The 72,089-nt window shown below is 44.8% G+C and overlaps 1 protein-coding gene across 1 annotated transcript; it reads left to right on the top strand.

Annotated features, from left to right (window-relative positions):
* Nucleotides 1-19,848: 19,848 nt before the first annotated feature.
* On the top strand, nucleotides 19,849-35,686 carry SCIMP (SLP adaptor and CSK interacting membrane protein; the record flags this gene model as incomplete). The annotated part of the gene is made up of 5 exons (XM_082679403.1): nucleotides 19,849-19,984; nucleotides 29,076-29,178; nucleotides 31,195-31,258; nucleotides 33,627-33,700; nucleotides 35,511-35,686. Exons 2-5 carry the CDS (start codon nucleotides 29,082-29,084, stop codon nucleotides 35,684-35,686), a joined length of 411 nt encoding a protein of 136 aa, XP_082535529.1. The 5' UTR covers nucleotides 19,849-19,984; nucleotides 29,076-29,081.
* Between the last annotated feature and the right edge of the window lie 36,403 nt (nucleotides 35,687-72,089).

Raw genomic sequence — 72,089 nt, 5'->3', positions numbered from 1 at the left:
TTCCAACTTTGTTCTTCTTCTGTGTTATTTTGGCCATTCTACATCCTTTGCATTGCCATATAAATTTTAGAATCAGCTTGTTCTACTAAAAAAGTCCACTGAGATTTTGATTGGAACCGTGTTGATTTTGTAGATCAATTTGTGGAGAATTGACACTTACCAATATTGAGTCTTTTGACCCATGAATATAATATAGCTCTCTATTTAGGATTTCTTTTAATTTTTCTGTAGTCTTCAATGTGCAGGTCTTACATGTCCTTGGTCCTTGTCAGATGTCTCCTCAAGTATTTAATATTTTTATGGTGTTTTGGAAATTTTCAATATCTGATTGATCATTGCTATAATATAAAAATACTATTTAGTTTTGTATTGTATCCTACAACGTTATTAAACCCACTTATTAATTCTAGCATTTGTTTTGTCATTCTATAGAATTCTAGATTGATAGGGGGTTTTTTGTGTTTTTTTTGTTTTGTTTTGTTTACTATTAGTACTTTTAAAATGTTTTTCCCTATCTTTTAGATCACCTTGATTCCAACGAGAAGATTGCTGAAGTATGTGTTTCTCTAGCCGTATTGTGCCCTTTTTTCCTCTGGCTGCTTTTAGATTTTCTCTTTATTGCTAGTTTAAATTGTGATGTACTTTGGTGTCGTTTTCTTCATTTTTCTTGTGCTTTTGGTTCATTGAGCTTCTTGGATCTGTGGGTTTATAGTTTTCATCAAATTTGAAAAAAAAAGGTGCCTATTATTTCTTTGAATATTTTTTCTGCACCTCCTCCTTTTAGGACTCGTGTATATTAGCCTTCTTGAAGTTATCTCACACTCGATGTTCCTTTACTTTTAGCCTTTTTTCCTCCTTGTTTCTTTGTGGATAGTTTCTCTTACTGTAACAAGTTCACTAATCTTGTCTTCCGCAGTGTCTAATCTGCTGTAAATGCCATTCAGTGTATTTTTCATCTCAAGAAGTTTGATTTGAATCATATATATCTTCTACATTTCTACTTAACATGCTCTTGTCCACTAATTCCATCATCTCTGTCATTTCTGGGTCTGTTTTGATTGACTGATGCTTCTTCCCATTATGAGTTGTAGTTTCCTGATTCATTGAATGCTTGGTCATTTTTCATCAAGGGATGTTATTTTATTTTCCATTATGGTTTATTACAGGATATTGAATATATTTCCCTGTGTTATACAGTAGGACCTTGTTGTTTATCTGTTCTATATGTAACAGTTTGAATCTGCTAATTCCAAAATTCCAGTCCATCCCTCCTCCATCCCCCCTCTCCCTTGGCAACTACAAGTCTGTTTTCTATGTCTGTGAGTCTGTTTCTGTTTCGTGGATAAGTTCATTTGTGTCATATTTTAGATTCCAAATGTAGGTGATATCATATGAAATTTGCCTTTCTCTTTCTGACTTACTTCCCTTAGCGGGATAATCTCTAGGCCCATCCATGTTGCTCCAAAAGGCATTATTTCATACTTTTTTTATGGCTGAGTAGTATTCCATTGTATATATATATACCACATCTTTATTTTTTCATTAATTAATTTCTTTATTTTTGGCTGCGTTGGGTCTTTGTTGCCGCACGTGGGCTTTCTCTAGTTGTGGCGAGTGGGGGCTACTCTTCATGGCGGTGCACCGGCTTCTCATTGCGGTGGCTTCTCTTGTTGCAGAGCATGGGCTCTAGAGCGCAGGCTCAGCAGTTGTGGTGCACGGGCTTAGTTGCTCTGCGGCACGTGGGATCTTCCCAGACCAGGGCTTGAACCTGTGTCCCCTGCATTGGCAGGCAGATTCTCAACCACTGCGCCACCAGGGAAGCCCCGAACCAATGAATTTTTAATGGGTGGAATTTCAAACTTTGTGGAAAGTGAAGTGAAACAATAGAAAAAATAAGAGCAGTGTGTGGTGAGGAGGATAGGAGAGAGAGTTCTCATCAGGATCTTCTTTTCCTGTCTGGGTTCTCAGCTCTCCAGGCAGTATCTGCTTTCCTCTGCTTCTCCCGTGAGCCCAAAGACTAGAAATTCCCATGGTTTCTGTGCTGCGCCAGGGGAGCAGGTTGGGTTGGGTTCCCGCCAAGCTCCTCTGTAAGTGTGAGAACCTCTTACCTGGTTTAACAATTAGCCAGTGTAGTGGTGAGTGGCGCCATCTGGTGGTAGAGATGAGAATGTTTCCAGACTTTCAGCAATTTATCATTTCCATTGAGAATCCCAGGAAGAGGCTGGATGGAGGAAGAGGAAGGGTTTAGCCAGACCAGCCAGGATTTAATTTCTTGAGAATCTCTTAAGTTCAGTGGGTGCTGACGTGGTTCCTTCCCCCCACTCAGCTTTGGGGGTGCCAGGGCAGCAATCACAAGCAGAGTTCCCTATGTTGTGTTCATAGGGACTCCGGACTGTTCCATGCCCACAGGCAGGAATTCCCTCACATTCTCAAAATTCCACCTTTAGGGGTAACTTTGCCCTTCCCACTTCTGGAATGCACACCCCTCCATTCAGGCCCGGGCCTCAGGGCCAGTCTGGCATGGAGAACACCCAAGGCTGCACCTGGTCTGAGAGGACCAGCCTTGGTCAGACTGCCTGTGTGGCCCTAGTGCCATTCCCCTGCAGCTTTGCCTTCATTTCAACACTGCGGGTCCCCTGCCCATGAAGGCTCTGGGGTCCAGCCTTGCTTTGTGGTTTCCCCTTCCTGGCTGTCGCTGAAGCAAACCCTCAGCTCTTTGACATCAGAGTTTCACTGCAAAATTCAGCGGTGTCCCAGGCAATGGGTAACAACTTAACAACTGAAGCTCTAGTATCTTCCAGAAGTATGTGGACTTTTTTCTCTACTCCTGAGGCCCTTCTTCTCTCAGAAGCTCCACTGATCTGCTCTTCTTTTTAACTCCTTCGCCTCTCAAGTAGAGAAAAAAATTGTTTCAGTGGGAAACTATGCACTGTCTAAACTCTAGAGGCTATCCTTGTGAGTTTTCTGATCCCGGTTCTCTGTAAAGTGTAGAGATAATTGATAGCAAGACAAAAATAATTCATATCTACGGATATGGAAATTCTGTCCTATCCTGTAGAGGTTGGAACGACTTTCCTCCCACCTGACCCTCTCTATGGAAAAACCAGTTTGGCTCCCATTTGCACATTTATTTCAACACTCTTAATCTATAAATCTGTCCTTTGGATTTTCTTTTAAACCTACTCTAACATCTGCCTGGCTGCCTCATTGATTAATTAGTAGAATAAAAACTTGAACAGGTGCTCATTTTTATATCTGCATGAGATTCATGATTTTATCTTTCATTGAAAATCATCTTTTAACACTAAAATGGGTAGGCCCTGTACCCAGAAAAGCCCAGATCTCTGGCATTGAGACCTGGAGGGGTACCCTATCAGGGGGAACAACCAGAGTGACCTGTTTCCCCTTCAATTGCCCTCTGGCCTCTGGTGGAGATCTCACTTCTGTGTCCTGCTCCCCATGTGCAGCAGCACAAGTGGTTGGTGATCTTGTCTTGAAGGCAAAGTTTCTGGAGTCGTGGGAGGAGGCTTGCCTTGAAGGTTTCTGTGTAGTTTTGCCCTAAAACAGTTCCAGAGCCTGGCTTGCCAGGTAAAATGGTTGGCTTTTGACGGTTTTAACATTCTTTAGCCTTTTTCAAGAAAAAGTTGCTACCAGGGGCTGAGGGGGAAGGGGAATGGGGAGTTTGAAACCAAGCTGGACCCTATGGGGCTCCTGGGCACAAAAGCCTTTCAAACAGTTGCTAATCAGGGAAGGGAGGGGGATGCAGAGACAAGGGAGGAGCAGCCAGGAAACAATGGTGCAGCCTTGGGGCAGGGTCCTGGGTCCTCCCCAAGGGATACTCTTAACAATATCTTTGAGCTCTTTTTTTTTTTTCCCTTTGAGCTCTTTACAGAACTAAAACCCCCAACAAATGGAAGATGTTAGCATTCTTCATTCCAGAGAAGACCACCTGAGGCCAGATTAAAAGAACCAGAGAAGCTCATCAAGAGACTACCTGAGAACAGATTAAAGGAATGCAGGCCCTGCACACACCCTGATCCTTATCAGCAAACCCCACCCTTGAACCATTGCTATAAAACTTAAAACTCCTCACCAAATCCTCCCGGGTTGGGACGTACAGTTTTTCAGGGCATGAGCCACTGTGTCCCCCTTTGCCTGGCACAGCAATAAAGCTATTCTTTTCTACTTCATGCAAAACTCTGTCTCCGAGATTTGGTTCGGCACCAGTGCACAGAGGCTGAGTTTTCGGCATCAAGTTCATGTTTAACAGGGACAGAGTTTCACTCTGAGATGATGAGAAAGTTCTGGAGCAGGATGGTGGTGATGGTTGCACAACAGTGTAAATGTACTTGATGTCACTGAACTGTACACTTAAAAATGGTTAAAAATTTTTATGTTATTTACATTTTATCTAAATCTAAAAAAAAAAAGAAAAGGAAAGAGTTGCTAATTTGAATACTTTTCTGGGTGGGTTCCTGTGGGTAAAGCTGAAATTGGACAAGATTTCACAGCTTCTCAGAGACTGAACTTCGGTGTATGTGCGTGTGTGATTTTTAAAAATAAACCTTCCTCCTCCCACCAAACCCCCTTAGTTCTCAACCAAACAACAAACAACAGCTGTAAGCCACCACCTAGAAGGTTCTGTGGAACAGAATGGAGGAGGTAAAAAGAAGGAGCTGACAGTGTGAGGGGGAGGCATCTGTCCGGGTGATGCTTGCCGATGTTCTGACAGGATTGTTTGGGTAGCAAATGACCTTGAAACCATCCTTGAACTGGCTTAGACATAAACAAGAAGGCTTGGTAGGATTCTGGGGATGCTGGAGGAATATTACTTTCCTGTTGCTGCTGTACCAAATTACCACAAATTTAGTGGCTTAAAACAACACAAATTTAATCTCTTATAGTTCTGGACGTAGGTGTCTAGAATGGGTTGGCAGGGTTGGTTCCTTCTGGATGCTCTCAGGGAGAATTTTTTTCCTTGCCTTTTTTTGCTCCTAGGGGTTGCTGGCCTTCCTTGGCTCGTGACCCTTCTTCTGTCACTCCACCCGCTTGCTTCCATGGCCCTTTCTCCTACCACTGACTCTGACCTTCCTGCCTCCCTCTTGGGAAGACCTCTGTGATTGTACTGGGCCCACCTGGATAACCCAGGATCATCTCTCAATCTCAAAATCCTTAACTTAGTCCTCTTACCGTGTAAAGAACATATTCACACGTTCTGGGGATTGGGACGTCTTCATTCAGCTTACTGTAGACGGCTTAGTGAGGCTCATGTGGACGTGCCTGGACATCCCCATCAGGGCAGGAATGCTCAGTGATCCTGAACTGCTAAACATACACCCCATATTCCTCCACACAGCCTGCCTGGGGAGGGGTGTCTCTGGCTCCTTCTGGGCTTCATGTGTGCTTTGTACCATCCTTTCATCCTTGCTCCTTGGGATGTTGTGACAAAGGTCTTTCTAGTCATTATTATGCCCTTTCTGTGCCCCTTTGATACATCTCTATGTCCATATCCTTGAAACTAAGTAAACCATTCATCTTCATGTGCTGATGTGTAACCCAAGGACTGGGGAATATGTGGAGGATCTCATACAATTAGATCTTTGAAGAGTTAAAGGACCAAGCCTTGGGAAGGGAAGGAAGGCCACTGGGCCTTAGGGACAACTGAGCCAGGGATGCAAATGCTACCAGGACATAAAAGAATGGATGAAGAAATGGAAAGACAGATGTGTGACAGGTGCAACTCTGTTTCTCTGTGTGTGGTTGCTTATTCGTCTCTCGTTGCAGATCCACCTACAACTCCTGAACCTCACATTCCAGTGGAGGAAGACTGCTTCTCTCTCTCTGGTCCAGTTTCCAAAGTCCCAGGGAAGTGCTGTGATTGGCTCGCCTTGTACGGCAGATGCTGTTGGTGCCCCGCCCCCAGCCCTCTGCTCAGCACTCACAGTTCCCCTGCAGACCCAACAAGCTTCCTGCCCACAGCTTGTGACTCTTGGCCTGGCCTTTCTCCGGCCACCAGAGTGAGCTCTGCCTCAGGCTAGAAATGCTGGGAAGTTAACCTTGGGTAGTTCAAGTCTAGGAGACCAGCTCTCAACCGATGGCTCACTGGACTTGGTAGACACCTGAGCTCCCTTGCCCCCTGGGTAGGAAATGTCTACAGTGCTCCCCACATGGTTCCCAGCAGGACTGAGTCCCAGTTACTCACAGTGGAAACCCACTCTTTGCTGCTCCCTGTGTTAACTTCTTTCCCCCCCGCCATCTCACTTTCCCATGCCCCTGTTGGTGCCTCCAGATAAACTACTTGCACTCACATCCTTACTCAGGGTCTGCTTCTGGGGCATCTTAATCTAAGACACCTTGTGCCAGGTGCTCACCCCTGGACCAAACAATCATGGCAGTTGGTCCAGGAACCAACAGTTGGAGCAGGAAACAAGAGCAGCTCTGACTGGAAAAACATGGTTGATGTAGGGGACAGGGGCAGAGGGGGACACTTTCCAAAAGAAAGGGTTGTTAGTCACAGAAGAAGGGGTGAAGGCCTGGGAAGACAAAATAACAGGCATCCACTATAGCTGTGATAGAGAGATGGACAGGTACAATGTTTGCACAAAGTGGAGAGTTATCTTTTCCCCCTGGAGGCATGGGGGCAGCGGGCGGAGGGGGTGGGGACCTGGCTTTCCCCAGAGTGAGTGTCCGGAAAACGATGGGGCAGAAGCTGCAAACCTATTCTGACCTGGCCTCCTAAGTTACGCAACTTCACTTTCACTACATGCTGTGTTTGACACATGAGTCACTAAGGTCACCCAGTTTCAAGTAGAGGGGACAGAGACCCCTTCTCAGTGGGAGGAGTGTCAAAGAATCTGTGGTTGGGCTTCCCTGGTGGCGCAGTGGTTGGGAGTCCACCTCCCGATGCAGGGGACACGGGTTCGTGCCCCGGTTCGGGAAGATCCCACATGCCACGGAGCGGCTGGGCCCGTGAGCCATGGCCGCTGAGCCTGCGCGTCCGGAGCCTGTGCTCCGCAACGGGAGAGGCCACAGCAGTGAGAGGCCCACGAACTGCCCCCCCACCCAAAAAAAGAATCTGTGGTCATGTTTTAAAACCACTGCAAAGTATATCTAGGGGAGGATGCCCAGTAGAGAGATAACCACGTTGAATTGACAGGACACATACAATTTCTAGGTATTATGAACAGAGCAGGACCAACCTGAGCCCCAGTCAGAGTTGAGTGGTAGCAGGGCTCATGAACTAGCATTTGGGAATCAAGAGAAGGAGTAAAGTTCAAGGGTGAGAACTGAAATCACTGCTGTCTCCACATAGCTGTCCCAGGGGAGCATCCATTCCCTTGCCTCTTTCAGCTCCTACAGGCCACCTGCCGTCCTGGGCTCGGGCCCTTCCTCCATCACTCCAACCTCTTCCTTGCATGGTCATATCTCCTACTGTTGACTCTGGCCCCCTGCCTCCCTCTTGGAAGGACCCTGGTGATTACCTGGGGCCCACCTAGATCATCCAGGGTACTCTCGCCACCTCCAAGTCCTTAACTTAACCACATCTGCAAAGTTCCTTTGCCCATATAAGGCAACATATTCAAGGGTTCTCTCATGGGGCTCTTCGCCTCTAGAAATGGAGAGAAGTGGGCAGGGACCCCTTTCATTTGCTCCCTGCCCACCACACCCCCCAAATATCTACACGCTGGCCTTCCATCTGGGCCGGGAAGATCTCCCCTCAGTGACCTCAGAGAAGGCATGGGGGCTGGGGAGAAGGTGCAAGGCCTGCATGGCTGTTGTTGTTGGGGGAGAACAGAGCAACACGGTGGGCTTCAAGACGACTCCCCGCTCCACCCACATGCTCTGGCCTCCCATACCCCGGGTAAGAGCCCTTTAAAGAGGCGTTCTTGTTTTTGTGACTTAGAAACGTATCCAAACATCCTCAGACAATGGAAAGAAGACAATCTCAATCTCTAAGAATCCCACCAACTCAGAGGGAGCCACTGTTATACTGGGGTACATCTCTCTTGACTTAGATTTAAGTGTACAAGTTTACAAAGTCAATGCACATGCTGCTTTATAATCTGCTTCATTCATGCAATATGTTGTGATTGCTTATCTATGGCCATAAATATAGAATTACATCTCCATTTCTATTGGTTTCATACTATTGTATAGAATAACATTTTTAACCAATACGCAACTGACTACTAGATTGCTTCTAATTTTTCAGTATTATAAACAATACTATCCTGAACCTCTTTGCTTTTCGTCTAGGTATCTCCTGAGAGTAGATTTCTAAATATGGGATTGCTGAGTCACAGGTATGTTCATTTTACATTTGGATACTATTATGGGTTAAACTGTGTTCCTCAAAAAGGTATGCCAGGGAATTCCCTGGCGGTGCAGTGGTTAGGACTCCACGCTTTCACTGCCGAGGGCGCAGGTTCAATCCCTGGTCAGGGACTAAGAATCCCACAAGCCGCGTGGCAAGGCCCCCTACAAAAACGTATGTCAATTTCCTAACCCCTAACATCTGTGAATGACCTAATTTGGAAATAGGGTCTTTGCAGATGATCAAGTTAAGATGAGGTCGTTAGGTTGGATCCTAAACCAATATGACTGGTGTCCTGATATAAAGGAGAAATTTGGACACAGACACTGACACACAGAAAGAGAAGACAAAGTGAAGATGGCCGTGGGATGACAAAGGCAGAGATTGGATGGATGCATCTGAAAGCCAAGGGTTGCCAGGCATCACCAGAAGCTGGAAGAGGCAAGGAAACGTTCTACCCAGAATCTCAGAGGGAGCGTGGTCCTGCTGACACCTTGATTTTGGACTTCTAGCCTCCAGAACTATGAGACAATACATTTCTTTTTTTTTTTGTTTTTTTTTTTTTGCGGTATGCGGGCCTCTCACTGTTGTGGCCTCTCCCGTTGCGGAGCACAGGCTCCGGACGCGCAGGCTCAGCAGCCATGGCTCACGGGCCCAGCCGCTCTGCGGCATGTGGGATCTTCCCGGACCGGGGCACGAACCCGTGTCCCCTGCATCGGCAGGCGGACTCTCAACCACTGCGCCACCAGGGAAGCCCCAATAAATTTCATTTTAAGCCACCCAGTTTGTGATACTTTGTTACAGCAGCCCTTGAAAACTAATACAGATGCATGTTGCCAAACTGCCCTTCAGAAAGGCTGTACTGGTTTAAATTCTCATCATAATAAACTATGGTTGTACACATTTCTTTTATTATTGGTGAGATGTAATCATTGTTCATATGTTTGCCAACTATTTGTATTTCTTCCATGAATTGCCTTTTGCCCATTTTTCTATTGACATGTTTATTTTACATCTTCTTAGCTTATAAAAGACGTTTTTCAATTGGAAACATCGATCCTTCCCTATTTATGTAACAAATATTTTTTCCTGTTCAGTCATCTGTCTGGTTTCTCTTATCCTTCAGAAACCTTTTAAGAATATAATCCAATTTATCACTTTTCTTTTATGGCTTCTGGCTTTGTAGCAAACTTAGAAAGTCTTTCCCCGCTCTTGATAATTTTAAAAAGAAAATGGTCCGTATTTCCTTCTGGCACTCCTATAAGTTCATGTTTTAAAGTTAAATCTTTGCTGGAACACCCTGGAATGTGTTCTCCTGGGAGAAGTGAGATTGGAATCTAGCTAGGTAGTTTCTCAAAGTGGCTAGCCAGTACCATGAAATGAATAACGCTTCTTTCCCGTGATAATTTGAAATGCCACCGTTATATCCTAAATTCCCAAGCGTCAGGACTCTCTATTGTGAGAGTGTGTGTCACTGGCACAGTTATCCGGACTGTAATAATCTACCCACTTGTCTTTATCCCCACTAGACTGTAAGTCACCAGAAGATGGGAACTAGGTCTGTTCACCCTTGTACTCAGTGCCCGGCACATAGGAGACGCTTGATAAATATTTGGTCAAATAAATGAGTACTAACACATGGTGTCATGCAGCATCATTGCTGCTTTTCTCCGGAGGTCCTATCCCCCACCCCCGGAGTGCAGATGCACAATCACCTCTCATCTCACATGGAGGATGGGCACACGGAGGTGCAACCTCAGAGGCAGTTAGACAACTCAAGGGAGGCCCCTGCTCCAGTGACCAACACTTGTTTGCATTTCAGGCTGGGGGAGTTCCCAAGAAAGCTACCCGAGAGGCAGGGTACATGCAGCAAGGCCTTGTGCAGATTGTTTAGTCATTGCATGGACTGGACAATGTTTATAAGTCTTCATGGGAAAACACTAGAGTCTAGTCCAAAATAAGAACTGTTGCTTTTTTTTTTCCCCATTCTCTCAGTCTAAGGTAGTTCGAGGGACTTCCCTGGTGGCGCAGTGGATAAGAATCCGCCTGCCAGTGCAGGGGACACGGGTTTGATCCCTAGTCTGAGAAGATCCCACATGCCTCGGAGCAACTAAGCCTGTGAGCCACAACTACTGAAGCCCACACGCCTAGGGCCCGTGCTGCAACAAGAGAAGCCACCGAAATGAGAAACCCGCACACCGCAACGAAGAGTAGCCTCCACTCACCGCAGCTAGAGAAAGCCACCGTGCAGCAATAAAGACCCAACACAGCCAAAAATAAATTAAAAACTAAATCTTTAAGGTAGTTTGATACTTTGAACCATAGGGTGATGAAGTTGTTGGGCTCAATAAGAATGTAGGGTGTTGTATGAAAGGAGAGAAGGTTAGCACTCCCCTTGACAAGGATGGAAGAGGCCTTCGGGCCTAACAACACGCATACGGTTAAGGCATTGCCACTTACTTCGTGGCATCTAACCACTGTTAAAAAAAAAAAAAAGAATGTAGGAAGGAGAAAGGGTTAAAACCATAAATAAAAGAGTTTTTCCATCCAAGTCATGCCACCCTGTTTCAGGACACCAGCATCCTGGTTCAGTGGAAAAAGCCACTCAAGTTGTATTGGGGAGGATCTCACTCAAATCTGAGTTTGCCAAATTGAGTGCTTTTTCCACTGTACCAGGTTGCCCAACTATGCCCTATGGTTCAAGGTATCAAACACTATTAAGCTTCGGGGCCTTCACCCTTCAGTGACCACTCCTTCCAAGGTGCCAGTTGACACCACGAGGGCTTGCTTCCACAATGAGAGCTTCCACCCATTGGTTCTGATTCTGTTTTGATGCCACACAATACAAGTGGAAACTTCTTCCCTGTGTCAGCACTTAAGCGATCAGAAGGCAGAAATCACAGCCTCTAGATACGTTATTTCTGTCCATATGACCCCATACATACTTGACCTCAGTTGTTGCTCATGGCAGGGGTTAACTGACACTTGTGAAGTGGTACGAGGGGTAAGACCTTCATTTTATACATGGCTTGGATGCCTTAGGGAGAGAAACAACACAGCAGAAGCTGTGTGCTACCTGGCAGGATGTTGACAAGGACACTGAATCGTGGGGCGAGGAATGGATTAGATTCCCTTCTGAGTCTCCTCTAGTCTGATGGTCTCCGGTTCTATGGCTTTAAGTGGTGAACATCTTATCTGTCCACCCTGACCTCCAAGGTATGGTCCAGCCTGACCAAAATAAGAACTATTGCTTACTACTGAGCCCACATGCCACAACTACTGAAGCCCACGCACCTAGAGCCCGTGCTGCAACAAGAGAAGCCACCGCAATGAGAAGCCGGCGCACTGCAGCAAAGAGTAGCCCCCGTTCGCCACAACTAGAGAAAGCCTGCGCACAGCAACAAAGACCCAATGCACCAAAAATAAATTAATTAATTAATAAATTAAAAAAAAAAAGAACTGGTGCTTTTTTTTCCCTTTCTTTCAGTTTAAGGTAGTTTGATACTTTGAACCACAGGGTGAAGCTGAATCCTGAGGAGAGGAAAGCTCCACAGATGACCACCAGAGGGTGCCTCGACCCCTGCAGGGATGTCTTTAGCTACCCAGGCCAGCAGGCAGCATTTCAGATGTGCGCAAGGAAGGCCAAACAGACCACCCCGACTTCCTGTCCTCCTCCTGTTGTGGGAAGACAGTGGTGGAGCCAGGGGAAGAGTGTGGACGGCAAGGAAGTGGGTAGGTCCAAATGACCTGGTGGGGGCCCTAAACTTTGCTTTCAGCCTCCCTCTGCCAACACGTTCACTCCCCACCAGACACACAATCCCCTGCTGCTGTCCAAACACTCTGGGTTGGTCTCTCCATATTATCTCCGCTTGGTGAGCTCCTACACATCCTTCAAGGCCCAGTTCGAATGCCCTCTCAGCCCTCCCATTTTGTGCTCCCATGGCACCAGTATTCATTGCTTTCAATAGTAATTAGTTACATGCCCTTCTGTCCTGAAGAACATGGGTTCCCCCAGGGACAACTTGCTCAGCTCTGAGCAGAGACATGTGAGCATAGGGCCTGGCACAAAGCGAAGGGCATTGAACCTCGCCAGCATTATATTATGTTTCCACCTTCTTCCTACACCTTGAGAGGCTTCCCTGAGGACAGGCACTAGGTCTGATTATTCTCTCTGGCCCTCATACCACCCAGCACAGGACATGGCAAAGTAGGCCCTCAAGTTTGCTAGAATGAAGTTGCCTCCTTTGGAGTATGTAACTCACTTCTTTTCCCTGTAGACTACTTGGCTTCTGTTTTCAGTCGACACGTATCTATCAGGCATTTTCTGTTGTGCCCAGGACCGTGCTGGGTACCCGGGTTGCGGAGGATAGTTGAGGAGGTGCCCTGTCCCAGCGGCGGAGAGCAGACAATAACGGAAGAGTGATTTATGGTAAAATCTCTGAAGCACCTTCATGTTTATCAAACTCTTTTATTTTACAAACAAGGAAACTGAGGCTCAGGGAGGGGAGGGCTTCACATAGGAAGTTGTTGGCAGACTGAGTCTGGCATTTGGATCTCCTAACAGCCCCACTCGGATGTGCTGTGACAAGTGCATTGTGAGAAGCAGTAGGTTTATCAAGTTCACTGCATCACAGCTGAACACGGCCGTCCCGAAGCCTTAGCAAAATGGCTTATTGGATGAGTCAGTGAAACACAAACCAAGGAGTGACCACCTTGGTAGCAGAAGATGACTTGTACCCACAGAAGCATTTATGCACTTCTCAAAAGATCATTGACGATTTGCTCTTAGAGAGGTTTTTGAGCCGCTAAGCTTTGGATCGACCCTAATAAGAAAGAACCTAGCCTTTGCAAATGGACAGATCTGGGTTGAAGGTCCTTCCTTCAACACGGGCTGTGCAGTGTTGATTCATGATGTAACCTCCCAGAGCCTCGATATTCTCACCTGTAAAATGGAGACAATAATCTTCCAGGTAAGTGAAGATGGGGTGAGATAAGGGCACCGGTTTCGGGCCCTAGTCCCCAGCAGCTGCTCCCTAATGGGATTTATCAGTTCTGTGGTGAGCAGCCAATTGTGTGCGTCCCCTCCCAATGCCAAGTCGAGCGACTCCTGTTGGTAGCTTGAAATTGGCCTCCGTGGGGATATTTACATCATGGAAATGAGCAAACACTACAAACCAGGAATCTTTCTGTCTCCCGAGAGCCTGTTGTTAAACGTTTACCAGACATCCCAGGGTATCATCATCATGGCTGAGAATAAGCATAAGTTGTTCACCCCGGGCAGACGCAATGCACGCCAGCTTGGCTCTTTTTACTGACGTGACCACTCATTTCAGTCAGCACAGTCAAGTCCACCAAGCGGTCGGTTGGCTTCCCCACCGCCGGCCCCCATTTCAGAGGTGGTGCTGTGGGAAGGCAACTGAGTCCAGGGGTCAACTGGACCCATTTCTTGATGCAGCCTGTCACACACCCTCAGAAACAGGAGGCTCCCCTCGCCTCCCTGAGCAGAAGCTGGGTCAGCAGTGCCAGGGCTCCCGGGGCTTGTGAGAGCAGTTTTCCTTGTGGGACGGCGTTGGTACACGTGAACTGGTCTCTCACCCAGGTCTGTCTCTGAGCCTGGGTGGGAGTCAGGCTCCTTTAGCTTTTCTGGAGCTCCAGGCTGCTCAGGGCAGATACATCTGTGGGGACCCCCCCACCCTAACCCCCTCCGCCCTGGGGCCTGATCCCTCCACCCCAGGACGGTCCACCAGTGGGACTTACAGGAGCACAGGGGCAGCAAGAAGATTCTGGAAGGCCTCAGGAGTCAGCTTTCTTGGAAGAGGGATTGGTTGCCTGGTGACGGTGCCTGGGCCTCTCCCCGGTGGGCTGAGCAGAAAGGGGAAGTGTGGTCAGGCTGGCAGTCATGGCTCGGGTGCGTGGAAAGCCTGTGGGCGAGGAACCACTTCTCCCCAGCTGCGCTGGCCATGACTCAGAGCACTGCTGGTCCCTCAGGTGCTCACAGCTGGACCTCCTGCAACTTAGTAAGCACCTGGGCCTGTGTCAGTGCGAGTGACCACCTGGGCTTGGGCTGAGGGATTGTAGCCTAGGGCCTTGGTACGACCGCTGGGTGGGGCTGGAGAAACACTGGCCTTGAAGAGCCCACCCTGCTGGTGTCTGGCTGGGTGACCTCGGGATCACTTCACCTCCTTGGGCCTCCATCTCCTTGTGTGTATGGTGGGGCCATGAAGAGGCCTACTTCTCAGGATGAAATGACATAATGACCGAGAGTGAGAGGTGTGTACTGCGAGAGGTCTGTTATCGTTCTCTGGATTCTGACGGCGAGTTGGGGTAACTGACCTGTGAGAGGACACTAATTGGTCTGTGCTGGAGGCGGGGTGGGAGTTGAGGCATTGACTATGTGAACTTTGGGCTACATCTCAAAACCCATGGATGAACACCACCAGCCTTGGTGTCTTTGTCACTGTGTCTCTGGCATTCAGGGATTTATCTTTAAGGCATCTTGCCTTTCAGAGGCCTCAAGGTCAAGGTGTGTTGGGCTGGGGTCAGATCTCAATTGAGCAGTCTGCTCTTGACCCCCGGAAAAAATGACTGCGGAGGAGACCTGGGCTCGGCTTCGTCCTTTTCACTTCCACCTTCTCATGCATCAGTTGTCCCTACAGCCACTCCCTTTCCTGGTCCCTTTGCATGGGTGGACCTCTGAGGAAGCATCGAAAGTGGGGATTGTTGAGCCTGGAGAATACAAAGCCTGGGAGCTTCTTTTTAATTTTTTTTTTTTAGCATCTTTTTTTCCCTTTCTGAAAATGAGAAAACTGCCGAGCAATAGGGGAAACGATGACCCCAAATCCCACCACCTCACAATAATCACAGTAAAGGGTTTGCTGTCTTGCCTGCCAGTCTTTTTTTCCTCAGGTGTAGCTGTTTTGGAAAGTTATCTATGTTTTATTTTGAGGTAAGTACATTCTAGACATAGACATACAGGCGTCATCGCTGTCATCAGGCACCAGCATCCCTGACCCCCTCCATCTACTTAACATGACACCAGCATTCCTGCCAAAGAGCCCCTAAGCGACTGGTTCAAGTTTCCCTCCGCATTCTTAGAGCCAAACAAATAAGAAAAAGTAAGCAACAGCAAGAGGCGATTTGGTTGGACCCAGGAAAGGACTCCTGGGTTGTAGAAATTCTGGGATAAACTTACTAAGAAGCCTGAATGATCTGCAGCTCTGGAAGGCTCACATCACCTAGAACATCTCAAAGATACTAGAATATCAACCTATTCGGGAGCAGGGAGCAGAAGCTCTTATAAACTGTGATACCTAAATTTTTGAAACTGTGTTTGCTTTATGCCTCACAGCAAGGCTGGGTAGCAGGGAAAGAAAGAAGGATCCTACTCTCACACACTAAACAATCAAAATTCGCTTTTCTGTGCTTTCTCCCAGCCGTCTCCAGCCACATCCTCCAGTAATGTTATAAGATGGAGGGAAGCCCATTTTCAAATGTATTACTATTTTCTTTCCAAAAAATTTTTAAAAATTCAATGTAGGGACTTCCCTGGTGGCGCAGTGGTTAAGAATCTGCCTGCCAATGCAGGGGACACGGGTTCGAGCCCTGGTCTGGGAAGATCCCACATGCCATGGAGCAACTGAGCCTGTGCACCACAACTACTGAGCCTGTGCTCTAGAGCCTGCGAGCCACAACTACTGAGCCCGTGTGCCACAACTACTGAAGCCCACGAGCCTAGCGCCCGTGCTCCACAGCAAGAGAAGCCACTGCAGTGAGAAGCCCACGCACTGCGACGAAGAGTAGCCCCTGCTCACCGCAACTAGAGAAAGCCCGCACACAGCAATGAAGACCCAAGGCAGACAAAAATTAAGTAAATAAATTTATAAAAATCAATGTATAGGGCTTCCCTGGTGGCGCAGTGGTTAAGAATCCGCCTACCAATGCAGGGGACATGGGTTTGATCCCTGGTCCTGGAAGATCCCACATACCACGGAGCACCTAAGCCCGTGTGCCACAACTACTGAGCCTGCGCTCTAGAGCCCGTGCTCCACAACAAGAGAAGCCACCGTAATGAGAAGCCCGTGCACTGCATCGAACAGTAGCCCCTGCTCTCCGCAATTAGAGAAAGCCTGCGCACAGCAACGAAGACCCAACGCAGCCAAAAATAAATTAATTAATTAAATAATTTTTTTTAAAAAAGAAATCAATGTATAGTACCACTGGCCCTGTGGGAGGGTCCGTTTCACTACAGCTTTGCCAGGATAGGATTTTGTGATTATCTTTCATTTTTTGCTAGCAAATAGATGTAGTTTCTAACTGTGGCCAGGGGAGCAATAGACTATGATGGGTGAATGTGTCAATAGTTCAGTGTGAAACAGAGTCAAGCCCTGTAATGAAATAAACCAGATGACAAGATTAATCTGAGAGCTGGTGTGATAAGCTGTCATACTGAAGGCCACCTGTGCAAAAAAGGATGTTTGGCTTGCCTTCTCCTTCTTAGTTCTCTAGGCCTTATATTTAGCCTTTCACAGAAATGGAAGGATAGAGAGAGGGAGAAGAGAGGCTGAACTCCTTTTACTACACTGCCCTGCCCTTCCGCAGCCACAGTTGGATTTTAAGTGGCCATCAACTGACCACATGGCCATTTCTGGTGCTGACAACAGCAAAGTGGCCAGGGGGGAACTTGACCTCACTGAGCCTGGGAACAAGAGGCGAATTCGGGCAAGCACTGCTCAAGCTGACTTGCAAGTGTAGCCTTAGTATTACCTACAATCTCCCAGACACTTGAGATCTAGGTGGAGAGCAGCTCAAACCCTCATTCTATGCCCTGCGAAGTCCAAAGCCCTCCTACAGATTTCTGTGGGCTCCCCAGGAGGCCTCCACTTTCACATGGCCAGCCCGGCTCCGAGCCTCTGTGGGTGAGCCTCTGTTCCATACTGCACTGACCCAGGGATGAAACTCAGTCATTCCCTCACTCCCCACATCACCAAAACAAAACTGTGTACCAACGCATGGGCAGACGCAGTAGACTTTACTAAAGATTGGAGGGGGGCCATAGGGGAAGTTTCTACTGCAGCAATGCAAACCACTGCAAACTGACATAATCCAGCCCTGTTCTTAAAATGCCATTGACCTGGGCTTCCCTGGTGGCGCAGTGGTTGAGAGTCTCCCTGCCGATGCAGGGGACACGGGTTCGTGCCCCGGTCTGGGAAGATCCCACATGCCGCGGAGCGGCTGGGCCCGTGAGCCATGGCCGCTGACCCTGCGCGTCCGGAGCCTGTGCTCCGCAACGGGAGAGGCTGCAACACTGAGAGGCCCGCGTACTGCAAAAAAAAAAAAAAAAAAAAAAATGCCATTGGCCCTTTGGCCACTCCATTCCTGATCATCTTCCACCAGATGCTTCTCCCACTTTCCAACCATCCAACTGGCTCCCCTTCCTCTCCTCCTCCCATTTTCCCCCAGAACTCCAGACCCCCACCTGCCCCAGTACCCAGAGGAATTCAACAGTCTCCAACCAGTTCCTACCAGCAAACTTCATTCCCTGCCCAGCCAGCTAAGTGCTTGAAAGGCAGCTCATTCTATTTTTTATTTTTATTTTTTGATGATGTATAATTATCAATAAAGTGCCTAGGTCTTAAATGTACCGTTCAGTACATCTGACAATTGCATAACAAGATGTAAACATTTCCATCCCCTTGTGCCCTTTCCAACCAGATCCTTTCTGCCCCCATTGAAACCACTATTCTGATTTCTATCACAGTAGTTTAGCCTGTTCTTGAACTTCATACACAGAGACTTATACAGGTTGTACTCTTTCAAATGTGGCTTCTTTCACGTACTGTAATGTTGTCAGGATTCATCTATGCTGCTGTGTGTATCAGGAATTCATTTTTTTTAATTTCTGGGTAGCATTTCATTGTATGACTATACCAGCTTATTTATCCATTCTGCTGTGGAATTCCATTCTGTTTTTACAGTGTTACAATGTTTGAGCTGACACCAGTAAGTATAGTAATGCCCAGATGGTAACCCTAAGAATTTGAGCGTGAGCAGGAGGGTCGAGTGGGGGATTTTCAACTGGGGGGAAAAATTAGAAAGGGGGGGAAGCTGAAATTAATTTTAATAATACATTTTGCTTAACCCACTATATCCAAAATATTATCATTTCAACATGTAATTGAGATAAGCATTTATTAATGAGATTTAAAAAATAATTTTATTTATTTTTTTATACAGCAGGTTCTTTATTAGTAAGATCTTTTATGTTCTTCTTTCTGTACCAAATATTTGAAATCCAGTGTGTATTTCTTTTATTTATTTATTTTATTTTTTTTTTTTTTTAATTTTTTTAAATTTTTAAAAAATATTTTTATTTTCTTTATTTTTTTTATTGTTTTTTACCAGTGTGTATTTCACACTTATAGCACATCCCGGCCTCGACTAGCCATCTAGCCAGTGCTCAGTGGAATAGCCGCACAGGGCCAGTGGCTGCTGTCTTGGACAGTGCAGGCCTCGGGCAGAGGGATTTGTGTCCAAGTCCACGAAGCCCTTAATGGCAGGGAGTGAGGAGCTGGATTCATATTCAGGTCTCCCCATCTTCCTGCTAAGCTGTTTACAAGTCTGCCTCTTCCCACAGAGACTTCTTCCAACTCCAACTTTCTGAAATTCTAATTCACCCCCAACACATGCATTCTACCCACACCTTTTGGGACTCATGGCTATTTCAGATCATTTCTTTTTCATGAGAAAAACTCGAGTTTTTTAATACACAGGGCATGACCATTTTGAAATAAATTGAGAGGTTTACACTCAGGACTTTTTCTCATGAAATGGGCTAGTATAGGTGAGAAAATGTTAGTTGGAGTGCATTGCGTGTCCTAAAGACATTTTGCGAAACATGTTTTTGTTTTTTGGGTTTTTTTTTCTTTTTGGCTGTGTTGGGTCTTCGTTGCTGTGCGCGGGCTTTCTCTAGTTGCGGCAAGTAGGGGCTACTCTTCGTGGCAGTGCTCAGGCTTCTCATTGCGGTGGCTTCTCTTGTTGCGGAGAACAGGCCCTAGGCACACGGGCTTCAGTAGTTATGGCATGCAGCCTCAGTAGTTGTGGCACTCAGGCTCAGTAGTTGTGGCACGTGGGCTCAGTAGTTGTGGTGCACGGGATTAGTTGCTCACAGCATGTGGGATCTTCCTGGTCAGGGATTGAACTCATGTGCCCTGCATTGGCAGGCGGATTCTTAACCACTGCGCCACCAGGGAAGCCCTTAAATGCGTTTTATTTATGTGAATATATGTGTAGCTGTCACACTGTAAATTCTACATCTTAGAGGAACCTTGTTAAAGGAAAAAAAAAAAAAAGCAGATTCCTGAATAAACCCAAAGTCTCCAGAATTCCCTGTGATGGACAGTGAATGTGATTTCTGTCACTGAGTCCCCGGAAATGCCTTTTGGGGAAGTGAGAGTCAGAGCTGGGGGGGTGGTTTGCTTTTAGCCTGCTCTCCTACCCTGACACTACCCAGAATCGAGTGCCTTAGGCTACTGGAGTACAAGCAGAGACAAGAAAGAAGCTGCCACTCCACCCTGCAACGTCTGCCTGGCCTCTGCTTCCCAGCCAGCTGCTTGACGCCCACGGCCAAAGGCAGGAGGAGAGCAGGGAGCCTGCCCAAGGTCGCGTGTCCAGGTGAGGTGCCTTAGAATCAGGATGCCCAGTACTTGAATTTCAGACCCTGGATCCAAACCGCCTACTGCTCTGCATCATTAGAGGGGAAGTCTGCCAACGGTGGAGGAAAGAGGGGAAGAGGCCGGGGCATCAGTCATTCAGTCGTATAGAAGAGAGGCTGAACTCCTTTTCTCAGAGACGTATGGTGCGCCTACCGTGCTCCAGGTGATGTTCTAGGCACTAGAAAGAGTGGAAAAGGAAGCAGCCAGGCCCTTGCTCTCCTGGAGCTCACAGGCCAGTGTGGGAGACAGACAATGAACATCAAATAAGCCAACAGACAGCTGTTACAGTAAGAGTAGGCAGGCTCAGATGGAGGAAAAATGCATTTAGCATACTGATCATAACATATTGCGGGGAGGCAGGGATGTCTGCCCCTCCCCCAACCCGGCACCCCGCCTGTTGACTCTTCCTAATTCAGAGAGAATGGGAGCTTTCGGTATGAGCTCTCAGCTTCCTGCCCCCAACCCAGTCTGGTTCCCCTGAGCAGCACAGCCCTCTCTCCACCCTTGTTCCCTTTTAAAAGTGGATTCTTCCATCTGGGCCCCTGAAGGTAGCTCCTGCTCTCTCTTCTATCCCTGTATCTCATTTTGTCCTCTTTCCTGACACCTTCACAGTATATAAACACGCTGACTCTGCATTTTAAACAAACAAGCTCACTTTCCTCCCTTCTTGAAATTCAGGCTTCCCTTTCCTTCTGGGCTTTCATCAGGCTGACCAGAGCTCCCTTTAAGCTGTTATCAGAGGAGGGAATGAGATGCAGAGTCTGTCCTGAGGACAGGATGATTGAAGAGAAAGCGGGGGAGAGAGTGCAGGACACTAGCTCTGGAGCGGGGAGCATCTGTGAAGCAGGGAGGGGCCCGACAAGCAGGGAGGACTATGGCCAGACTACAGGGTCTTCCTGGGTCTTGTTAGTCCGGCAGGAACTTCATTCCTATGTCATATTCGGTTATGACTATCCTCTAAGGACTCTGGATAGGATTCTAGGATGCCCCTGCTCCTGCCAGCGCCCTGGGGAAATCCTGAGGCTCCACTGAAGTCATTCATACCCTAGTAAAAATCAGTTCCTCTTCCTCAGTGTCTGGCACACCCAGGCAAATGGGAAGTGGGGAGAGGAGGTAGTGTGGAACTTTGCTCTGAAGAGAGTGATTTAATGATGGAATTCCATCATCACTGTGACAAGCAAACAGGAGAGGTCTTTGGGTTCAAGGAGTTTTTTTTTTTTTAAATTATTTATTTTATTTTTGGCTGCGTTGGGTCTTCATTTCTACCTGCGGGCTCTCCTCTGGTTGCGGCGAGCGGGGGCTACTCTTTGTTGTGGTGCATGGGCTTCTCATTGCGGTGGCTTCTCTTCTTGTGGAGCACGGGCTCTAGGCGCGTGGGCTTCAGTAGTTGTGGCATGCAGCCTCAGTAGTTGTGGCTCGCAGGCTGTAGAGCTCAGGCTCAGTAGTTGTGGCGCAGGGGCTTAGTTGCTCCGTGGCATGTGGGATCTTCCCAGACCAGGGATCGAACCCGTGTCCCCTGCAGATTCTTAACCACTGCACCTCCAGGGAAGCCCAAGGAGTCTTTTTCAGTGCTTTCATTCTACTCGACTGCTGTTGCTACTGCCTATGAATGTTGCAGGGAACAAGCCTCCAGCTTCCTCACCTGCCCCAGCTGGGGGCTTTGCAGGCTGGCTGGATGCTGTGTTCCTCCCCGAGGTCTGAGAACCAGTTGGAGTGTTTGTTAACAATGCTGATTCCCGAGTCCCACAACAGACCTACAAATCAGAACTGGGAGTAGATAGAGTAGGGACATAGGACTCTGGTATCTGCATTTTAATACATTTCCCAAAGGTCTGGCTTGGTGGTCACAATTTAGGGCCCTGGGTTTGGCTTCTGATTTTTCCACTTACTAGATCTGCAACCTTAGGCAAGTTAATTGAGCTCTTCTAAGTTTCTATTCTCTTATCTGTAAAATGGGATTATAATTATGACCTGCCTTATAGAGTGGTTGAACTCATGGTAAAGTAGCACATAATGTACGTTACTTTTCTAAAATGCATTTTCATATTGAGGTTCTTATGATTTGGAACAAGTCACAGCTAAAAGCTGAGGTCTTGCCAATATTGGAATTTCTTGACCGAGGGTTCTGCTTTCAGTTCCGTTATGGTAAAATGGGAGTGATAAGAACACCCCCCAACACCAGGTTATAATAAGGATTAAATGATAACATGTATGTCACTGGTTCTCAACATTGGCCTCCCATTAGAATCATCTGGAGAACTTGACTAAAACAAACAAACAAAATCCCAATGGCCAGGCCGCAGGTTGGGAACTTCCGATATTCCTCAAGTTCTTGCCCCAGCTTGGGGCCACACTGGATCCTACCCTCTTCTGGTCTATACTGTACCATGGGCCCCCACTCTGGCTCACAGGGCCCTGTCTTATCTCTGAGTCCAAGTCCACCCTTGAGAACCTTCATATGACCTCAGACTTTTTTTGGGGGGGGCGGTGTGGCCAGAGCTGGTCCAGCCCTGAACCATAGGTCAGCAGGTCCCAGGCCATGGGAGGGTGAGGACCTGAGTCCACAGTACAGGTGAGGTGTCCTGGCTGCCGGGAGGAGGTCAGGGAGCTTCAGGGCCTGACCTCAGTCTTGTCAACTGGGGGAGCATCTGGTGGACACCATAAATGGAAGAAGGAAGAGTAAGAGAACTATGGGAGCTGCTTTTAGTTATTAGCTATCGAGGGCCTTGATGTGTCAGACCCCAGGGCGAGGGCTTGAGGAATATCTGAAGTTCCCAACCTGCGGCCTGGCCACTGGGGTTTTGTTTGTTTTAGTAAAGTTCTCCAGATGATTCTAATGGGAGGCCAATGTTGAGAACCAATGATAACTTAAGGATTAAGTTATCACTTAATCCTTATTATAACCTGGTACTGCGGGTGTTCTTATTACCCCCATTTTACAGATAAAAAGAGAGAATTCAGAGAGATTAAGCAATTTGCTAAAGGCAACACAGCTAGTCTAAGACTAGATTTAACTAGTCTAGTTAACTAGACTAGTCTAAGTCTAGATTGACTAATCTAAGATTGTAGCTCAGCTCTGTCTGATGCCAAAGTTTGTGTTCTTTTTACTCTGCCAGGCTGACACCAAGCTCATAAATGTTTCTTTTCATAAGAGACCCCTGTCTGTCCCCAGCCTTGTGGCAGGTCTCCACTGCTTCTTCACTGGGTCAGCAACAACGGGCGCTCTGTGGTGGACTTCTGGTCAAAGATGGCAGAATTATCACTGACCTTTTTTCCTTCTGGAGACATCAGTAGAAGGCAAAAAAAATGAAATTTTAAAATGTATAAACCCATGGAACAACTTTAACTAGAATCTTATTGCCGTATGAGGATGAAGTGGTTCATGTGGTGCCCCACTCACCCCAAGATGTCCACATCCCAATTCCTGCAACCTGTGAATATGTCAGATTACATAGCAAAAGGGAACTAAGGTTGTAGGTGCAATTGAGGTTGCTAATCAGCTGACCTGGAGATGGGGTGATGATCCTGGGTTATCCAGGTGAGCCTAATGTAATCACAAGAGTTCTTGTAAGTGGGAGAAGGAGGCAAGGGAGGTCACATGTGGCCAGGGGAGAACTGTTAGAGAGATGCAATATTGCTGGCTTTGAATATGGAGGAAGGGGCCATAAGCCAAGGAACACAAGGTGGCCTCCAGGAGCTGAAAAGAGCAAGGAAACGGCTTCTCTAGTGGAGCCTCCAGGAGGGACCCAACCCTGCCCATAGTTTGGTTTTAGCCCAGTGGCATCATGCTGGCCTTCTGTCCTCCAGAGCTGTAAGATAATACTTTTGTGTTGTTTTAAGCCACTGCATCTGTGGTAATTTGTTGGAGCAGCCATAGCAAACAAATACACTTTGTTTCTAATGACCACTGCTGCCTGGGCTCCCGCCTCCCCCAGCGACATTTCAGTCCAATTCCAAAACTTTTAAGTTACTTTTGATTACTAAGCAGACTCATTTCAGTTTTAAAAATTTAGTCATGCTCATTTAAAATCTTCCGTCTTGGGACTTCCCGATGGTCCAGCAGTTAAGACTCCACGCTCCCAATGCAGGGGGCCCAGGTTCGATCCCTGGTCAGGGAACTAGATCCCACATGCTGCAGCTAAGTGCCCACGTGCCATAACTAGGACCCAGTGCAGCCAAATAAATAAAAATGAAAACTTCCCTCTTATCCTTGACTCAAATCTCCCCCCTTTGCCCAAGGAGGGGAGTAGAGAGAGGAGTGAGGGCTGTCTCAGCTCCTTAGCTTCCCCGCATCTACTTCCCTGGTATGAGATTGAGGAGGAAAGACAGGGACAGACAGTTTTCCCCAGGAAGTCTCCCCTCACTGGACCATTGCTGCCGATCAAGTTTGTGGTGTTGGGTGGAGACTCAACCACTGGCCCTTGAGAGGTCCCTTGTGGTCCCTTGAGAGATTCAGCTGCATCTTTGGGCTGGCTGCCAGCATCCTCTCATGCAAACACCTCTTTGCCCCATGCTTCAGTAGCGCTCAGGAGGTCTGCACCCCACAACCTTATCTACTCCAGGCCTGGCAACACAGGTGGGATTCAGCTTCCATACCTTTACAGGACCTGAACTTGACCATGCAGCTGTGACACACTCCCCACTGGCTGTACTCCCTGCCATCTCTCCCCAGAGCTCTTGTCCCCTCTCTGGGGACACCCTGGCTATTAAACTAGCCTGGTAGTCCAGAGAACATCTAACTGGGAACGGGATGTGGTTCTCGTGGGCCCCCTCTCTCAGCTGCATTCTTCCAAGAAGACAAGCTCTTCTTGGTTCTGTTGAAAAGGCCTCTGTCAGCAGTCCATGGGGAAGAGTGCTATTTCTCTGATCGTAGATTGTGGGGAACTTGGGAGTTTCATTCTCAGCTGTGGGCCCTGATCATTCATTCTAGGGAATCCCTTGGGCCCTCACCCCACCATATCACTACCACATCAGTGCTCCTTTCAAAGTAAGGTATCTTGACCCCCATTTGGCCTTTCCTTGATGATTTGGAGGCATCATGACTAACATCAACAGAGGAAGGCCCTGTGACACAGAGAGAAAGCGTTCCGCCCTGCCTCCTACCTGGGGCAGGTCATTTCACCTCTGTCTCAGGCCCCTGTCTAGAAAAGCCTATGGTGGTGAGGATGAAATGAGGTGAGCAACGAGAAAGCTCTTGCAGAATGCTTGGCGCACCGAACACTTGCGAAACACCTGATGGCAATTCAAATCCATTCGATTTGTAAGCAGAAAACTGCAGAATGCTTACCATTCTGCATAGTTCTGAAAAGTGACCCATTGTTTCACTTTCTGACACCATCCTACTTCCTCTTTCTTCCCCAAGAATCTGATGAGAATAACATTTCTTTGAACTTGAAATATGAACAATGGGAAGCTACGCTATATGGTTAACTGGCCCTTTTTTCAATGTTATCAAAGTAAATGCAAAAGTTAAAAAAATCAAGGAATTCAGAGGGTTTATAGTGAAAAGTCACAGCTGCCTGGTCTCCCACTTCCCTCCTCCCGTCCAGTCATACTCTTCAGATGCACAGTTTTTAACTCTATGTCTGGTTTCTATAGCTCTAAAGGGTATGTTTATGTTTCTTGTTGGAGAAATCCTTCAAGAGTAAAAGAAAAAGATGAAGAGATAGAAAATATGAGGGAGTAAAAGAAAAAGATGAAGAGATAGAAAATATGAGGGGAAAATTAGACGAAGAACGAGGAGACATTTAAATAAGAGAAAAGAGAATGAGTGTCCATCAACAGATGAATGGATAAAGATGATGTGATATATATACACAATGGAATATTACTCAGCCATAAAAATGAATGAAATATCACCATTTGCAGCAACATGAATGGACCTAGAGATTATCATACTGAGTGAAGGAAGTCATACAGAGAAAGACAAATATTATATGATATCACTTATATGCAGAATCTAAAAAAATAATACAAATGAACTTATTTACAAAACAGAAACAAACTCACAGACATAGAAAACAAACTTATGGCTACCAAAGGGGAAGGAGGAGAGGGATAAATTAGAAGTATGGGATTAACAGATGCATACTACTATATATAAAGTAGATAAACAACAAGGATTTACTGTATAGCACAGGGACCTATATTCAACATCTTCTAATAGCCTATAATGGAAAAGAATATGAAAAAGAATGTATGTATATATATATATATATATAACTGAATCACTTTGCTGTATACCTGAAACTAACACAGTATTGTAAATCAACTATAGTTCAATAAAAATAAATAAATAAGATAAGGAGAAAACGGAGGGAAGAAATTTCTGTCCATCTGTCTATCTATCCATCCATCCATCCATCCATCCATCATTCCATGTATCTATGTATCTTTTTTTTTTTGTGGTACGCGGGCCTCTCACTGCTGTGGCCTCTCCCGTAGCAGAGCACAGGCTCCGGACGCGCAGGCCCAGCAGCCATGGCTCACGGGCCCAGCCGCTCCACGGCACGTGGGATCTTCCCGGACCGGGGCACGAACCTGTGTCCCCTGCATCGGCAGGCGGACTCTCACCCACTGCGCCACCAGGGAAGCCCTCTATGTATCTATTTATCTAGCTGGTTCCCTAGAGCTAAAGAAGGTGAGATTCCAATTTAGGTTTGAAGAACAAAGAGGCTGCCTTCTGATATGTGGCATCTTCTTAAGTCCAGTGCCCTTTAATCACACTGGGCTCTGCACAACCAAATTTCACAGGCCCGTGCTGAGAGCCAAGGTTCCATTCTCCATGGTCTTCCTTTTTCCCTTTGGTCTTCTTCCTCTCTTCCTTTCTTTTGTGCACCCTGAGAAGGTGATCTACAAGAAAACATCTGCTGAGTGCATGCTTTGTGGGGTAGATGACACTTCACTCCCTTAAGAGTGAATCCCCAGCACGTCTACCAACATCAATAAATGACAAAAACATAATGTTGAACAAAAAAGTAAGCTGCTGAATCATGTTTATAGAAGAGTACTAGTTACATGTGATTGGTTTGCCACATATAACTTTCTGAATAGCCAAAGAACATTATATTGATCAAACCAAACCTTCACAAAAGAAATGATGTTTGCAACTAAAAATCCAAATCGTTATATAGCAACTTAATAAATGAAAACACTATGCCAGGAATACAAACACATGTTTAAATAGTAAGCCAAGTCATTAGGTCTTTGTAGTAATAATGGCTTTAGCAGCAGCCTAATTTGGCCCCTGTTCCTTGGCCCCCTGCCTGGATCCCCACTGATGTTAATAATAGCTCAAAAGCATGAATCAGAAATGACAGTACATGAACATGCATGGGTGAGTTTCCATTGGCTAAATGGTGACACAGGAAGGTGATTCTCATTTAACCAGGACACGTCTGGATATCTCCCAGGCCTCAAGAATCTTTTTTTTTTTTTTTTTGTCTGTGTTGGGTCTTCGTTGCTATGCGCGGGCTTCTCATTGCAGTGGCTTCTCCTGTTGCGGAGCACGGGCTCTAGGTGCCTGGGTTTCAGTAGTTGTGGCTCGTGGGCTCAGTAGTTGTGGCTCGCGGTCTCTAGAGCGCAGGCTCAGTAGTTGTGGCACACGAGCTTAGTTGTTCCGCGGCACGTGGGATCTTCCCGGACCAGGGCTCGAACCCATGTCCCCTGCATTGGCAGGAGGATTCTTAACCACTGCACCACCAGGGAAGCCCCAAGAATCATTTTTATTTTAACATCCACATGCACTAGCAAAGTGTCCATTCCACAGATGAGCAGAGCCCAGCCCCGCCCCCAGCTCTCCCTGAATTCCTGGAGGTCCCTCCTAGGAGTCCATCCTGCAGCCTGCTCCCCACCGTCACTCGGAGCCTGGCAGCTGCTGTTCTACTTGCCCGTGTGTCACCCCTGGCTTGAAAAACCACTGCACACATGTCATTTCTCCCCAGGTTCTGTTCATACAAGCTTCTGTTGTCCAATTTTATTGAAGATTTGATGGGAAAAGACAATTACAGCACAGCATTTTACAGGCAACAATTGAAGACTGAATATTAGATGTAACTTTCCTACAAACGCATGGGTCATTTTCCACCAAGGGGACTTTCTACTGATGCTCCAACTTTCTGCTCTCTTCTTTTTTTTTCCCTAGCTTTATTGAGATGTAATTGACACATAACATTGCATAACTTAAAGGTGTACTACCTGTTGATTTGATACACTTACATGCTGTATAATGATTACCCCCATAGTGTTAGCTAACACCTCCAATTGACACATAACATTGCATAACTTGAAGGCGTACTACCTGTTGATTTGATACACTTACATATTGTATAATGATTACCCCCATAGTGTTATAGCCAACACCTCCATCACATCACACAATTACTCTTTCTTTCTTGTGGGGAGAACATTTAAGACCTACTCTCTTCGTGACCTCTCCCTCTGCTCTGACCCTCTTCCCAGTCTCTCCTCCTCTCTAGTCAGTCAGGCTTTAGACCCCAAGTTCCTGTTACTAATTCAGTTTGCTTTGCATCTTTACCTTCTCCCTCTGACCGTACCTCACTCAAAGAGACCCATCAAGGTTATTTTTCTAACCCCCACCTCAAAAAACAAAAAAGCTCTCAAAATCCTATCTCCCCTGTTATGAATTAAGTCTATGTTGCCCCTTCAATATAAAAACAACTGCAGAGAGTTATTGCTTTAAATGGCATTTCCCTTCCTGCTGCATGTTTAACAGTATAAGAAAGAACAGTGAATATGTCTACAGTTTCTAGAGTAACTAATAAGTACATGTCTTACCTCTAATCTTTGTAAATTCCCTGCAAGGTAGTAGACAATATCACTCCCATATTTCAGATGAGGACCCTGAAGCTTGGAGAAGGTTAAGTCACTTGCCTGAGGTCTCCCAGCTGCTAATCATCAGGGTTTGACTGTGGACCAGTGCCTGCCTGGCCCCTAAGCAGATGCAGCTGCACAACATGGTAGATAACTGCCCCCACCACCCCAGGAAGCCTTTCACTCATGCCTCATTCCTCTCTCTCCATTCTTCTCAGGATCCCATGGCAATGGATTGGTGGAGGGACAATTTCTGGATCATCTTGGCTGTGGCCATCATCGTTGTCTGCGTGGGCCTGAGCATCTTCCTGTTCTGTGTCTGTAGGTGTCTGTTTAGACAAGGTAATGACCATCTCATTTGGGCAGGTGGAGGTAGGGGAGGGGAGAGGTGATTATCAGCGTATTAGGGCTTCTTCAGGGCAAAAGATTAGTTCTGGGCCTGCATAGGCTGAACTCTGGATTTAGCATCATGCATTCTGGGTTTGAATCCTAGCCCTGCCACTAATGTGTGTCTCTGGGCCTCAGTTTCCCCCTCTGCATAGTGAAGGGAGGGAGGTTACCTAATCCCCAAGAACTCTTCCAGCTCCATCGGTTTGGGTGAAAGCAGAATCTGTTTCAGGGCACACTGTGCACTAATGCTATCTCTCTTCGGTGTGGCTGCCAATCACAGCATCCTACCTCTGGGACTTGAAAGGGAGTACAAGTCCATGGAATGTCAAAAACTGTCTTGAGTCCAACCACGTCAAGTTGTATACATGTTGCATACATGAAATACGTACAGCTTTTTGTATGGCAATCATTCCCCAATAAAGTGGTCTAAAAAAATGTCTTGAGGCATGAAAAATGGACTCATTCCATGATCAACACGTTTGACCACTATGATTGCCTACTCTAAGACCATACTCTGAATTTTCTGGTATTACATCTGCCTCGGATAGAGGTTCTTAGCATTCTTGGACATAAATAAGCAGCTTATTGGAGGATAAATGTAACTTTAGATGATCTACAAGTGGGTTTCTACTTTACCATTCATCTCCAGAAACATGAAACCCTTGATTCAATGGTGTGTTTTCTTGAGATCCTATCCCTTTACATAATGACCTAGGCCTGGAGTATACCTGGGGATGGTAAATACACTGAGAGGTACAGCCATCTTGCCCTGGGGCAACCTGGGCAGGCACCCCTCCATGATCAAGGCACTGTCCTCCCATTGCATCTGGGCACAGCCTCAGAATCCTGCGGAACCAGTGCTGAAAGGTCAGGGCTGTTCAAGAAGTGAAAACATTTTGTCATTCTTCTCAATCTCTTTTTAGAGATAAGAAAATTAAGGTTCAGAGACAGGCAGAACCTTGGTTGAGGTCTCCTAGGAATTGGTAGCAGAGTTGGAACCAGAACGCAGGTTCACTGGGCTGCCTGTTCAATGTCCTTTCCCCTCCACCCCTTGATGGTAATCAGTCTTTTTTAATACAAAAAGTGTATTCTAGCCCCTATTGTTCTCTATACATTTTTTAAACATTTCATTTTTAGATATGGACAAAAATATGATCCTGAACAAAATCTTTACCTATTCTCTTTTAACTTGACCCACTCCTATTAACAAGCAGGTTATAATTGATAATAACTTACATGTCCAGCATATCACAGTTTACAAACTGCTTTTCCCATTCTTTATCTCATTTCCTCCCAACCATACTTTTGGCTATTCACTCGACCAGTATTTCTGAATGCCAGCTATGCGTTAGGTAGATATAGTACTAGGCAATGAGGAAACAGGCACAGCCCACAATGGATAGTACCTAGACTCTGTGGTCAGACGGCCTGGGTAAAATTCTGGCTCTAGGACTTCCCTGGTGGTCCAGTGGTTAAGAATCCACCTGCCATTTGCAGGGGACACAGGTTTGATCCCTGTTCCGGGAAGATCCCACATGCTGTGGGCAACTAAGCCCGCGAGCCACAACTACTGAGCCCGCATGCTGCAACTACTGAAGCCTGCGCGCCTAGAGCCTGCGCTCCGCCAAAAGAGAAGCCACCACGAAGAGAAGCCCACGCACTACAACAAAGAGTAGCTCCCCCTTGTCGCAACTAGAGAAAGCCCGCATGCAGCAACGAAGACCCAGCGCAGCCAAAATAAAATAAAATAAAACAAAATGTAACTACATCTATAAAAAAAAATTCTGGCTCTATCACTTATGAGCTCTGTGTCCCTAAGTCTGTTTCCTCTGGATGGTTCTTCTCCCACCTGTCCTGAACCTGCCGGGTCTCTGATCTCTTCTAAACTCTAAAAACCACAACTTTTGATAATTCTTCCTAAATGAATATGCTTATTTGTTTCCTTAGGCAAGAAACTCGAAATTGCCAAGCCCTTGAAACAAAAGCAGAGAGATGAAGAAACGATGTATGAGTAAGTGGGGGGGAACACTTCTGCTTTTTAATTTCAAGAACCACCTGTTCACTTCCATTCTTGCGCCCGCGCTAAGAATGTGTGCCTTAAATTCCAGGGAAATATCGTGTCTGCCAACTCTCCCCACTGTAAGGGGAGAGACCTCAGGGCTTTGGGGGTGCAGGGCACCACCTGGCTCTCTCTGCTCTCCAAGTCCTCCCAAGTCTCGTCTAGTTTGATAGAGGTCACAGGTCCGGCGCTGTGTTCTGGCTAATTCAGTCTCCTGAGGCCAAACTGATACAGAAAGACCCAGGGCCCCTGGCAAACACAGCAGGCATTCACCATCAGTCACATTGTTAGCATAAACTATCTGGCTAGCCCAAGGCCCCTTAATACAAAGACACTCTTATCAGGCAGGATATTCCAAGGGTTTAGAGATTATCTCCCAGAAGCTGGTCAAGGGCCAGTCCTTTCTTTAAAACATAGGCATAGGGAATTCGATGGCGGTCCAGTGGTTGGGACTCTGCGCTTTCACTGCTGAGGGCCTGGATTCAATCTCTGGTCAGGGAACTAAGATCCTGCAAGCCACATGGTGTGGCCAAAAAAAATTTTAAGTAAAAATTAAAATAAATAAATAATGTTTCTTAAAAATACAAATAAATTAAAAAACAAAAATATAAAGTCATTCTAAAGTGACTTTCGTTGGGGCTCAAGGGATTCAGCAAATAACAGATCTCTTCCCCTCCAATTCTGATCCCCTTGAGGAGTCAGACAAATGTATCCTGCAGTTAGGTAACCAAAGTATTGCCTTTATTGAGGATAAAACTGACATTGCAGAATGTGGCTCTTCTCCATGGCCAAGATTGCTTCCTAATTCAAAACCAGGCAAACTTTCCTGCATGGTACATAGGCAGCCCTGGACAGCCTCAGGTCTCCCCTACAGGGCAGGGCCCTTTCTCTGAATGGCAAAGACTCAAGCAGAATATATACTTTAGGCAGTCAGGCCGGCTCTAGAGGAGAAAGTGGGAGAAGCTAGATTTTTCCCCAAGTCAGGTAAATGTCCCTCCTCTCCCAGGAAGAGCCACAGAGGGGCTGAGTGAGGTCACTGATGGAGTGAGGTCACTGATGGCACTCTAGCCACATGTCCCCTTCTCCACTCACCCCAGCAACGCTTCTGCATTCCAGGGGACTTAAGCACATACAGGAGGCCAAAACTCAGCTCAGAAGAATCTAGTACCAGTTTGGAAATCAGAGTACACAGAGGGGATGGGGGGTCTGGGTAAGGAAACTTTCTTGGAATCTATCTTTTTATTAAAACTTCTTACTGAAGTATAATATAAACAGAAAAGTACACATGGTAAGGGTACAACTCAGTGAATTTCCACAAACTGAACAGAGCCGGTAGGTGACACCCAGATCAAGAAACAAAATTACCAGCTCCTCAGCCCCATATATTCCCTTTCAGCCATTAAACCCCAAGGATAACCACTACCTGAAATAGTATAGCCTCGTTTTTCCTTGTTTTTTATGCTTCATATACATGGAATTAGACAGTATGTGTTATTGGTGTTTAGCTTCTTCTGCTCAGCCTTTTTTTGTGAGATTCATTGTGTGTAGTCGCAGATTGTTCCTTTTTTTTTTTTTTTTTTTTTTTTTGTGGTACGCAGGCCTCTCACTGCTGTGGCCTCTCCCGTCGCGGAGCACAGGCTCCGGACGCGCAGGCTCAGCGGCCATGGCTCACGGGCCCAGCCGTGCCACTGCATGTGGGATCTTCCCGGACCGGGGCACGAACCCGTGTCCCCTGCATCGGTAGGCGGACTCTCAACCACTGCGCCACCAGGGAAGCCCTAGATTGTTCATTCTTATTGCCATAGAGTATTCCACTGTGGGAGTGAACCATGATGAATTTATCCATTCTACTGCTGATGGGCATTTGGGTAGCGTGCAGTTTGGGGCTGTTATGAATAACGCTGCGATGAACATTCTATAATGTATCTTTTGGTGATCAGCAGGATATATACCCATTATTGCTGTCACATGGTATGTGTACATTTAGCGTTAGGAGTACATTTGTTTTTCAAATCAAATACACCTGGTGCTTACCTCCCCCTTCTAATCCAGCTCAGATGAACACAGGAAGATGAGCTCTAAGTTATAGTACTTCAACTCCCTTCCCTCAAATCCAGCTGGTCCTTGGGCTAAAGGAAATGGTTTCTTTAGAGTGCCAGTTACAAATGGGATACAAGACCTAGAAAGGGAAGGAAATGCTTCCAGTTTTCAGGGACCAAGATTTGAATGTTCAACTCTATCCACTTTCCTTGACGTTTTCTTTTAAATCAGTAGGCGTGATCAAAACCAAACACTGACTCCTCTTCTTCCTCTCTTCCAGGAATGTTACCAATCAATTCTCAGTTCAATTACCCCCTCTGCCACCCAGGGGTGTGCTTTCTCCAGAAGTTGCCTGTGAGTGTATTTTGCTGATAACAGTCTCATTCAGGGTAGAATAATAAATTTATCTTGATGTTTAGTCAGCTTGGGCTGCCCATAAAACAATAACGTGGACAATGTGGCTTAAACAGCAGTAATTTTCTCACAGTTCTGGAGGCTAGAAGTCCAAGATCAAGGTGCCAGCCAATCTGGCTTCTGGTGAGGACTCTTCCAGGCTTGCAGATGGCTGCCTTCTCCCTGTGTCCTCACATGGAGGGGAGAGAGCTCTCTGGTGTCTCTTCTTATAAGGACACTAATACTATTGGATCAGGGCCACACCCTTATGACCTTATTTAACCTTAATTACTTCCTTAGAGGCCCCATCTCTAAATACAACCACACTGGTGGTTAGAGCTTCACCATATGAATTTTGTGGGGACACACACATTCAGTCTATAACACTGGAATTTGCAGATGGCAGCAACCTGTTTTAAAGGGATGAACTAAGTTTTAAGGGGGCAGAATAAGTACCAATGCTTCCAGTATTCAATGTGTGAGTTCATATTCAAATTCCAGCCTGCAGCATGGGTATAAAGGAACACTGGGCCTCTCAGATGTCCTATCAGAAAAACTCTGCCTGGTTCTCTTGACTGGAGTGTTCTTCCTTAAGCTGTATACAGAGCTGGCTTTACCACACCTTTCAGGTGTCAGTTCAAATGTCACCACCTCAGAGAGGCCATTCCTGACCACCCTATATAAAGAAATCCTGCTAATTCTCCTTATGAGGCTTATGGCAATAATCCTAAATGGGCTTATTTAGTTATCCTTCATTTGTTCATTATCTATCTCCTCCATTATAATATAAACTCTAGGAAATAGGTGCCTTTCTTGTCTTGTTCACCACTGTTTACCCACCACTAAGAACAGTGCCTGGAGCTTAGTAGATAATGGATGAAAATGTTTTAACTGAATGGATAAATAATAATATTAGCTAACATTTATTGATCAGGCACTCTGTGTCAGGTCCCATGCTAGGCACTTTATAGGTACTATCTCATTTAATCCTCTCAACACCTCTATGAGGCAGGTACATTATTATGTCCCTCTGACAGAAGAGGACACTGAGGCACAGAGAAGTTAAGCGACCTACTCACGGCCACACGGCTAGTGACTGCTGGACCCTGAAGATGAACTTGGATCTAACTGCAGAACTTTGTGTGAAATGAAATGGTGCTTGTTTTTCAGGTTCTCTTAGGAAAAGATGAGATTGCGGTGAGGCAGTTCCAGGCCCCACCAAAGGTGGAGCTGAGCTGTTTCACTATCTTTTTCCTACCACTTCAGTCCATTTGCTATGTACCCATCCTCCACTAATTCCACCTTTTGAAAACACCACTGCCCACCTCCTTCTTAGCAGAGGGATTGTGGACATGAGCAATTATAGATAGTTATGGAAAGCAGTGTAAGTCACTGTGAGGGATGTGCCCAAAAGGAAATACGGTTTGTATCACTTCCTTATGAGAATTAGTATCTATAAACACAACACTACTCATTTGGCTACTAGCTCTGGTCAGCTTCTTGTCTAAACTTGTTTCATGGTTCCTACTGCAGTGCAGTCAGGCAAAGAGACACGGGAGTCAAGATGTCTGACCAATATTTGCCACTTACTCACTTGGGTGAGCCTGAGACTGTGTCATGTCTGGGCTTTAGTTTTCTCTGTAAAATGGGGATCTGGTCCACCAAGAAGTGGGAGGATCACCGAAACCCATGAAAATCATGCAGAGCCACTTGGTCAAAAATATATAAACACACAATAGCTTTGCATTTAATACCTTTTTGTGTATTCTAGCCCCACAGGAAACCCCAAGTCGGCCACCAGCTGCATACGCATCAGTACCTAAAGTTAGAAATAAGAAGACAATGGCCGTCCCAAGCTATATTGAGCCTGAAGATGACTATGATGACGTTGATAACCCTGCACATATGGAAAACCATCATCTTGAAACAACCGCTTCTTCTTTTTGACAAGCAGAAGAGGGTTCGTTCACACAGATTATTTTAAACCGTCAAGAATGGTCGAACTTCAGTAGGTATCCAGGTCCGAAAGCCAGTGGTAATGGTACGAGCTCTGTAAGATAAGCACTTCCTGAATCGCAGATGAAGAAGCATCAGTGATCAGATAACCGCAGCCAGAGGAAAGACGCCCATGCTCAGCTCTGAGGAGTCAGTCCTTGAGCTTCTGCTGAGTGAGGTTCCAGGCGGGGGACCACTGGGTTCCGCCGTCCCCACCCGTGAGGAGACACTCAATTCCCGGCACTCTTCCCCTGTTTGTGTGGTTCTAAGTGATCTTAAAACTTGGTGTTTGATTGTACAGAGCCTCCCAGGCTCCTATCCCCAGCACAGCCCTCACCAAGCACATGTCTTGCCCCCCCACGCCCCATCTCCCACACTGAGCGGCTACGGGTGGTAGTTACAGCTAAGCGCTCTTGCGCGCAAGCCACCCGTCACGCCTTGTGTGTCCTTCAAGGGTGGGGGAGTGTTTTTGTTCTTGTGGACCCTCTCCACCTACACAATCCCAAACCCCAGGGCCTCGCTATGATGTCAGCCAAACTGACCACAGAGACCCAAGTTCCCAGCCAGGGTTTTTCCACTGCTTGCCAGCTGCACCATAACAATCAACAAAGAACAGAAGTCACCTTCCAGACCACAGGACAGAAGTTACCCATAGAGGTGTTCATTTTGTATATTGGGGGAGCTACAGGGAAAGTAGGTTTCCCCAGGAAAAATCATGGGGAACAGGAAAGAAAGGGGTGATTACGTGGCAGATTCAAGATGAGAGTTCAGGGGGCTAAATACCCTCCTCCGATATTTTCATTACTGTTTCCTCCCTTGTGTAGAGTTCAAGGCAAACAGTGTCAAGCCCCTCCCTGCCAGATCCCTGTCCCCAAGCGGCCGGGAGGCAGAAACTCCAATACAATATGCTGCAGCTAATGACATGCCCGGGGAGCTGGGCTGTTGTCCTGTTAAACAAGCGTCCTAAGGGGTCGCCAAGGCCCATGTCAGCTTTGGAGGCCCTGAACATCATCGTTCCCTTCAGGTTGATCTGCTAGAGCCCGAGGACTTGACACTTCTTTCTAACCAAACTCACAAGATGCTGACTTCTAAGCGACCCCTGGGAAATCCAGCTAACAGGCTTGCAGGGAGAGCACCATGAATGGTGAAAAGGTGACCCTTGGACTGAGCTCCTCCTCAAGAGATGGAAAGTATGTTCCTGCCATGTTTAAGCTTCCGCCCTCAACCACTGCAGGAGCAGTGGGGACGTGTCCTTCCTCCCCAGTTCTCTCTTTCTAGACTCCAAGGAAACTTCCAGCCTCTTATAATACCTCCTTTCAGGTCAGTGGTTCTCTAACTATGGCCTTAGGGAACTCTGGTATTCCGTGAGCCAAAGAGAGGACTCGTTTCTTAAATTACAGGAAAAAAAAAAAAAGGCTAAAGGATAAAAGGGTTTCCCATGTATGCTTTCCCCTTGTAAATTGTCTGTAAACCATCCACATCTCTGCCAAAAGTTAAAAGTAAATACCAGATACGTGTTAATTCCTTCTTGGTTTCTGGCCACCGCCATCACCTGGTTCTCCTCCTGCCTGACTGGCCTGTCTCCGCCTTATTTGCGAGCCTGCTTCCTCTGAAGCCTCTCTTCAATGCCAGTCTTTCTCAGGGTCCTGTCCCTGTCCCCACCCCCATCTCGCTCCACACATTCATGAGTGACCTCACTGACACCCAGGGGCTCAGTTTCCTCTCTATCATGAAGACTTCCAGTCGCAGGCTCCAGCTGCGCTCTCTCCTCAGTTCCAGACCAAGTCGCCCCCAGGACATCTCCGGATGCCTCTCCCATAGGCCCTGCACAGTCAACATACGTTGAAAAGAACTGATTACCTATCCCCACTTCCAAACTTCTGGTGCTCTGCTATCTTCTTCATTGTTGACGTCAGAAACTAGCATATGTCTGGAGTCCTTCTCTCCAGTGTTCCCCACTTTCTGTTGATTGTGCCTCTCAATAGCTCTCTGATCAGTCCACGTTCTCCTTGGATGTTCCTAGGTCATTGCCAGCATTTGCCAATGAACTTCAACAGCCTCCCAATTGGTCTCCTGCCCCTGGCGTCTCACCCTCCAATCCCCTTTCTACATGGCAGCCAGTGACTTTCTTAAGTGAACATCTGACCACTTCATTCCCCTGCTTAAATCTCTTCTTTACACATTATCATCAGAAAAAGCCCAAACTCCTTAACTCTTGGGTTACCAGATTTGTCAGGCTCTGGTCACTGGTTATTTCCTGCCAACGCTCTCCTTTCCCACCACCTTGCAACTGCACTCCACCAGCTTTTTGCTCCATCCACTTAAAATGACTTTGTCCGTGGCCTCTCTTGCCCCTGTGACTATGCACAGTACTGTCCCTTTGGTCTGGAACATTCTTCCCCACCTTATGATCCTTCCCATCTCTGCTTAGAGCCTTACCTCACCACCCCGAATTTGGGTTTAGTGCCCTCTTAGAGGCTCCCTTCTCATAGCATTAGCTGTAGCTACCTGTTTACCTGTCTTTTCTCTCCACCAGACTGAAAGCAACATGAGGACAGGGACTGTGTCTCTCTTTTCCCCACTGTTTCTCTGTTCCTAGCACAGTGCCCAGGAACATTGTAGATGCTCAATAATATGCTGAATGATGATCAACTGAATGAATGAATGAACTCCTCTGGGATCCCACTGCTCCCCCTGTACTTGGCCCTAAAGAAACACTTCTAGCTCTGCATTATAATTGCCTAGTTACTTTTCCATCCTCCTTCCTAATCTGGGGGTTCTTTGGGGTGGAACCTATCTGGCTCACTGCTATATTCCCAGTGTCCATCTCAAACCCTGGTACATAGTAGGCACTTAATAAATATTTACTGAATGTTTATCATTAATGGAAAACCTACCAGTCTGACGAAAACAAATTATTTTCCTCTGGGTGTGTGTAACTTGGTTGCGATTTTTTACAGGGCCCCTGTAATAAAACCATGTTTTCTGCCAACAAAGTTGTTTCCAGTTTGGATGATATAATTAGATATATCAGGATTTCACAGGATCTTTCTTTTTTAATATTTATTTAGTTATTTATTTGGTTGCACCAGGTCTTAGTTGCATCACACAGCCTCCTTAGTTGCGGCTCCAGGGCTCCTTAGTTGTGGCTCACCGGCTCCTTAGTTGTGGCATGTTCTTAGTTGTGTCATGCATGTGGGATCTAGTTCCCTGACTAGGGATTGAACCCGTTTTTTTTTTTTTTTTAATAAATTTATTTATTTTTATTTTTGGCCACATTGGGTCTTTGTTGCTGTGCATGGGCTTTCTCTAGTTGCGGCGAGCAGGAGCTACTCTTCATCCCGGTGCGCAGACTTCTAATTGTGGTGGCTTCTCTTGTTTCGGAGCATGGGCTCTAGGCACGTGGGCTTCAGTAGTTGTGGCACACGGGCTCAGTAGTTGTGGCTCGCAGGCTGTAGAGCATAGGCTCGGTAGTTGCAGCACACGGGCTTAGTTGCTCCGTGGCATGTGGGATCTTCCCGAACCAGGGCTGCATTGGCAGGCGGATTCTTAACCACTGCGCCACCAGGGAAGACCCTGCCCAGGAGTTTTGGCTTTTGTTTAATGCCTTGCCATAATTATTAATAGCACCCCATTTCACTCTCAAAAGTGTCCTGGTTGGGGCTTCCCTGGTGGCGCAGTGGTTGGGAGTCCACCTGCCGATGCAGGGGACACGGGTTCGTGCCCGGTCCGGGAAGATCCCACATGCCGTGGAGCGGCTGGGCCCGTGAGCCATGGCCGCTGAGCCTGCGCATCCAGAGCCTGTGCTCCACAACAGGAGAGGCCACAACAGTGAGAGGCCCGCGTACCGCAAAAAAAAAAAAAAAAAAAAGGGTCCTGGCTTGGATGATAAATTATACATTCACTCTACTTATTCATGATCAGGTCAGTGTCTGCCCTCAACAGAGTGAGTGTTAAAAAGACATCTTTCAAATGAATGTGCAACCCTCCCTAGGTCTCATTTTCTTCTATCAGAAAAATAGCTGAATTAGATGATTTCTAAGTTCTTTACTGCTTGCAGTCATTCAGATAAAGTCAGTAATCCAAAAGTCTAAAACCAGCAGATTTAGTTTATCTTCCCCTCGAAAGGACACGCCACATAGAATTACACCTTCAAACATATTCACACCTGGATCAACAACTCTAGAGACCATTACCTGCTGTGAGTCTGGCTATTGACACAAATAGATACAGCAGATCTTCTTCTCAGCTGAAGACACAGTACCCTCAGGTAGCTGCACTAGTAGCTGGATAATCTCCTAACAACAGACAAAAAACCAATTTCCATTTGCTCTTGTGATGTGCATTGCATCAACAGTATTATTATTGCTCAGACATGTCTCCTGAATTGTGCTTCAGTTTCTAACCTAGCCCATCCACCTTCTCTGTATGCTCTGTCATGGCCGTGTGGCAGAATGAAATCTCACCTAGGTTAACTCTTGGTTGCTGAAAACCTTCCATCATAAATAGACAGGTAGGTAGCAGCTGACTGTGGTCACAGTGCATTTTACTAGAGTGGAGTGTACAAATCACTACCTGCAAAACCATTGTAAGAAACAGCCAATTAATATTGTTGCATCTTGGTCCTTCAACTGTAAAAGTCAGTTTGTATATTTACCCACATCTCATTGCCAAAATTTAAGGCAGTTAAAGTATTAGATCAACTATGCTTGTACAATTTGAATATTCTACATCAAAAAGCACCCTGAATTGCTTAAAATAAACTCTCACAAAATGACCCATGAACTAACAGCTTTTGAATTATTACTTTTCTAATATTAGATGCCTCAGCATTTTTTTTACAAATTGAGTGTCAGTGGAATATGGCTTAGGTTTTAACTAAAACTGCAGAAGGTAGTATTTAAGAAAATTGAAATTCCCCTGATGGTAAAAAAAAAAAAAAAAAGTTTATTTGCATAACTTGTACACATCTACCTCCCATGAGGTGCCAAACAAAAATAAATTTTCGATACTTTTAATGTTGGCACTCTACAACACTATTCTCAGTGGCCAAGAAAAGCTTCTTCCTCTAAGTACACTAAAAATAAAATTACCCTGAATCTCTCACTGTTGTTTAGAAAAAATATTCAATATTTCATATATCAAATCTCTATTGTATCATTAGCCTAGCTCAATAACAATAATTCTTTACAGTTTCATATTTGCCTGAAAACAAAAACAACAACTGTATACGGATTTTTTAAAAAGGTCAGCTTTAGCCACTTTGGAGAGCAATTTGGCAACATCTAGCAAAATTGAAATTGTGGACATCCTATATGACCCAGCAACCCTACTTCAGAATACACACCCTAGAACGGTGGCTTTTGAACTTTTTGGTACCAGGTCTCCCTCATACTCTTAAAAATGATTGAGGGGGCTTCCCTGGTGGTGCAGTGGTTGAGAGTCCGCCTGCCGATGCAGGGGACACGGGTTCGTGCCCCGGTCCGGGAAGATCCCACATGCCGCGGAGCGGCTGGGCCCGTGAGCCATGGCCGCTGGGCCTGTGTGTCCGGAGCCTGTGCTCCGCAACAGGAGAGGCCACAACAGTGAGAGGCCCGCGCAAAATAAATAAATAAATAAATAAAATGACTGAGGACACCAAAGAGATTCCATTTATGCGGAAGATACCTATTGATATTTACCTTATTGGAAAGTAAAAGCGAGAAAGACTTCAGATACTTATAAATTCGTTTAAAATAACAATTCTTTCATATTAATGTAAATAAAATTTAATTAAAATAATTACATTTTCCCAAACCAAAAAAAAATTAGTGAGAAGAGTGGCATTGTGTTATGTTTTTTGTGAATCTCTTTAATGTCTGGCTTAATAAAAAATATCCAGATTCTCATATCTGATTCTTTAGTCAGTGTGTTGCAAATCAACATCACGTATCCTCTGGAAGGCTCCATGGTACATTCATGAGACAGCAAGCATGAGTGAGGGCAAATAACATCTTAATATTATTTATAAAGATAGTTTCGCTCTCTTGGGCTTCCCTGGTGGCGCAGTGGTTAAGAATCCACCTGCCAATGCCGGGAACACGGGTTTGAGCCCTGGCCCAGGAAGATCCCACATGCCGCGGAGCAACTAAGCCCATGTGCCACAACTACTGACCCTGTGCTCTAGAGCCTGCGAGCTGCAACTACTGAAGCCCATACACCTAGAGCCCGTGCTTCGCAGCAAGAGAAGTCACTGCAATGGGAAGCCCACGCACTGCAACGAAGAGTAGCCCCCGCTCACCGCAACTAGAGAAAGCCCGTATGCAGCAACGAAGACCCAACACAGCCAAAAATAAATTAAAAAAAAAAAAAAAAAGATAGTTTCGCTCTCATGGCTCAGATCACACTTTGAGAATCACTGCCCAAGAGAAACTCAAGAACATGTATAAAAATGTCCTTTCTAGTATTGTTTGTTGCAATATGAAAGTGGAACTTACATATCTGTCCATCTGCAGGGGACTACAAGGTCCATGGGGGCTGCACTATTGCTGCTTTACTCACCCCCGTATTTCCAGTGACCCACATGGTGGGTGCTCAGTAAGTATTTGTGTAAGGAGTGAAGGAAGTGACAGAGATACTGAGGGAGAAAGTGCAAATATTATCTGTGCCCTCCTCAGTGAAAGCACTCAGTCCTAACCGTGGTACTTGCTTTAAAATTTAACTGTACTGTATTTCGTGGACATTTTTCACCGATGTGGACTTTTAGTTCACAGGGTAGGAATAGCCAAAAGCCATATGATTCTTGTAGGAGACTAGGAGGCTTTCTATTGTCTAAAAATAAAAGTGTATTTAAGGTGTTTTTATCTGTTAATAACCACGGGCTGCAAACTACTGCCACCTACTGGTGCATTAAGAAGTCCACACGTTATGGGCAAAATGACCTTTGCTGTTAAGAAAAAAATAACTGAATATTTTGCCCAGATTTTGTTTGGAGGTATTCTGTAATTCAGACAGAAAATTGAATTATTTACTTAAATATCTTTTTAGAAATGAGACAATTAATGTAGATCTCTTTGTTACCCCTGTAATTTGCATGTACATTGGAGGAATTTCTTAAGATAATTTAGATAAATTTGTTAACATTTCTCAGACCAAACAGCAAAATCAATGGTTAAAACAAATTAATAGGTTATTGTCTTCACTTAAAGATATCTTCCTTTCTCTCCTCTTTTCTTGCTTTTACTTGGTCTCTGATTTACATAGTGAGAGATTCTTTTAAACTGCATGCAGAAAAAAAACAGCAGTCCATAGTAACGGCCCAATAAACGTTTGCTCATGATAAAGAAAACACAAACATCCATGGCCTTTTTTTCTTTTTTAAATAAATTTATTTATTTATTTTTGGCTGCGTTGGGTCTTCGTCACTGTGCAGGGGCTTTCTCTAGTTACGGCGCGCAGGGGCTACTCTTCCTTGTGCACAGGCTTCTCATTGCGGTGGCTTCTCTTGTTGCAGAGCACGGGCTCTAGGCGTCCGGGCTTCAGTAGTTGTGGCTCATGGGCTCTAGTGTGCAGACTCAGTAGTTGTGGTGCATGGGCTTAGTTGCTCCGTGGCATGTGGGATCTTCCCAGACCAGGGCTCGAACCCGTGTGCCCTGCATTGGCAGGCAGATTCTTAACCACCGTCCCACCAAGGAAGTCTCATGGCCTTTTTTCAATACCCATTTTTGTTCACTTTTGTATCCTCAATGGCTAGCACATAAGGGATCTCAATAAATATTGTGGAAGGAAGGTGGGGAGGGAAGGAGAGATGAAAGGGAGGAAGGAAGGTTGATTATGCTCAAAAAAAGAGATAGAAGGCTATAATCTCCAGAGTGTCTTCCATCTCTATGATTCTTGAACGTTAGTAACTATGTCAAAGAAGTCATGGTGAATTACGAAGATTTCAAAGGCAACCAAAAATCATTCCAATATAGGGATTCAGGGGTCCTTACCCTTCATCACCAACGAAACAGCCCTGCCCCAAAGATGATAACCAGGGAGTCCTAATTTTTCAAATACTCACTATCTAAATATCCACAGTTATGAATCTGGGTAGGGAAAATTCGTCAAAACAGGAAAATATTCACCCAACTTCCAGTTAGTCCCCTTGCAAACATCCCTCCTGACTTAATATCCATGTCTGTTCCCACCTATCTAGTTAACATCTTGTCCCTCAGGTGATGTAAACATTGTATAATAAAATTAAAATACTGTACAATGAAAATTTATTACAAAGTAAAATTACAAATCTTCCAACAAAAGAAGAAGCATTGGGCTTCCCTGGTGGCGCAGTGGTTGAGAGTCCGCCTGCCGATGCGGGGGACACGGGTTCGTGCTCTGGTCCTGGAGGATCCCACATGCCACGGAGTGGCTGGGCCCGTGAACCATGGCCACTGAGCCTGCGCGTCCGGAGCCTGTGCGCCGCAACGGGAGAGGCCACAACAGTGAGAGGCCCGCGTACCGCAAAACTAAAACCAAAACCAAACAAATAAAAGAAGAAGCATTGCACAAAGTACATAAGAGTGATGGGGGAAATGACTTGAATCACAAGCAACACCACTGACGAATGAGAATATGGCAAAGAAAACTGATACAAAGAAAATTACATGATAGTGACAGATGCTTCACATTCTGGTTATCTATTGCTGCTTAACAAATCGCGCCCAAATTCTGGCTTAAAACAACAACAACCTCTCATTCTCTCTCGCAGTTTCTATGGTCAGGAATTCATAAGGGGCTGGGCTGGGCTAGGTAGTTCCCGCTCCAGGTCTTTCATGCAGGTGCAGTGGGGTGGTGGCTCCCCCATCTCACACCCAGGTACCCTGCCCTGTTGAACGCCTAATAGGTCTCTGTTACCCTTAGGATAAAGCCAAGAAGCCTACATGTGGCTTTCCAGACACTCTGTGGCCCAACCTTTCCAAGCTCATCTCATTCTCACCATCCACTCACTGGCCTCCAGCTTCTCAGACACTGCCACAGGGCCTTACATAGATAGTTCCTGCTGCCTGTAATGCTCTCCCCTGCAGCCTCCCATAGTAGACATCTGCTACTTTGCCTGTCTTAAGAATTGTCTCATTTTTCTGGTAAAAACAAAAAGAAACCAAAAAACTGATTTTCTTTCCATCCCCCGATGGGTCTAGCAGTAACATGGCTCCCTTTCCCTATCCCAACGTGTAACCCAAGCTGATCCACCGAAGTACCTTATCTACTGGATACAGTGACTGATCCAGTGTTGGACATGTGATCCAAGAAGAACCTATCAGAGTCCTTTTTCTGTAATTTCTATAGATGCCCTTCTGCAATCCTGGGCACTGAAACCTATCTCCATGTGGGGGGAAAAAATCTGTGAAGTTAACAGAGAGAAAAGTGAAATCAAGAAATAGAGAGAGAGAAAAGAGTCCTGATGACAGTGCTTAAATCCTTGAATTCTGGCCTTTGTGGAAGCCAGTCAACCCCCTAGACTTTCCTGTCACATATGGTTTTTTTGGTGTGTTTTTTTGTTTTTTCCTGTCACATATGTTTAAGTAGAGGTGGGTTTCTGTTACTTTCTTGTCCTTCATCTGCCTAACTCTTCAGGGAGAGCCTGATTCCAGGAAGCTTTCACAGACCTTCCTGTGTATGTCAAATCTTCTTTTATAAACACTTACAGCACTTTGTACTCTCCAGAATAGCACTCACTACAGTTAACATTTTATATTTATTCATGGAGTTGTTTAAATATCTCCTCTTCATGACGTTAAGTTCCATGAGACAGCCTTGGGTCGGCTCAACATTCATTGCATCACCAGCGTCTGGCAGAGAGCGAGCACGCCATACATATTTGTAGAGCAAATGAATTACATAATGAATTCACACTGCTGACAGGCGCAGCATGTTAAACCCAGATGAGATCAGACGTTTTTTGTTCTTTTTAAAAAATGACTAAAAAGCCAAAGCAAACCACCCTCAACGACTTTACATTTCACAACAAAAATGTAGCTACTGTTCTTCCCTCTCTCCTCCATTTTCATTCTTCTGGCTTAAGCAGATTTTGGTTCTTGAAACAAAACAAAAAAACAAAAACACTATTTTGTTCTTTTAAAAGTAATATAAGAAATACAAGAAAACATTCAGGGTTACAATTTTTTTCTGAAAAAAGAAGAGTAAATGAAGAGAGGACTACTCCTACCAGATTTTAAAACATATTTAAAAGCTCACAATAATTATAACAGTTTATTATCAAAGCAGAGAGAGAGAAACAGATAAGCAGACAGAAAGTACTTCAAATACATAACCAAGTACATGTGTGAATTTAGTTAATGATAAAAACAGCATTTAAAAATCAGTGAGGAGGGACCTCCTGGTGGCACGGTGGTTAAGAATCCGCCTTAGGGGACACAGGTTCGAGCCCTGGCCCGGGAAGATCCCACATGCCGCGGAGCAACTAAGCCCTTGTGCCACAACTACTGAGCCTGCGCTCTAGAGCCTGCGAGCCACAACTACTGAGCCTGTGTGCCTACAGCCCGTGCTCTGCAACAAGAGAAGCCACCGCAATGAGAAGCCAAAGCCACCTCAATGAGAAGCCCGTGCACCGCAAGGAAGAGTAGCTCCCGCTCCCAGCAACTAGAGAAAGCCCACAGCCAGCAACAAAGACACAGTGCAGCCAAAAATAGATAAAATTAAAATAAACAAAAATCAGTGAGGAAAAGTAGGATAATCCATTAAATTGGACTCAGAGAGGTTAGGTAATTTGCCCAAAGTCACACAGCCCATAAATGGTGGGTCAGCGATTTTGTCTGACTTTCTGAGTGTCTTGATGTTCTCACTTCAGAACTTGCCCTTTTAAACATTTCGCTATCCTTGTTCATCTCTGTACTACCAAGCCTTTGAGAGGGCACTGCAAACAGAAGGCATCAATGAATGAGACCACAAAAGCACGCAGGGAAAAAAAAAAAATTAAAAATTAGAACAAAAGCGTGGTTATCTGACAGGGTCCCCCACCCAGGCCGACTGGCCAGAAGCCAGCCGTGGGCGAGTCTAGGACCCGCCGGAGGACTTGCGTCTCGGTGGTGGCCTCGCATACGTTACTTGGCGCCTGCAGGTGCACCAACCTGCGCGGCGCTGTACCCTCAGGACTCTGCTCGCGCGAGACCGAGAGAACGACGCCGAACCTGCGCAGGGAAGACCCTTGAGCGGGTGGGAGGAGGCTTGGGGGCGCGCCAGCGGATTGGCGGGCACAGCCGGGTCCGGCGTCGGGGCGGGGGACGGCCGCCTGGGGGAGCACGCCGGAAGTGGCCGGCCGCTGCGGGCACGATGTCCAGGGTGGTGGCGCCGCGCCCGAGGGAGGAGCTGGGGCTGAGCGCTGGCGGCCGTGCAGGGGGCCACGGTCGAGCGGGAGGCTAGGGGTGGCCTGGAGGTGAGACCCCGCTGCGATCGCAGAACTGGGGGCCCCAGCGCCTGGGTCCCTTGGGGAAGCCGGGTGGAGAACAGATCTTCGGAGGTGGGCGCTGACCCCTCATTTCTCCGAACGGGGAGAGGCTGCGGCCTCCGGGACTTAGGCGCCGGGTGCGCGCGGCCAGGCCTTCTATGCCCTTGGCCCTCTCCTGGTTCTCGGCGTACCCCGCCCATCTCCACACACACCACACACCCCTACCCCCAACCCCCCCCGCGCCGCGTCCCCCTTTTCCAGTCTGTTCCAGTTCCCTCCTGTGAGTACTGCAAACCGCATCTCCCCCAGGCCCAGAATCAAACCCCGGGCATGAATTGACCCTGTTCTTTGCACAATGCCGTGTCAGGCGCGTAGAACGCTCCAGGAGTAACTGACAGACCCTTTGGGAAGACTAGACTGAACCACAGGAATGAACTGTATGGTTCAGACATGTTGTAATACCTCATCTGAATGTTCGTACTGTTGGGAGTTCGGAGGAGGGAGGGATTTGGGCTGGTCTCTTCTTTGTAAACGTCTGCATATTCTTTTAGGGGTAGCTTCTAAAGTCATTTTCTTTGGGAAGCCTTCCAGGATTGCCACCTCCCTCCCTCCCTCTTTAAGCTTTTCATCTTTTTTTAGCTTGTTTGGCGTCTACTTCACAAACACTTACTACCTGGTTCCGTGTCTGTCTGTTTATCTAAGTCTTCCAGGCCCCTAGTCAGGGACTCCATCTTGTGTAGCATCAACTAATGCATGCACATGAATATGAATTAAAAGGATTGAAATAGTTAGAAGGTACTAACTAAGGTGAGCCTGAAACAGTGGGAGGAATTTGTGTAAGCCAGAGGTTGTAAAAGTATGGCCCCTGGGCCAGAGTAGACTGTAGACACTTTTTCTTTTTTTTTTTTGGCCGCTCCCTGCAGCTTCTGGGGATCTTAGTTCCCTAACCAGGGATTGAACCCCGCCACCGCAGTGAAAGCGCAGAGTCCTAACTAACCACTGGACTGCCAGGGAATTCCCTGTAGACACATTTTCCTGACTCGTGCTGTTTGTTTTTACTTGAATTAGTGGCCAACATTTTAAAATCAGAAAATTTCTTTCACGTCCACTCACTCAAAAATCTGGATTTTCAGCATCTCTTGGACAATCAGAAGATGTGGCCAAATAGGGCACACATGTCTGCATGGTGCAATTGGGAGGAACTGAGTAGCAGCTCCCTCCTTTAGACTCAGTACAAAATTTGCAGGTCCCCAGTCCCCAGTAATCATTGCCTCCCGGACACTGCAGCAAAGTATCAGTTGTCATTTATCACCTTGTTTGCTTCACCCATTCTGATTAACTGCCTGGCCTCTTGCTGCATTTGATATTGATGTAGATGAAGGAGAGTAGGAAGGACATCACAAGTAGGAGAGTCATGGGCAAAGGGACAGAATGGGAAGAAGCCTAGTATATGGGAATTTAGGGAGAATCCGAGAGCATAGGTTTGCTCTTTCGTGAATCATAGAATGGGGCTATTGTTATGGGTTGAATTTGTCCCCCAACAAGGATATGTTGAGGTCTTAGCCCCCAGTGCCTCAGAATGTGACCTTATTTGGAAATAGTGTCATTGCAGATGTAACTAGGTAAGATGAGGTCATACTGGAGTAGAATGGGCCCCTAATTCAATATGACTGGTGTCCTTATAAGAAGATGGCCAGGTGAAGAGGCAGAGACAGTGAGAATGCCATGTGAAGGTGGAGGCAGAGGCTGAAGTACTGCATCTACAAAGCAAGGAACACAAGGATTGCCAGATGTCACCAGAAGCTAGGAGAGAGGCATGGAACAGTTATCCCTAGGAGCCTGCAGAAGGAAGCCACCCAGCCAACACCTTCATTTCAGACTTCTAACCTCCAGAACTGTGAGAGAATAAATTCCTGTTGTTTTAAGTCACCCAGTTTGTGGTATTTTGTCATGGCAGCCCTAGGATATGTTACAGTTCTGTGAGTCAAAAAGAAGCTATTATTTCCTTTAATGGGTGATAGAAAAGTCATGGTAGATTTTTTTTTTTTTTTGCGGTACGCTGGCCTCTCACTGTTGTGGCCTCTCCCATTGCGGAGCACAGGCTCCGGACACGCAGGCTTAGCGGCCATGGCTCACGGGCCCAGCCGCTCTGAGGCATGTGGGATCTTCCCGGACCGGGGCATGAACCCGTGTCTCCTGCATCGGCAGGCGGACTCTCAACCACTGCACCACCAGGGAAGCCCCATGGTAGATTTTTGATCATTGGTGTCAGCGGTGCTTTAGAAAATTATTTCATCCGACAGTGTTATCGGCATTGATTGGAGCCAGAAAACGTTTAGAGATTTTATGAGAATCCAAGCATGGGGTGAGAAGGTTCTAGGTTATGATGGAGTTGGAACAGTTTTCAGAGTTAGTAGGTACGGATAGAAGGGATAGAGAGAGAGGAGTCCAAGATGACTTGCCTCCCAGAGCGGTGCTTCTCAGATTGTAGCAAGCTGAGAATCACCTGGAGCGTGAGCTGGGTAAGCACAGATTGCTGGGCCCCTCCCACGCAGACTGACTCAGTAGGTCTGGGTGGTGCTTGAGAATTTGCATTTCACCAGGCTCCTCGGTGAGGCTACTGTGGCCGGTGTGTGGATCACATTTTAGGTGGCAGTAACCAGAAAATGTAAGACTTATAAATGTATACACATCTAACAACAGAACTGCAAAGTATATGAAGCAAAAGTTGACAGAACTGAAAGGAGAAATAGATAATTCTACAATAGTATAGGCATACCTCAATTTATTGTGTTTTGCTTTATTGTGCTTCATGGATATTGCATTTTTTACAAATTGAAGGTTTGCAGCAAGCCTGCGTTGAGCATGTCTATCAGTGTCATTTTTCCAACACCACTTGCTCACTTCATGTTTGTGTCACATTTTGGCAATTCTTGCAATATTTCAAGCTATTTCATTATGATTATATTTGTTATGGTGACTGGTGATCTTTGATGTTACTGTTGAAAAAAGATAATGACTAACTAAAGACTCAGATGATGGTTAGAATTTTTTAGCAGTAAAGTATTTTAAATTAAAAACAAAACAAAACAAAACTACTGCATTTCTGGCTTAGAAAGCCCTAGAATACAAGCCCCATTAGGGGCTTCTTCACCAGAGTATCCCAGGGCCTAAAACAGTGCCTGGACACTATAGGCTCATGTTAAATATTTGTTCAATGAAAACTGATCATTTGGGCAGAAACAGATAGTAAGAAGGGAGAATACATTTAGAAGCAAAATGTTGAGTTCATTTTCATGCATTTGATCCTTCTTGACTGTCAATAAGACAGTGGACTGGAGATGCATTGTGAATATAGACTACAATGTAGGTGAGGAATAGGAGTTTTAAATTTATGGTTCATTCTGGACAAAGGTGATCACTGAAGCCAGAGGTGATATGGTCATTGAGATACTGAATATAAAAGGAGAGGACTAGAAGGAAGGAAAAGCTGAAAGGGTAAAGACAATAAAAAAAGTAGAGTGGGTGGAGTATCAAGCATTATGGAAGCCAAGGGAGAAAAGAATTTCAGGGATTAGTCAAGGGAAAGAGGGAAGAGAGTTAACCTACTATTCATTTATTCAATGATTTTTTAAAAAAAATAAACTTATTTATTTATTTACTTATGGCTGAGTTGGGTCTTTGTTGCTATGCGCAGGCTTTCGCTAGTTGCGGTGAGCAGGGGCTACTCTCTGTTGCGGTGCGCAGGCTTCTCATTGCGGTGGCTTCTCTTGTTGCGGAGCATGGGCTCTAGGCATGCGGGCTTCAGTAGTTGTGGCTCGTGGGCTCTAGAGCTCGGGCTCAGTAGTTGTGGCGCACAGGCTTAGTTGCTCCGCAGCATGTGGGATCTTCATGGACCAGGACTCGAACACATGTCCCCTGCACTGGCAGGCGGATTCTTAACCACTGTGCCACCAGGAAAGCCCCTATTCAATGATTTTTAATTGAGCACCCACTATGGTCCAGGTACTGTTCCAACACTGTACAGAACAAAGACCCCCATCCCCACAGAGCTTACACTCTTGGGAGGCTTACACTGTAGAGGTGTGTGGCTTTATATACATTGGGGTGGGGGTTTTTTTGGGGGGGTTGTTTTTTGTTGTTGTTGTTTGTTTTTGCCGTGCCGCGTGGCTTTCGGATCTTAGCTCCCCAGCCCAGGCCACGGCAGTGGAAGTGCCGAGTGCTAACCACTGGACCACCAGGGAATTCCCGGGGTGGGTTTTTTAAAATGTGTACAATAACACTTTGGAATCAGTGGTATTTCTGCTTTACATTTGCAGAAATGATAGTTGGGGGAGATTAAGAAGCTGGGATTCTAATTTGGTTCTGCTTGCTTCCAAAGCCCTGTTGTGTTCAGAACTCTAAGCTGCCTCCGAGCTGTAATCGCCAGCTGTAATCGCCACTTTTCTGCTTTAGATACTAATTATATGCTGATGATTCCAAAATCTGTGTGTCCATTCTAGATTTTCCTCCTGGGTTCCTGACCCACTGATTCATTGGCTTCTCAGAAGTTTTCTCCTGGATGCCACACAGGTACGTCAAATATAACGTGTCTGAAGTGGAATTCACCACCTCCTCCCCCTCACCGCCACTCTTTCGGTCCCACTACCCAGCTTAGGCAGTTGTCCGAGCTAGAAACTTGGGTGTCATCCTTAATGCCTTCTGTTTTCCCTCACACCTTCCATTCAGGACAGCACCGATTCTCCCTGTTTTTGCTTCTTTAATATACTTTAAAATGTCTCCAGTCCCAGTAACTCACTGTCAGTGATGAGGCCCTCACTGTCTCCATCATAGATTCTGCTGTAGTCTCCTAAGCAATATCCCAGCTTTCAGCCTTGCACCCTTTAGTCTGTTCTCCATAAAGCTGTCAGAGCAGTCTTTTAAAAAGATAAAGCTAATTATGTCATTCTCCTGCTTTAACCCCTTCCGGGGTTCCCCACTGCCTTCAGGAGAAAGTCCAAGCTTCTTAGCCTGGGATACATGGCCCCCCGTGGTTTGACCACTGCTTCCCCAGCTTCATCGTTTACTGTCTGTATTCTGGGCTTCAGTCATACGGTGCATCCATGAACACATCGTAGCTTCTCTCACCTCCTGGCCTTTGCACATGCTTCAGCCTCAATCTGAAAAGCCCTTCCTTCTTCTTTTAGTCTAGTTATCTCAAATTGTCTTTCGGGCCTCACCTTAGAAGCTGCTTCCTTCAGGAAGTTTCCTTACCCATCCCACCCCCCTCAGGTTGTGCTCTTCTCATGAGGTCCCACGGCACCCACACTTACCCTTATTGTGTATTTAACACGTTTAATTGACACCACACACTAGTCAAGGGCAGGGACTCTGTCCTCATTATTATATTCTAACCACCTAGCGTGGTGCTTGGCCCATCATAGAGGCTCAGCTAAAGAGCAATAAATACTAGAGAATGGAAGAGACAAAATACAGTAAAGATGAGGAGTCATTGAAAAGAGAGAGGAACGTGAGGTGATTTTTACCACATCGTCTCACATATTTTTAAAGCGAGGGGCAAGATTATCTACTGAGACCAAGGGAATGCAGGAAGTAGTAGAGATTTAAAAAGGAAAGGGAAGCTATGGAGTATCTGCTGCCAACTCCTTATTGGGTAGTTGCAGAACAGGAACTTCTGTTTCAGGAATTCAAGATGTTGCAGGATGTGGCTGTGAATGAATCGCAAAAGGATGCTGGGCCTCAGGTCCACACTCAGTGGAATCCCTGCATGGCAGAGATACTAGAGGTCCAGACAGAGCTGGTCTCACCGAGTAGGGGCTCTGTCCTCTAACTTAGACTCTATACACCCCGAATTCTCTGAGTTTCGGTTGAAAAGCAAAAAACAAGAAAAGGTTTTAAAGAGCTCAGTGGAATTGGAGGATTAAGGATTCCCAATGGCTTTGACTCTTGGAGACAAGATAAGATGCTTCTGCTCTTTGTGGCGTCTAGCCTAATCTGTGGAGTTGACAACTCCTTGCCTCTCCCTGAGCTCGGTTCCTGTTAGAAACAAAGAGATGACAAAAAACTCAACTCATCTTCAGGTCTTTGGACCTAGTATCCCACCCTCCAAACCTACTCTTCCTTCTCTGACCCCTGTCTTCATAAACAGCACCATATCCCACCCATTGCCTAAGCCAGAAAACTGAAAGTCATTCTTGACTCCTTTCTTCCCCCACTTGCAGTTACCATGTTTCGTTGATTCAGGTTCTCCCATACTGGACAGTGCTCACCTTATTCCAGCACTGGCCACACTATCTTCTTGTCCATTTACACATATATCTCCCTTCATTGAACTGTAAGTTCCTTGAGGGCAGAGATGTTCACCTTTGTATTGCCAGTACCTAGTACAGTGTCTGGAATATGGTGGGTGCTTAGTTAACGTAAGTTAGGTGAACACATCAGTGAATGATATGAAATAACAATGCCCTTTTCCCAGAAGCTCTGAGTTCAGCTGGATTGGATTGTAGAGGAGGACTCATCTCTGATCAAGCCTATGTTTCAGATACTGTACCCTTCTTCAGACATCCTCTGAGGCAAAGAGTTCCTTAAATTATTCCCTATTCCTTTCACCTATGGAATTGGATGAAAATGTTGAGCAGAGAATGCCATTCATCTCTGCAGGGAATGCTGTGTGGGACTAAGGACTGGGTACTTTACCATACCTATGCTTGTGGTAAAGGTTGACCCTAATGACTCTTACAGAGAGGAGTCCTTTTAGCACTATTTCTAAACAAATTTTTGTTTCCTCTTTCTTAGCCCCCTTCCTATTCTTCTTGTATCATCTTCACTTTGTTCTAGATCTAAAATGAAATGATAATATGTATCTGTATTGGTCAGGATCCAGTCAGGAGACAAAAACTATACCAGTAGTTTAAACAAGGGACATTTAATATAAAGAATATTTAAAACCGGTAAAGGTAGCTAACTACTAAAAGGATCTAAAGAAAACACTAAGGAGTATGGAAATAGATAATGCAGGAAGCCGTCTTACCTCTAGGACTAAGGAGAAGTAAATAAGGAAGGAACCACAAATTTAGAAGAGGGCTCCCCCCCACCCCAAAGCAGAGATTCAGACTTTTTTGGATGGGGTGTGGTTGCCAAAGAAACACAGCCTGCTGGTGTAAAGAAATTTGTCAGAGGGCATGTCTGTCGGCACGGCCTGCCAAATGACAGAGAAATTCACTGAAGGGTGCAGGCAGGCTAGAGGTAATCCATAGGAAAGGCCCGCTGGGTAGTGGAAAAACTCACTGGAGGGTTGGGTAGGCCAGAGCTGGTTGGTCTACCCCATCAAGCCTCCCTTATGTTGATTTGGGGGCCCCACCAAAAGACAAAACAGCTCAAAAGTACCAAGAGAAACCCCTTTCTCTTTGTGTGGCTTACAGTGTTCCTCCAGCACCCTCTATTGACAAAGCCAGCCAACAAAAGGGAACTGTTTCCAGGGTCCAGCTCCAGTATCACAAGTAGGGCAAAGAGGACAATAAGGGCATGTATACTGTGATCCCATTTTTGTATCAGAAAAAAATTTATGCCCAGAAATAAGACTGGGAGAATATACAACAAAATATTGGGTATCTTTAGTTTCTTCTCTGTGCTCTTCTCTACTCTTGGTTTTTCCTATAATGAGCATGTAGTATTTTTATGATCAAAAATAGAAAAAGTGGGAACTCCCCTGGCAGTCCAGTGGTTGACTCTGCACTTCCAATGCAGGGGGCGCGGGTTGCAGGGGGCACAGGTTTGATCCCTGGTCGGAGAATTAGGATCCTGCATGCCACGAGCACAGCCAAAAAAAAAAAGTGTTTCTCTGTTTTATTTTATTTTATTTTTGGCTGTGCTATGTGTGACATGTGGGATCTTAGTTCCCCGACCAGGGATCAAACCTGCACCCACCGCAGTGGAAGCGCAGAGTCTTAACCACTGCTAGAGTCTTAACCACGGGACCAGCAGGGAAGTCTGTTTCTCTGTAATTTTGAAATATTATTCCTTTAAAATTATGGGGGAAAACTGATCATGAAACATATTAAGGTTTGGATCTTCTTTTAAAATTATGTATTTCTACTTGAGATGCTATCTCTTGATCCCTGTCATGACAGACAAGCAAATTAGCACAATTTATACTTAACGCCCACTACCTCTCCTCCTCTATTCTACAAAAATAATGTCCAATTGTTTAATGTCAGTTCCATATTTAAATTTATTCAACACTCCTCATCCATTGTTTTACAATGTGCTCTGAGGTCCTGAGTGTTTATTCTCACTCACTTCGTCACTGGCTATATCTCATTGCCCAGCAGTTCTTTTCAAAAAGGGCTGCCTGTCATACTCCCTGAGTTTCTACCTACTTGAGAACATTTGCCTGTTTTAATATGAGGGAACAGCTTGCCAGGTAAAAAATGATCAAGTCACACTTTGTGTCTCTTCAGAACTTTACAAGCATTACTGTACTCTGGCATGAGTGTAACATGGAGGAGTATAAACTCAGCCTGAAATTCCCTCTTGCCCATCACTTGCTCCTCTGCCTCAGATCTTCATATGTTCATTTATTCCTGAAATTTAGTTACTTCACCAGGCTATGCCTTGGTGTGGACTGTTCTATATCAACTTTCTATGGACTACACTGTATCCTTCCAATAGATTCAAGTCTTTATTTCAGCCACATTTCCTTCTGTTATGTTTGAATGGTTTTTTTTTCCTTCCGTTTGTTCTTTTCTCTTCTTTAGGAACACTAATTATATATATATTTGAATATCTTTCTGTAGCAACTTGTTTTCTCTATAATCATATTTATATCCACTGCATTCTGTGTCATCTCTCCAGGCCTCATCATGTCCCTGTAGTGATTATTTTTCTTTTTTCTTTGATGAGTTTCATCTACGTAATGCATTTAGTTTTCCCTTCCACTTTTTTCCTTCAGCTCTGCCAGATTACTTCTCACTTCTTTTTATTCTTTTATAATCTACACTCTATTTTGAGCTCTTATATGTCTTCTTTGAGTTTTCATTTAAACAGTGGTTTTGTCTATAATTTCTTTGAGATAGTGGAGAGCTCTGCTGGAAGCGTCCTATTAATTCTTTTGCTGTTCCTCTTGGGTGTATGCTCCTAATCCCTCTGTTACTCATGTTGCTTTCTTTCCTAAAGCAACAACCCCCTGTTTTCAAGCACACATCCCACAAAGTTACCTGAATGATTACTACTCAACAGTGCATGAAGCAGGTTCTCTATGAAAGAGGGAAGAGGCAGAGGGAATTGAGCAAGGGCACCTCAAAGCCTTCATACAGATCTGCTGCCACAAACACCTTCTTATCAAATCTACAGGCATTATCTCCCTTCAGCTTTTGGTTTCCAGGAGATCAACACGGCACAGAAAAAGCCCTGGAGATCACTGGACTTTCGTAGCACAGTCTGACAGTCACACTCATCTCCTTTCTTCATCTTGCTCCACGGCTGCCAGTGTTCCTCAGCCAGGTACCAGGTGGAAGACAACCTAAATGATCTGCCGGCACCGTTTCTTCTTTAGCATCTTCCCCTGCCACTCTGATATGTCAGACTAGATCTCTATGGGACAGTCCCTGCTTCTGTCACCTGCCTTCTCGCCATGGCTCTAGATCTCTTCACTCTAATTAGAAGATCACTGACCATGCCTTTCAGGATATGAGACTTTGGGAGACATCTGTATATGACCCTTTTTTTGAAGATGGAGTTTACCTCATTTGTCATTCTTTTAACTGTTTTCAGTGGGTTTTGAGAAATGCCTTTTCCATCTTTTAAACTGTTTCTAAATTTTGAACACTATATATCAAACAAACCCCCCAAAAAATCACTTTAAGGGAAAATTATGACAAAGCCAATTCTTTCCAGTATTTTATTTGAATGTTAAATAAATAAAATCCAGCCTAGATATGGAGGTTTGTGCTAAGGACATATTAGTTAATGATAATTCTTGGGCATAAAGGGTAATGATTAATGATAATAGTAGTAATAGTAACAGCAGCTGACACTTACATAGTGCTTTCTATATGCCAAGCATGGTTCTAAATGTTTTACATATATTTAATTCTCATAACAACTCTATGAGGTAAATACTATTATTATCTCCATTTTAGAGATGAGGAAACAGGCACAGAGAGTTGCAGCAACTTGCCTAACGTCACACAGTCAGTAAGTGATGGAGATAGGATTCAAACCCGGGCATTTTGTCCGACAGTCAGTTAAGAATCCACACTCTTAATCTCTATGCTGTGTTTCCTCTTATTCATTGCAAAAAGATTACTGACTAGAGCATTCCAATCCCCTGGGCCAAGGTGAAATGGCTCTCTCAAGGAGCTCAGAAATGTGTTTTTGTGACTGGGCAAGGTCAGGGATTTGATGATATGAACACTCAAAAGCAATAAACTCATCTGTCTTCCAGTTACAGGAGGATACAAAATTGCCATACAAAGGAGGCAGTTCCACCAGAATACCAGAAAGAAAAATGCCAGGTCTGAGAAAGGGAGAATTGATTTCTATTAAAATGGCAGCCAAGCATTTTTATTCTGAGGCATAGTTTCATATTTGTTTAACTGTCATGATATATTGGGAGGAATGGTTAGTGGATCAGTTATTAATTTATCATATCTCAACTCCAAATCTACCCTTCTTTGCTTTGCTTAAGTTACTGGATCTGGACGATTTCTCCTTTGCCAGCTGGTACAACATTTAGATTTTGTCAATAGAGGATGCTGGAGGGAAATACAAGGCCATAGGAAAAGGAAGGAACTTCTTTTCCTGGTGCTGGTGTGCTGTTTTATCTTATTTATTGGTGTGGCTGCCAGCAGATCAACTTGTGGGAGGCCTGGTGGCAATCACCCTAGTGAGTTGCTTCCTGTGAACCCATCCTGGCCTGGCCTCAGGGCCCAGCAGGTTCCTACCCCATCAAACAGGCCACTTCCAGCTCCAGACTGCCCACCTCCAGTGAATTCTTCCACCACCCTGCAGGCCACCCACACACACCAGCTCCAGCCTGCACCCTGGCAAGTTTCTTCTCCACCAATAGGGTGTGTGTTCCTGTGGTAGCCATAATCCCTCTGAAAAACGTCTGAATCTCAGCTCCAGAAGGGAAGAGTCTTCTTCCAAGTTCCTTGTTCCTCCCACTGAGACTTCCCAGTGTAGGAAAGAGGTGAAAATTTGTATTTTAGGAATTATAGAATGTTCTACTTATTATTTCAGATTCTGAGACCAAAAATAAGATGAAAGACTGGAAGACAAAGATGGAAATTTCTGAAGAAAAAGATTCAGCAAGGGCTGTATCAGAAAGACTCCAAAAACAGATCTCCCAGGAATGGGGGTTAGTTGAAACTGGTGATCCTGAGGACAGATTATTGAGGTATTGGGTAAGCCCCTTAGAGGATGCAGTGGGATATCCCCCTTCCCAAGAGAGAGGTATCAGGGAAGTGAATCTGATCCCCAAGAAAGCCATTGCAGGAGAGAGAGTCCATGGATGTAAGGAAAGAGAAAAAATACTTTCTGCAGGAGAAAAACCCCACAGATATGAAGTCTGTGGCCAGAGCTTCAAACAGAAGTCAGAAGTAACTCAACATCAGAAAACTGGTAATATAAAGAAAACCTATGAATGTAAGGAATGTGGAAAAACTTTCAATCGGAGCTCAAACCTGATTGTACATCAGAGAATTCATACAGGGAAGAAACCATATGTATGTAGTGAATGTGGAAAAGACTTTAATCAAAGTTCAAATCTTATTATACATCAGAGAATTCATACAGGAAAGAAACCTTATATATGTCATGAATGTGGAAAAGACTTCAATCAGAGCTCTAACCTGGCCCGACATAAGAGAATACATAACGACGAGAATCCCTATGAATGTAAAGACTGTGGAAAGGCCTTCAAGGGAAGCTCGAACCTTGTCCTGCACCAGAGAATTCACAGTGGAGGGAAGCCATATGTATGTAATGAGTGCGGGAAGGCCTTCAATCAAAGTTCAGATCTTATTATCCATCACAGAATTCACACTGGAGAGAAACCCTATGAATGTTATGAATGTGGACAAACCTTCAGTCAGAGTTCACACCTTGTCACACATCAGAGAATTCATACTGGAGAGAAACCCTTCAAGTGCAACACCTGTGAAAAGGCCTTCAGGCAGCGTTCACGCCTCACAGAACACCAGAGACTCCACAGTGGGGAGAGACCCCACGAATGTCACAAATGTGGGAAATCCTTCAGTGGGCGCACAGCCTTTCTTAAACATCAGAGACTACATACTGTAAAGGAACTTGAATGTGAAAAAGCCTGCACTTCTGACTTAGCTCTTATCCAACAACAGAGAATTCACAGGGGAGAAAAACCTTATGAATGTACTGAGTGTGGAAAAACTTTCCGGGGAAGTTCAGATCTAATTCGGCATTGGATAACTCACACTGGAGAGAAACCCTATGAATGTAATGAATGTGGGAAAGCCTTTAGCCAGAGGTCACACCTTGTTACACATCAGAAAATTCACACTGGAGAGAAACCCTATCAGTGCAATGAATGTGGGAAAGCCTTCCGGCAGCGTTCACTCCTTGTCCAGCATCACAGAATCCACAGTGGTGAGAAACCCTATGAATGTAAGGAATGCGGAAAAGCCTTCATCTGGCGCACGGCTTTTCTCAAACATCAAAGACTTCATACTGGAGAGAAACTTGTGGAAGGTGAGAAAACATTTAGCAAGGAAGAGTTGCTTAGAGAAGAGTGGAGAATTTGCCAAGAAGTGAAAGCTTATCAGTGCAATCAGTGTGGTAGAACTTTCCGAGGCAGCTCAGACCTCATCCAACATCAGGTAACTCATTCAGGAGAGAAACTCTATGAATGTAAAGAATGTGGGAAAACTTTCAATCAGAGCTCAGACCTTATGAGACATCACAGAATTCATAGTGGAGAAAAACCTTATATGTGCAATAAATGTGGGAAATCTTTCAGGGGCAGCTCAGATCTCATTAAACACCACCGTGTTCATACTGGAAAGAAATCCTATGAATGCCCTGAATGTGGGAAGGCCTTCAGTCAGAACTCACACCTTGTTAGTCACCAGAGAATTCACACTGGATAGAAAACCTTTGAATGTAGCAACTGTGGGAAGGCCTTCAGTGGGCGCACAGCTTTTCTTAAACATCAGAAACTTCATACTGGAAAGGAGCTTGGGGAACACAAGAGAGTCCACAAACAGGACTTATTCTAATAGGTAACAGAGACCTAATGAACGTAGGAAAAGCCTGATGGAGACCACATCATATTGCACAATAGAAGGCTTTTATTGCTGAAAACTCTTTGAAGGTAGGAAAACATTAGAAGAGCCTACTGGATGGAAAACATATAAGTGTAATGTGGGAAAGCTCTTGGACATAATCACCTTTTTTCTGCCTCAGAGTTGACACTGGAGTATGGTCCCCAGGATAAAATTAATTGAGAATGTTTTAGGGGACTTCCATTGTTAATAAAATCATTAGAAATCACTTTGTCACCAACCCCCAAACTAAATTCTTCATGGAAGGAGCCATTTCAATCTCGACTACCTAGTCCAGTGACAAGTATAAATCTGTTTTAGGTACTTTAGAGTGATTAAATCTTTGTCTGGGATGAGTTCTTCCCGTTAGATATATATTTTATACATATTCCCCTTTTATCTCCTTATAAAAATATGCTTATGCATATGTGATAATACTAATTAGAATGATCCATTAATTCAAGGGTCTCCAACCTCCAGGCAATGGACGGGTACTGGGCTGAGGCCTGTAAGGAACCAGACTGCACAGCAGGAGGTGAGCATCGGGCGAGCAATCAAAGCTTCATCTGCTGCTCCCCATCACTCGCATTACCTCCTGAACCATCCTCCTCCCCCTCCACCCCTGATCCATGGATAAACTGTTTTCCACAAAACCGGTCCCTGGTGCCAAGAAGGTTGGGGACCACCGCATTAATTTAGAGGAAACAAAAAAATAATAGAAATGACTTGACAACAGGAGAGCTGAAGGCCAGGACACAAGAGCCAAGTGAGGTATTCCCCAGAAAAAGAATGGTGATGATTAGGAGTATCAGGAAATGAAAAAGCAAAGAAAGGACAGTGGGTGTTGGGAATAGGATTAGACTGAGCACCAGGGAAGAGCATTTAGGTGACCTGAGTTGCTGGGAATTAGAAGAAAGCAACAACTGTGAAAGGTCAGGTGATTAGAGGAGAGTAGTTTTATCTTGAACCAGAGCTTTGTAATTATTTGAGAACTGGAGAATCTAAGTAGAACTCTGAAAGAGATCAGTGGGGGTTGCCTTCAAGATGGCAGAGAAGTAAGACGTGGAGATCACCTTCCTCCCCACAAATACATCAAAACTACATCTACATGTGGAACAACTCCTACAGAACATCTACTGAACGCTGGCAGAAGACCTCAGACTTCCCAAAAGATGCCCTCAGGTGACCTGAACACAGAGGTGGGGCCAAATCCAAAGCTGAACCCCAGGAGTTGTGCGAACAAAGAAGAGAAAGGGAAATCCCTCCCAGCAGCTTCAGGAGCAGCGGATTAAATCTCCACAATCAAATTGATGTACCCTGCATCTCTGGAATATCTGAATAGACAACAAATCATCCCAAAATTGAGGTGGTAGACTTTGGGAGCAACTGTAGACTTGGGGTTTGCTTTCTGCATCTAATTTGTTTCTGGTTTTATGTTAATCTTAGTTTAGTATTTAGAGCTTATTATTATTGGTACATTTGTTTATTGATTTGGTTGCCCTCTTCCTTTTTTATTTTACATATATATATATATTTTTTCCTTTTTCTCTTTTTGTGAGTGTGTATATGTATGCTTCTTTGTGTGATTTTGTCTGTATAGCTTTGCTTTTGCCATTTGTCCTAGGGTCTTAGAGTTCTGACTGTCTGGGTTTTCTTATTTTGTTTTGTTTCTTTTGTATAGTTTTTAGCACTTTTTATCATTGGTGGATTTGTTTTTTGGTTTGGTTGTTCTCTTCTTTCCTTCTCTTTTTTTTTATTACTTTTTAAATTTTTTATTTTTAATAATTTTTTCTATTTTAATAACTTTATTTTATCCTTCCTTCCTTCTTTCCTCCCTCCCTTCCTCCCCTTCCTCCCTCCCTCCCTTCCTTCCTTCCTTTCTTTCTTTTTCTCCCTTTTCTTCTGAGCTATGTGGCTGACAGGGTCTTGGTGCTCTGGCCAGGTGTCAGGCTTGAGCCTCAGAGGTGGGAGAGCCAAGTTCAGGACATTGGTCCACCAGAGACCTCCAGCCCCTACATAATAGCAAATGGCAAAAGCTCTCCCAGAGATCTCCATCTCAATGCTAAGACCCAGCTCCACTCAACGACCAGCAAGCTACAGTGCTGGACACCCTATGCCAAACAACTAGCAAGACAGGAACACAGCCCCACTCATTAGCAGTGAGGCTGCCTAAAATCATAATAAGTTCACAGACACCCCAAAACACATGACCGGACGTGGTCCTGCCCACCAGAAAGACAAGATCCAGCCACATCCACCAGAACACAGGCACCAGTCCCCTCCACCAGGAAGACTACACAACCCACTGAACCAACCTTACCCACTGGGAGCAGAAACCAAAAACAATGGGAACTACGAACCTGCAGCCTGTGAAACGGAGACCCCAAACACAGTAAGTTAAGCAAAATGAGAAGAGAGAGAAATACACAGCAGATGAAGGAGCAAGGTAAAAACCCACCAGACCAAACAAATGAAGAAGAAATAGGCAGTCTACCTGAAAAAGAATTCAGAGTAATGATAGTAAAGATGATCCAAAATCTTGGAAATAGAATGGAGAAAATACAAGAAACGTTTAACAAGGACCTAGAAGAACTAAAGAGGAAACAAACAATGATGAACAACACAATAAATGAAATTTAAAATTCTCTAGAAGGAATCAATAGGAGAATAACTGAGGCAGAAGAACGGATAAGTGACCTGGAAGATAAACTAGTGGAAATAACGAATGCAGAGCAGAATAGAGAAAAATGAATGAAAAGAAATGAGGACGATCTCAAAGACCTCTGGGACAACATAAAACTCACCAACATTTGATTTAGAGAGGTCTCAGAAGAAGAAGAGAAAAAAAAAGGGACTGAGAAAATATTTGAAGAGATTATAGTTGAAAACTTCCCTACTATGGGTAAGGAAATAGTCAATCAAGTCCAGGAAGCACAGAGAGTACCATACAGGATAAATCCAAGGAGAAACACGCCAAGACACATATTAATCAAACTATCAAAAATTAAATACAAAGAAAAAATATTAAAAACAGCAAGGGAAAAGCAACAATTAACATACAAAGTAATCCCCATAACGTTAACAGCTGATCTTTCAGCAGAAACTCTGCAAGCCAGAAGGGAGTGGCAGGACATATTTAAAGTGATGAAAGGGAAAAACCTACAACCAAGATTACTCTACCCAGCAGGGATCTCATTCACATTCAATAGAGAAATTAAAACCTTTACAGACAAGCAAAAGCTAAGAGAATTCAGCACCACCAAACCAGCTTTACAACAAATGCTAAAGGAACCTCTCTAGGCAGGAAACACGAGAGAAGGAAAAGACCTACAGTAACAAACCCAAAACAATTAAGAAAATGGTAACAGGAACATACATATCAATAACTACCTTAAATATAAATGGATTAAATGCTCCAACCAAAGACACAGACTGGATGAATGGATACAAAAACAAGACCCGTATATATGCTGTCTACAAGAGACCCACTTCAGACCTACGGACACATACGGACTGAAAGTGAGGGGATGGAAAAAGTTATTCCATGCAAATGGAAATCAAAAGAAAGCTGGAGTAGCAATTCTCATATCAGACAAAACAGACTTTAAAATAAAGACTATTACAAGAGACAAAGAAGGACACTACATAATGATCAAGGGAATCCAAGAAGAAGATATAACAATTGTAAATATTTATGCACCCAACATAGGAGCACCTCAATACATAAGGCAAATGCTAACAGCTATAAAAGAGGAAACCGACAGTAACACAATCATAGTAGGGGACTTTAACACCCCACTTTCACCAAGGACAGATCATCCAAAATGAAAATAAATAAGGAAACACAAGCTTTAAATGATACATTAAACAAGATGGACTTAATTGATATTTATAGGACATTCCATCCAAAAACAGCAGATTATACTTTCTTCTCAAGTATGCAAGGAACATTCTCCTGGATAGATCATATCTTGGGTCACAAATCAAACCTTGGTAAATTTAAGAAAACTGAAATCGTATCAAGTATCTTTTCTGACCACAATGCTATGAGACTAGATATCAATTACAGGAAAAAGTCTGTAAAAAATACAAGCACATGGAGGCTAAAAAATACACTACTAAATAACCAAGAGATCACTGAAGAAACCAAAGGGGAAATTAAAACTACCCAGAAACAAATGACAATGAAAACACAACGACCCAAAACCTATGGGATGCAGCAAAAGCAGTTCTAAGAGGGAAGTTTATAGCAATACAGTCCTACCTCAAGAAACAAGAAACATCTCAAACAACCTAACCTTACACCTAAAGGAACTAGAGAAAGAATTAAAAAAACCCAAAGTTAGCAGAAGGAAAGAAATCATAAAGATCAGATCAGAAATAAATGAAAAAGAAATGAAGGAAACGATAACAAAGATCAATAAAACTAAAAGATGGTTCTTTGAGAAGATAAACAAAATTGATAAACCATTAGCCAGACTCATCAGGAAAAAAAGGGAGAAGACTCAAATCAATAGAATTAGAAATGAAAAAAGAGAAGTAACAACTGACACTGCAGAAATATGAAAGATCATGAGAGATTACTACAAGCAACTCTATGCCAATAAAATGGACAACCTGGAAGAAATGGACAAATTCTTAGAAAGGCACAACCTTCTGAGACTGAACCAGGAAGAAATAGAAAATATAAACAGACCAATCACAAGCACTGAAATTGAAACTGTGATTAAAAATCTTCCAACAGGGGCTTCCCTGGTGGCGCAGTGGTTGAGAGTCCGCCTGCCGATGCAGGGGACACGGGTTCGTGCCCCGGTCTGGGAGGATCCCACATGCCGCGGAGCGGCTGGGCCCGTGAGCCGTGGCCACTGAGCCTGCGCGTCCGGAGCCTGTGCTCCACAGCGGGAGGGGCCCCAGCAGTGAGAGGCCCGCATACCGCCAAAAAAAAAAAAAAAGAAAAAAAAATCTTCCAACAAACAAAAGCCCAGGACCACATGGCTTCACAGGCAAATTCTATCAAACACTTAGAGAAGAGCTAACACCTATCCTTCTCAAACTCTTCCAAAATATAGCAGAGGGAGGAACACTCCCAAACTCATTCTATGAGGCCACCATCAATCACCCTGATACCAAAACCAGACAAAGATGCCACAATAAAAGAAAACTACAGGCCAATATCACTGATGAACATAGATGCAAAAATCCTCAACAAAATACTAGCAAAAAGAATCCAACAGCACTTTAAAAGGATCATACACCATGATCAAGTGGGGTTTATCCCAGGAATGCAAGGATTCTTCAGTATACGCAAATCAATGTGGTAAACCATATTAACAAATTGAAGGAGAAAAACCATGTGATCATCTCAACAGATGCAGAAAAAGCTTTTGACGAAGTTCAACACCTATTTATGATAAAAAAACTCTCCAGAAAGTAGGCATAGAGGGAACTTACCTCAGCATAATAAAGGCCATATATGACAAACCCACAGCCAACATCATTCTCAATGGTGAAAAACTGAAACCATTTCCACTAAGATCAGGAACAAGATAAGGTTGCCCACTCTCACCACTATTATTCAACATAGTTTTGGAAGTTTTAGCCACAGCAATCAGAGAAAAAAAAGAAATAAAAGGAATCCAAATCGGAAAAGAAGAAGTAAAACTGTCACTGTTTGCAGATGACATGATACTATACATAGAGATTCTTAAAGATGCTACCAGAAAACTACTAGAGGTAATCAATGAATTTGGTAAAGTTGCAGGATACAAAATTAATCTTTTTTTTTTTTTTGCGGTATGCGGGCCTCTCACTGTTGTGGCCTCCCCTGTTGCAGAGCACAGGCTCCAGACACGCAGGCTCAGCAGCCATGGCTTACGGGCCTAGCCACTCCACAGCATGTGGGATCTTCCCGGACCGGGGCACAAACCCGCATCCCCTGCATTGGCAGGCAGACTCTCAACCACTGCGCCACCAGGGAAGCTCGCACAGAAATCTCTTGCATTCCTATACACTAATGATGAAAACTCTGAAAGAGAAATTAAGGAAACATTCCCATTTACCATTGCAACAAAAAGAATAAAATACCTAGGAATAAACCTACCTAAGGAGACAAAAGACCTGTATGCAGAAAACCATGAGACACTGTTGAAAAAAATTAAAGATGATACAAACAGATGGAGAGATATACCATGTTCTTGGATTGGAAGAATCAACATTGTGAAAATGACTATACTGCCCAAAGCAATCTACAGATTCAGTGCAATCCCTATCAAACTACCAATGGCATTGTTCACAGAACTAGAACAAAAAATTTCACAATTTGTATGGAAACACAAAAGACCCTGACTAGCCAAAGCAATCTTGAGAAACTAAAACGGAGCTGGAGGAATCAGGCTCCCTGACTTCAGACTATACTACAAATCAAGACAGTATGGTACTGGCACAAAAACAGAAATATAGATCAATGGAACAGGATGGAAAGCCCAGAGATAAACCCACCACATATGGTCACCTTATCTTTGATAAAGGAGGCAAGAATATACAATGGAGAAAAGACAGCCTCTTCAATAAGTGGTGCTGGGAAAACTGGACAGCTACATGTAAAAGAATGAAATTAGAACACCCCCTAACACCATACACAAAAATAAACTCAAAATGGATTAAAGACCTAAATGTAAGGCCAGACACTAAAACTCTTAGAGGAAAACATAGGCAGAACATTCCATGACATAAATCACAGCCATATCCTTTTTGACCCATCTCCTAGAGAAATGGAAATAAAAACAAAAATAAACCAATGGGACCTAATGAAACTTAAAAGCTTTTGCACAGCAAAGGAAACCATAAACAAGATGAAAAGACAACCCTCAGAATGGGAGAAAGTATTTTCAAACGAAGCAACTGACAAAGGATTAATCTCCAAAATATACAAGCAGCTCATGCAGCTCAATATCAAAAAAACAAAAAACCCGATCCATAAATGGGCAGAAGACCTAAATAGACATTTCTCCAAAGAAGATATACAGATTGCCAACAAACACATGAAAGGATGCTCAACATCACTAATCATTAGAGAAATGCAAATCAAAACTACAGTGAGATATCATCTCACACCAGTCAGAATAGCGATCATCAAAAAATCTACAAACAATAAATGCTGGAGAGGGTGTGGAGAAAAGGAAACCCTCTTGCACTGTTGGTGGGAATGTAAATTGATACAGCCACTATGGAGAACAGTATGGAGGTTCCTTAAAAAACTAAAAATAGAACTACCATATGACCCAGCAATCCCACTACTGGGCATATACCCTGAGAAAACCCTAATTCAAAAATAGTCACATACCACAATGTTCATTGCAGCTCTATTTACAATCGCCAGGACATGGAAGCAACCTACGTGTCCATCAACAGATGAATGGATAAAGAAGATGTGGCACATATATACAATGGAATATTACTCAGCCATATAAAGAAACGAAACTGAGTTATTTGTAGTGAGGTGGATAGACCTAGAGACTGTCATACAGAGGGAAGTCAGAAAGAGAAAAACAAATACTGTATGCTAACACATATATATGGAATCTAAAAAAAAAAAAAAGGTTCTGAAGAACCTAGGGGCAGGACAGGAATAAAGACGCAGACATAGAGAATGGACTTGAGGACACAGGGAGGGGAAAGTGTAAGCTGGGACGAACTGAGAGAGTGGCATGGACATATATACACTACCAAATGTAAAATAGATAGCTAGTGGGAAGCAGCCACATAGCACAGGGAGATAAGCTTGGTGCTTTGTGACCACCTAGAGGGGTGGGGTAGGGAGGGTGGGAGGGAGACGCAAGAGGGAGGAGATATGGGGATATATCTATATTTATAGCTGATTCACTTTGTTATAAAGCAGAAACACACCATTGTAAAGCAATTATACACCAATGAAGATGTTAAAAAATATCTATCAAGAACTAAAAAAATTTAAATAAAAAATAAATTAAAAAAATAAAAAGCTTGTGAAAATGTAAAAAGAAAAAAGAGATGAGTCATCTTTAACCTGATAACTGATATTGGTAATTAGGCTCTGCATTTATATCTGTGCATTGCATATCTGTGCTATCAAACTCAATCGTCAAATATTTCTTGTACCCTGAGCTACTGGTAGATTGTATATGAACTTACACAAATCAGCAGATAAGAAAGTTACTGAATGGGACAGTGTAAGGCAAGAATTTCGAGCTCATATCTTTCCTCAGTGGGAGTGGCTTGTGAGATGCACAGAGGGGATCAGTGGTTCTCAGCGGGGGTGATTTTGCCTCCGAGAGGACATTTGGCAATGTCCAGAGACATTTTGGTTGTTGCAACTGAGAAGAAAATATTGGCATCTAAAGACCAGGAATGTTGCTAAATATCTTACAATACATAGGTCCTCCCCAACAAAGAATTATCTGGCCCTAAGTGTCAATAGTGCCATGGTTGAGAAACCATGCCCTTGGATATTTAGAACACGTCACCTGGGGCCACTTAAGCAAGCACTTCAGTGTGATGTGGGTGGTGGCAGTGCATCCCAAGGGGAACCCAGAGTCTGATAGAAAACTGTAGTTTGATGAACTGTTTCAGGAGAAGCAACGTGGTGTAGTGAAGGGAGCACAGATGTGGGTTTGAATCCCAGTATGACATATTGGCTTCAGGACCTGGAACAAATTATGTAACCCTGATCCTTATTTTCCTAATAAAATGGTGATAAAATTATCTACCTCATGGTGTAATTGTGAGGTTTAAATGAGAAAACTGAAATTACTGTTGACACATAGAAGGACATCTAGAGCTTCAATCATGTTAAAATAGAAGATGAAGTATTTACAAGCAAAATATATAATGTGTAAGATACAGTGGAGTCCCATGGCTGGTGTAAAGAATATGACCCCCTGGGACTTCCCTGGTGGCACAGTGGTTAAGAATCCGCCTGCCAATGCAGGGGACATGGATTCGAGTCCTGGTCCGGGAATATCCCACATGCCGTGGAGCAACTAAGCCTGTGCGCCACAACTACTGAACCTGAGCTCTAGAGCCCAAGAGCCACAATCACTGAGCCCACGTGCCACAACTACTGAAGCCTGTGCACCTAGAAGCTGTGCTCCGCAACAAGAGAAGCCACCGCAATGAGAAGCCTACGCACCACAACGAAGAGTAGCCCCCGCTCGCCACAACTAGAGAAAGCCCGCGCGCAGCAACAAAGACCCAACGCAGCCTAAAATAAATGAATAAATAATTAAATTTATTTAAAAAAAAAAAGAATATGACCCCTTAAAGTTCAAAGCACTGGGGGCTATGGCTTCCCCAGAGGGGCATCCTGAACAGTAGTGGGATGTCTTGAAGTGGAGAAGCCCATCCACATCATCCCTGAAAGCTGGCTCCTGGGGAATTCCCTGGCAGTCCAGTGGTTAAGACTCAGTGCTTTCACTGCCCTGGGCCCAGGTTCGATTCCTGATTGGGGAACTAAGATCTCCGCAGGCCGTGTGGTGCAGCCAAAATAAAAAGAAAGAAAGAAAGCTGGCTGCCTGCCTGTGGATGATGTGTGGCACGAGGGGTCCAGGAGCCTGCCTGCCCCCATCACCTGCCTCAAAGGTTTAAGCTCTTTAGCAACTTCACATAAATTACTGAATGGTCTTTTTATATCAGAATATCTTTAAATATATTTGAGATGCAAAAGGAATTCAAAATAGCTATCCTCAGTGATACACTTGGATTAAAAATTAAAGATACTTAAATTTTTTGAGTTATCCCAGACTCTATTCAAAACCTTTAGCTAACCAGAACATATTTGCATTCTATTTTTATAAAAGAAAGGAATTGGAAATTAATTCTGAAAAGACTTTCCCCGTCTCCTTTACCTGTATTTATAGTGCTGTACAGTGAGAGTGATTTTTTTAGGATAAGCAGGATATTGAAAATGGACTTGAAGGTAATTTAATGCAGTGGTTTCTGACTTTTAAACACCAAAGCTCTCTTTTTTACTCCCTTGTGCCCTGTGTTTCAAAAGCTTTTGTTTGCCAAACTGCATTTATTAAAGAATAATTCTTTTATTTTTTGCTATTCAAATTCATGTATAACCACTAATCATACTTCTGATTGGTATGACATAACCAGACTTAAGTATTAAAATTCCTGTCCAATTTGTAAACCTGAGTGCCACAGAATAAGATCTACCTGTTAGGGAGTAGCCTACACTGGAACTTTGGGAAAAGAGCCTGAAGGATGAAAATTTACCTTCATGAGACCTTAAAAAGCTAAAGAACTAAACTCAGGACCAAAGCTGAGAGAGCATCAAATCTCTTTGAGGAACAGGGGTGATTGGAACGTGGGTTAAGCGTTGGCTCCATGTAAAGATTTCATAGGAAACAAGATTGCTACAACCTGGGGAGAGAGAGTGTGTGAATATAGTAGAGGAAGGGAATGTTACCCAATAATGTAACAATTTAGTCCACTTTTCTTAATTTTTGATGCCCTTACTTAAAGAAGCCACCATCTTCATCTCGTGTTATTACCACAGCCTCCCTGCTTCCATTTCTGTACAGAGCAGCCTGAATGATCGTTCTTTAGAATAAATCTGATAGTGCCACCCCTCTCCGGACTTCTGCAGTGGTTTCCCACTAACCTAAGCCTGAAGCCCAGCCCTTAGCGGGGACACATGTCCTGATCTGGCCCCATTCACCCACTCCTTCGATAAATATTTATTGAGCTTCTAATATACCACAAGCACTGGGGGGTATGAAGAGCAGAAACAGACAACAGTCTCTGTCCTGGAGCTTATTTATAATAGCAGAGGAGAGATTAATTAGAATCTTTTTTTTTTTTTTTTTTTTTTTTTGCGGTATGCGGGCCTCTCACCATTGTGGCCTCTCCCGTTGGGGAGAGCACAGGCTCCGGACGCGCAGGCTCAGCGGCCATGGCTCACGGGCCTAGCCGCTCCGCGGCATGTGGGATCTTCCCGGACCGGGGCACGAACCCGTGTCCCCTGCATCGGCAGGCGGACTCTCAACCACTGCGCCACCAGGGAAGCCCTAATTAGAATCTTAAGTTAAATTACAACCATTGGAACTGGCACAAAGGAGAGGCATGATACTGCAGTGGGGACCTTTCTGCAAAGTGCTCACCTTTCTAAACCCAACATTTACCCCTGAACTATCTGCAGTTCCCCAAGCACCTAGGCACTACCCTCTTGCCTTTCCACGAGCTGTTCCCTCTGCTAGGAGGGCTCTCTCCCTCCTTACCTAGCTCCACTATTTTTTTAGTACTTCCCACGTGTTGGGTACTGTGACAAGGACTTACCACCAATTTCCTCTTGCATTCTTTGGCTCAGTCTTAATTGGTGGGTACTACTGTTATCCCCGTTTTCTACACAGGAAATTAAGGTCAAGAAGGCGACGTAATTTGCCCAGAGACCCGAAACTAGTAAGTGAAGAAACTGGGATTCAAGCCCAGGACTGCCTGACTCCAAAGCCCATTTTCTTAGGCACTGAAGTACTGTGTCTCCCAACTCCTTCACGTTCACCTCATTCTCCCCGGTCGCCTTCCCTGACACACACCCAGTCGGAGTTGAGCGCTTCCACCCTGTTCCCTCTGGCCACAGCCACCACAACAC

This window comes from Grampus griseus, assembly GCF_964374135.1.
Source record: "Grampus griseus genome assembly, chromosome: 20".
Classification (NCBI taxonomy): Eukaryota; Metazoa; Chordata; class Mammalia; order Artiodactyla; family Delphinidae; genus Grampus; species Grampus griseus.
This window is presented reverse-complemented; position numbering and strand designations above follow the sequence as displayed.